The following is a 72089-nucleotide window of genomic DNA, read 5'->3' as shown; positions in this document are numbered from 1 at the left end:
GCCTCGCATTGGTCTGGGCAGTGGAAAAGTTCCACATATTTTCATATGGGACATATTTCACGGTTCAAACAAATCACCAACCGTTGCAGTATTTATGTCGGGCTAAACACCTAAGCAGCACAGTTCTGCAGTAGAGTTTGGTACTGCAGGAGTACAGCTTTCATATAGAACATATAAAGGGATCCGAGAATGTTGCAGCCGACTACATGAGTAGGTTGCAGTGAATATGTTCTGTGTGTTACTATTACAAGATGATGCTTGTGCGGTGGACTGTTACTGGAGTAAATGACTGTTTTGTACTGTTTTTAGTTGGTGCCAAAAATTTTTCTTATTATTGTTGGTTGGATGCTACATGCTGTGGACTCGGTGTTTCGAGGCGAGACATGTCAAGAAAGAAGCACTGTGGTGCCATAGGTGCATTGTGATAGCTTGTGCGATGCACATCGAACGACAGTTTTTCCTGTTGAAAAAACTTCTTCAAAAAGGGGCCATTGTGATGCGATAGTGATGCGACTGGTGCGCAATATTGTGAATGCTTGAAAAGTGCGCGCAATCAAAAGATGACCGAGTGCACGTGCCGGGTCACCTGAACAACAATGACGACGTCGAGGACCGGTCCGCGTGATAGCGCGGAGCGCAAGTATCCAAGTCATAAAACAAACAAGGGCCAATGGCTGGTCACCACGAAGTTTTAAAGGGCCAATAGGGACGAGACAAGTGTGCCCCAGAGCAAGCCAATCCCGAAGGGCAAGAGAGCTAGCAGTTCAAGGCAAACGAGGCAAGAGGAAGGCCGCAGTTGGGAGCTGAAGACAGGCAGTCGGGTGCTGGACCTGAGCCTTTTTTTGGACTTCACCCGGGGCCTTCGGACAGCGCCTTCCAGGGATTTCGAGCTGCCACAACGTTCGAGAGCAAGGCCCGCAGATTCCGGTGCGGGGGCAGCAACGGCCGTTGGGTCACGGGCCTGAGCCTTGCAACCAGCCGCCTCATCGGACGAATCTGGGCCGCCACAGGCATCACCGAGCGAGCCCCGTTCCATCGTCGCCGCCAGCAAGCATCGGTACACGCCGTCGCCACCATTTCAGCAGCAACGTTTTGGTGAGATCGAACTTGCTGTCTTCCCTGCTCTGCCGAATCACTGCGTCAGAACTGTATCATGTAGATGTAACTTTCAGCCGACATTTTTGGGACTTTAGACGTTGTTTTCCTTCTAAAGCCAGCTTTTAGCCAGATACTCATTTTTGTAGTTTGTAGGCTAAGCACAGGAGGAAAAAATCAGCAACAAGAACCTGCGTCACAGTCACCTTACTGTCCTGTGTCTAAGGCACTAAACTTTTGGAAGAACAAGAAGCCAGAACATCCCAAGATTGCAATGCTTGCGAAAAAGAATGACAATTCCCATTACCAGTGCAAGCAGCGAACGGAATTTCAATTCGGTGAGGTATGTGGTGCAGGAGCACCACACTTCACTGAAGCCCAAACCATTGAACAAATAGTTAATTTTAAGCAACAACCTGTAATGTGTGTATATAGAGCCTGTCATGTGTCGTTTATATAACAATTTAATAAGATACTATCACATTATCTGAAAACAATATCGTATCTCCGCGACACACGTTCATAATGATGGACCGGGTCGGGCCATACTTGGGCTTTTGTTTTTGTATGTCAAGTCAGTCCGGGTTGGCTAGCAGCCCTTTAGCGTCGAGCTTGGATGGGCCTTCGAGGCAGTCAGTGGGCTTGAGCCGGACTCGGGCATGTGGCCTGTGCAAAGCTCTAAGGCAGCTTTCTTAAATATACCTGATTAATCATATGGCTGTGATCCATTGTAGAGTAACCCTTCCTGAAACCATCCCTCTCCCTGGGTTGACTTAAGCCAAGTGTTTCCCTCCCCTTATTTGAAGTTATCTTAGTGAATATATGACAATACTAAAAGTAAGCTAAGGGTTCTGCCACTCGGTACATATTCTTTCTTGTGTACTAACATAATGCTGACATTTTTCCAGCATCCCACAGGCACATCTGGAGTCTTGAAACATTTTGTATGAAGATTCATTAACATTACGGATAACACCCCCCCCCCCCCCTTATCAAATCGATCATTATTCTATCTCCCCTTTTGCTTATACACTGGTCATGTCTTCATGGCCCTTCTAATTTCATAGAAGATTAATCATAAAACTTCACAGTGTCTTCTTTCAATTTGATTTCACTTGTGGTGACCCCGCTCGTAACTGCAGCGGACGATCACCGCGGGTTCACGCTTAGCGAGCCACAGGGCCGCTACTGCGTTCACTCGCGTGTAGCGCACCGCTCCACGCGCGCTCAACTGATAAGGCGTTTAGCGCGGCGCGGCAAATAGACAGTGTTCTAATGTAAAAGTACACAACACTTTATTGCCTCTGGCGGCACCCCGAACAACAGTACAACGTCCGCTCCCGGGACGCAGGTAGCAAAGGCACCCGCACGCGGACGTTCACAATAAGGGGAAAACCGCGAGCACGTCGCAGCTGGCAATGGCGAGCTTTGACACGCCGGTCGGGAAAAGGTCCCTCGCGGCTATGCCGCGCACTCTTACGATGGCCAATGGGCCTGGTCGCGAGTGTTAGGGTAAACTTCGTACGCGTAGGCCTAACGCAAGTGCGGCTCGTTGTGGTACGACCACTTCAAGCACTAGGCACCGCTCTGGGCTTAGCGTACGCTACCGAAGCCAACACTCAAGTAAACACGCCTGCCGAGGTACCCAAGGCACCCCAGGCAGGCTACCGTCCGCGATTCCCAAAGGGGACGCGGACGAAGGAAAACACGTGCTTACCTGGCGCCGTCCACTGAGAAAGAGCGCTCTCTCGGCGCGCGCGTACCGCGCACCGTGCCCGCACGTGGCGCCATCTATCGCCACGTGGTGTTAACAGGGCAGGAAAGCAAAAGGGTGTGGCCGTGTGGCGGAATGCCCGCGAAAATGGTCGCGGGAGCGCCTCAGATCCCCACACACTCAAGATTAGTTAGATGGCTTATCTGTAAACTGTTCAGTTGAGCATAGAAGTCGTCTGTCATCTCTGCTATGCTATCGAAATTGCTAATAACATTTCCCTGCTCATCTTTCACGACATATATTATGAATTTTTCTTTGTGGAGTTTCTTTTTAGTTATTTGTTGCCGTCCCTCTTTTGTTTTTTGCTGTGTCCATCTTTCCGACATATTTTGTATATCATTTACTTCCTTCTTATTGATCAGCTTTGACAGTTAAGCCAGTTCTGTTTGTTCTCCTCATCTAGATGCTCAATCTTTTTCTTTTACAGTGAAGCTATTTTCAATCGAGCCTTTCATGTCAGGGGGTCATCGTAAACACGGATGTTCCACAGAAAGTGGGTAAATCTCACTACAGATATGTGCCACTGCTACTACCACTCGCACTACTCACCACTACGCCCACCACTTCTCCGGCCACTCCTTCTGATCACCCACTTCATTTTACTTTATTCAACCAGCTAAAATAATTGGCGAAATAAAGGCTTCCTTGTAAGCCACCAGCTTTGCTGTTTCATGTGTGTCTACTCAGCGGAGCTGGCTGAAATATTTAATTAGATATTTTGGTGCTTGAGAGAACTTGCCTGCTTGGTGCCTTACTTCCTTTACCTCAATTTTCAATTGCTTCTTTAGAAATTGGGCTCGTTATACAGTTTCATTTTATTCTCTATGCTGTTTTTATATTCCTGTTCTAAAGCTGTGCTTTTGTTTGCAAGGACAATGAATATATCTATTTTAACCACAATGACTATGCCTAGCTTAGCCTTTTTTTTGGTAGCAACTAACTTTGCTTTTTTTTCCTTTACAACTTGACAGTGATGCATTCATTAGCCTATAATTACTGCCTTTTACCTTGCCAGTGAGTTCTATTTTTTGCACGTTGCCAGAGTCCCCACACACAATTGTGCCAGAGTTCCGACATAGTATGAAATGCATTTTATTTCATGTTCCTCCCTTAGGGATTTTCCAGCTTTGCTTCCTATTTTCATGCTTCCAGAACAAGTTGTTCATTGCATGTCAATCTTCTTCCACAATATCATTGAACGTCCCTCTCTACTGCCCTATTCAGTAAATATACAAGCACCAATTGCCTGTCCCGCCTGTTTCTGCCCACTTTTTAACGAACTTGCCCATGACTATAGTGTTCTGGGTTTACACTTTTAGCATTTATGATTCAATATCCACATAGGTCTGTTCTTCACTGTCATGGATGACCAGCAATTAAAGTACAGCGTTGTACTCCTTTTAGTTTGCATCCTATTAACATTCTTACAACAGATGCTGAACTTTCGCAGACGCTGCAGAATTCATCAATGCTGCCTTCACTCTCTTTATGAATTGAAAACCTCATGATATATGCTCTCTATTCAGGGGGCCCTCAGCTGCAGAGAGCTCCCTGAAACCTTTATAGACTTGCAAAGGTGCTTACATTCTTGCGACATAAGGTGTTGGAAATTAAAAGGGCCCTGTGAGACATCTCTGAGTTATAATGGAATGGGCTATTATCGCATGAATTTTTAGAATCCATAAAGTACGAGTGGAGTTACAGATATTTGTCGCACGTTTCAGCACTTTCTCCTTTTGTGCTGAAAGCTACGCAGGGAGAGGGATGACAAGGGGTAAGAAGACGAGTCCCTTTGTCGATGTGTGTTATGACCTTGAGCACTTTCTTTTCTTGTTTTTCTTTAAGCGCAGTTCACTTTCAGCATGCATGGGTACATGGTGGCATTCAGTGGTGGCCACAGCCACTATGCAGCAAAATCGGCCAACAATCATGGACGTGGGTATATGGCATTATTTGAGGAGAGAAGAGGGAATAATTTCTAGCTGACTTTGACAACTATTTGTAAATTCTAGGCTGCGTGCTGCACTATATTGTTTAGCTTGCATGTTCTTGGGAGCCTTGACTACTGATCAGTAGCATTTGACGATGCCCTAAGAATGTTTCAGGGCTCCTTTGAGTTGATAAGCCTAAAACAGCTATACCTCTGTAACACAATGCATTATTATGAGCTTGGTTTGGGCACACAGTAAAGATCCCTCACGAGGTAAAAATTAGTCCAGGGCAAAGAGGCTTAAAAGGAATGCTGGAGCGGAAATTATGTACCGGCAATGAAGTCAGACCTCTGCCATTTTATTACAGTTGCAATAAAGCAAACATGCAGCAAAGGAAAAAGCAGTGATTTTCTCACACACCTTATTTTTTTACACTATGAAACAGTTAAATTTTCCAAACATATTGCTTAATGTATGTGTGTATGTGTTACTAGTTTCGTTAAGAAGCTTCAAGATCTTGTCAAATGTATTACCTCTGTTATAATTAACCCAATATTCACATAAGAAGAACAAAAGTAATTTATCTGTATTTAGGCCTTACACAATAACTTAAGTTTTCTGAGGCAATGCTTATGTAAATGCTGGCTTCACACTTGCCACTCAAAAGCTGCAAGAGCTTCCACTTCTAAATTACTTTTCTAAAGCTCTTTGGTATGGGGTCCCACACTAGTGTGCCATAAGTGGATAGTGGCATGTAAGATGGCAAAATTAATTTTACCTTTTCGTTTAATCAATTTAATCTATGGGTCTGACTTGGGCGGAACACACTGACTACACACACGCATGTAGTAGAGAGAGAGGGTAGGAAAGCATATAAAAAATCAGACAAAAAGTAACTTATTTGGCGACCCTAACTATTACTGGTTCTTAAAAAAACACTAAAAAGTGGCACAACAAATATATACTGACCTGAAAGATAGATGAAGTTTGAAAGTTGGCCTGTCCTTTAAGTCTTTGTTATACATGTTTCATAGCATTCTTAAGATTGCACATTAACCAACTATCTTAGTAGGAAGTTTTGATTTCAACCAACTATTTCAGTAGGAGCCATGCCCTGGCTCCTTTGATGAGCAATGCATTGCTATATGCATCTCGTGTTTTTTTTCCCCTTTTTTATCCCTTGATATGTTGTCTCGGAGCATTAGACATAATTGTACTTTCCTTTGTTTCTAAATTCCAAGATTCTCACTCGAGCTGACATCCTGCTGTTAAGTAGTGTAAATGATAAGTCTTTTTGCCCATAGACTCCATAAGTCTTTAAATTTCACCTCTTGAATTTGCGAACATTCAATTCGATATTCGGTCGAATGTCTTTTTTTTCCCTCTCCAATATTCGTATTTAATTCCAAAATTCAGCTCTTTGAACAACTCCATGGTCACCATTTTTCTATGCAGCAAAAAACAAGCAACATATACACTCTACGCATCTATATAAGCACACGGTAAGCACACTGTTAAAAGCACACTGTACTGCCTTCGCGTCACCGTAACAAGTAGGTGCTTATTTTTCAGTACCCGAAACGTGCGTCGTAGGCACTCACTTGCAAGTTCGTATGGTTGAAAAATATCCGGTCTTCCGTAAAGAAGCATCTTTCTTGGCCACATGTCCTCGTGTGACCAGCTCGTTTCGTGAATGGTGTCCACCACAGGATGATCGGATCGGAAACATTCCGAGGCACTCCCGTGTAATGACCTGGATGCGGAGTACAACTAGTTGCGGTACTTCGGTGATTTTCACGTAGTGCTATCACAAGGCAATGAAACCGTTCCGGCTTAAAAGAGAACGTTGTGATACACCTTTTTTTATGCCTTCGAGATACTCATTCAGACAACTGCACGATCGCATTTCGAAAGATCTTACGGAACACAACAAATGCAGATCATTTGAATATTATTCGTGGAGAACATCAGAGCCCCAAAATAACACGACAAAGTCTGAACAATTGCGCATGCACAAAACAAAAAGGCCCATCGTCTTTTTTGAGCGCGCCGAAACTTACTGTGATCGCTTCGGTAGTGGCCGTAGAAGAGCGGCTCGTTCTCGGCGTTCTGCGCGTAAGAATTCGAATCTTGATTGTAGCAAAACCACTGAGCAGCGCGACGCTCCGATTACTTACCGATAATAGGAGGTAAGACACACCGTATGAAAATAAAACGAGGGTTAGCAAAACGAGTGAGATACGAAGTAAAAACCGCCTCGATCTGAACTTGTCGGCTAGGCAGAGAGCCACCATTTCATGACAAGCGTGCGCTCGCAGCCGTCTGTAGTCACTCACTTCAGTCGACTTTCGGTTTCGATTTCGTTTTTTTTTATCGGGTTGGGAGAAATGTGAGAACTTCGCAGGAGTTTGAGAGGAAGGCACACACACAGCTTAACGGTATAAGATCACGCGCTTTCAAGGAAATCGGTGAGTGAGACTATTGGAATGGACGTAGAGGTAAAATTCCTGAACCTCGCTGAATAAATCCTCCTCGTAAACGTGCGCGCGGGCTGTACTAGAAAACAAACGCAAGTCGGCAGTCGCTAAGCGGGGTGCGCAAAATAAGTGTTAGAATGTGGAATTACGATGAAAAAGTAGACTGATACGGTACAGTTGTTTCTTATCACTGATTTCTCAACCGTGCTTTTGACTTCTACCTAATCAGAACGCGTGACAAGCGAATATTGATTGTTCATATAGGTGTGCGTGTACGAGTGAACTGTTTTTTTTTTTTTTTCGGCTTAGGCACTATGAGCGTACAACAGAATCTCAACATGAGTGATCTCTCTCTATTTTTAAAGACGATAGTCTTTCTTCTGATACTGAACTCAATAATGTCTGTCTGTCTGTCTGTCTGTCTGTCTGTCTGTCTGTCTGTCTGTCTGTCTGTCTGTCTGTCTGTCTGTCTGTCTGTCTGTCTGTCTGTCTGTCTGTCTGTCTGTCTGTCTGTCTGTCTGTCACCCAATTCAACCAATCGGCGAAAGTTTAAGCACTTGCTCAACGTCCATCCAGGTGGCAGGAATAGGCTGAAGTGAAAAGAGATAGAAGAACAGCTAAATGAGGAGAGGCCGATGGTATATGGTTTCGTAGAAACACACCTTAGGGACATGGAACAATCACCTAAGAATCCGGACTACGCATGGGAATATTGTTATAGAACAGAAGGCAGCAGAAAGGGGGTGTTATTGGGACATTCATTCATAAAAGTATAGACTTGCAAAGGGTCAAGCAGGAGTGCAGGGAACATTTATTGCTAAAAGGGAAAGTTAGGGCAGGGCAAATTACGCTCCTGAGTTTTGTATACTTGTGGACAGGGGCAAAAGCCAGAGAGGAAAACCAACAAATGGTGCAGTGCATAGAAAATGACATTGACGAACTAGGAGAAGAGTGCGAAGTAATTATATTGTCGCAGTACAACGTGAACAAAGCACAAGTACGCCTTGAGGCAGCGAAAGCAGCGTGTTCTCAACAGCTGAGCCGCAAGATTGTCTTCTTTGTTCTCGAGTCAAGCCAGAGGCCCACTACCTGGTGTCCGCTAAATCCCCACATCATCGTTGTCGTTCACACGCAGACACGAGCCATTTGCCTCCCTCTCAAAGAGCATCGACCCGATGCGAAGTCAATAATGCAGTTTTTTTTTAAAGAAAAGTCTCACGCAATCACTCGCTGACGTAAGATTTCATGCGCACAACGTGAACGAGTTCAGGATGGTGCTGGTGACGATTGGTACTACACGAACTGTCGGGAACAACATCGTAAGTGACCTCACTCAGTTGTCGCAGCACTCGGTATGGCCCAAAGTATCTTCTTATAAGCTTTTCGGAAAGTCCCCGTTTCCGTACGGGTGTCAAAACCCATACTTTGTCGCCAGTTTGATAGACGACTGTTCTGCGGTGAGCATTGTAGTGGCCTGCATCGTACTCTTGCTGCTTGCGGATCCGTAAACGTGCAAGTTGCCTAGCTTCTTCCGCGCGTTCCGTAAACGTGTTGACGTATGGGTCGATGTCGTTACCTTCGTGCGGTAGCATCGCGTCTAACATAGTTCGTACTTCTCGTCCATGAACGAGGCTGAACGGGGTCAGGCGGGGCGTTTCTTGCTTGGCCGTGTTGTACGCAAACGTTATGTAAGGCAAGATTTCATCCCAATTTTTTGTGTTCAACGTCTACGTACATCGAAAGCATGTCTTCAATGGTTTTGTTTAGACGCTCTGTCAGCCCGTTCGTTTGTGGGTGGTAGGCGGTGGTCTTACGATGCGCTGTTCTACTCAGCATGAGGACGTGATCCGAAAGAGCTGCCATAAATGCGGCTCCTCTATCTGTGATCATGACGGTTGGTGCACCATGCCTCAGTACAATATTCTCGATAAAAAATCTTGCCACCTCCGCTGCTGTACCTCTCTGGATAGCCTTTGTCTCGGCATAACGGGTCAGATAATCCGTCACGACGATAACCCAGCGGTTCCCTGCAGTAGAAGGAGGTAGTGGGCCCAAAATGTCCATGCCGATCTCGTAGAATGGAGCTGTTGGGACCTGCACGAGTTGCAGGAGGCCAGCTGGTTTAGTCGGTGGTGACTTGCGTCGCTGGCAGTCGAGACAGGTACGGACGTGGTGCTTCACGGCTGTGGTTAGTCTCGGCCAGTAATACCTTTGCTTTATTCTGGCCAACGTTCTCGTGTAACCCAAATGGCCAGAGCTCACCTCGTTGTGACATGCTTTGAGTACTTCGGTACGAAGGGCTGCTGGGATGACGAGCAGATAGGCGGATCCCGTCGGTGAAAAGTTTCTTTTGTAGAGTACTCCATCCCGTAGACAAAACGATGACAACACTCTTGCAAAAACTCTCTGCGCCTTCTGAGATTTGCCATTCAAGTAGTTAATTAGGCCAAGCAACTCAGCATCGTTACGTTGTTGCTGCGCAATGGCGACCGGTCGTGTCGAGGACACCGAGAGATGTCGTTTCCTCCTCTTCAGGTAGGGTTGCCGACTCGGGTGAATGGGACAGACAGCGTCCATATGTCGCTTGCCTGACTTATGTACGACTACCATATCGAATTCTTGCAGCCTGAGACTCCAACGCGCTAATCGCCTGGTAGGGTCTTTTAGACTTGTCAACCAGCACAGTGAGTGGTGGTCGGTAATTACTTTGAAGGGGCGGCCATATAAATACGGGCGAAATTTTAAAACCGCCCATACCACGGCGAGACATTCCTTCTCAGTTGTGGAGCAATTAGCCTCAGCGTGTGTTAACGTTCTGCTTGCGTAAGCGATTACCATTTCTGTGCCCTCTTGCTGCTGCACAAGCACAGCTCCCGGACCAACATTGCTAGCGTCTGTGTGAAGCATCGTCGGGGCTTCTTCGTCGAAGTGGGCAAGCACCGGGGGCGTTTGAAGACGTTGACGCAGGTCATTAAAGGCAGCCTCCTGTTCTTTGTTCCACTCAAAGGCAACGTCGTCTCTTGTGAGACGAGTTAGTGGCTACGCGATGCGGGCAAAGTCTGCGATAAGCCGGCGATAATAGGCACAAAGACCCAGGAAGCGTCTGACAGCCTTCTTATTGGAGGGTACTGGGAACTGTGCGACAGCGGCAATTTTTCCAGGATCGGGCCGGACGCCTGCGTTACTGACGACGTTACCGAGAAACTGAAGTTCATGGGAACAGAAATGACACTTTTCTGGTTTCAATGTTAGGCCCTCAGACCGTATGGCACGTAAAACAACTTCCAGCCTTTTGAGATGCTCGTCAAAAGTGGTTGAAAACACTACAACGTCGTCCAGATAGACTAGGCACGTCTTCCACTTCAATCCCGAAAGTACCGTGTCCATAAGCCTTTGAAAAGTCGCGGGCGCGGAGCACAAACCGAACGGCAAGACTTTAAATTCGTATAAACCATATGGAGTCACAAAAGCGGTTTTCTCTCGGTCTCTTGGGTCTACCTCGATCTGCCAGTATCCACTCCTCAAGTCCATGGAAGAAAAGTAGCGAGCGTGCCCAAGTCTGTCAAGGGAGTCATCAATACGTGGAAGCGGGTACACATCTTTTTTTGGTCACTCAATTCAGCTTCTACCACTGAACCACCGACGCTGAGCCCCGCCGTGGTGGTCTAGTGGCTAAGGTACTCGGCTGCTGACCCTCAGGTCGCGGGTTCAAATTCCGGCTGCGGCGGCTGCATTTTCGATGGAGGCGGAAATGTTGTAGGCCCGTGTGCTCAGATTTGGGTGCACGTTAAAGAACCTCAGGTGGTCGAAATTTCCGGAGCCCTTCACTACGGTGTCTCTCATATTCATATGGTGGTTTTGGGACGTTACACCCCACATACCTATCGATTCAGCTTCCTGTAGTCCACGCAAAAACGCAGCGTGCCGTCCTTTTTTTTACTAGCACTACAGGCGATGCCCAGGGGCTTTGTGACGGTTGAATGACATCATCTTCAAGCATTTTCGCGACTTGTTGTATGGCTTCGAGTTCCTATAAAGCGACACGATAAGGGTTCTGGTGAATAGGTCTCGCCGTGTCCTCGGTGATTATTCGATGCTTTGTCAAAGGTGTTCGACCAACTCGTGAAGTCGATGAAAAGCAGTGGCGGAATTCAGCTAGCAGCTGAAGAAGTGTCTGTCAGTCGTCCTTTGACAGAGTGGGGCCAACGTCGAGAACGGGTTCTGGTTCTTGATTAGGCGTTTCGTCTAATACAGGTAAACATCAACTGCCTCGCATTTCTACGATATTGTCGTACGAAGCGATAGCTGTGCCTTTCGGAAGGTGCCGGCGCTCAGTACTGAAGTTGGTCAGAAGTAAATTCGTGCGCCCACCAGTGAGACGGACGATACCTCGTGCGACCGAAATGCCATGGCTGAATAGCAGCGAATCAATTTGGTCGGCAATGCCTTCACCATCGAACGCTTCGTGCCCTTCCACTGAAACAAGAGTGCATGACCGTGGCGGGACGACCGCATCATCATCAATTATACGTAAAGTGTTACGTATTGCGTCCGAACAGTCAACTAAACCAGGACTGTTGCGGAACGTAATTGAGCGGTCCGGGATGTTGATGACGGCACCATATTCTCTTAAGAAGTCCATCCCTATGATCAGGTCCTTGCAACATGAGGTGAGGATGACGAACGTCGCCACGAAAGAAGAGCCACCGATGCCGAGTCTTGTTGTACACCTTCCGACAAGCAGCAACAGCTGGTCACCTGCTGTCCTCACGTGAGGCCCCGTCCACGTAGTCTTCACTTTTTTGAGGCGCACGGCAAGGTTTTCACTTATGATAAAAAAGTCGACACCGGTGTCAACTAAGGCTGTTACTTGCTGTCCGTCTACAAAAACGGCAAGATCTGTGGTCACAGTTTCGTCGGCGTTACAACTAGTCGGCTTTACGGCGTCCTGTGGTAAGAGTAGCGGGGGCCTTTTTTCGTCGCCTTGGCGGCTTGCACCCTCACCCCCGGAGGTCACCACCTTCAGTTTCCCCGGCGTGGACTTGGCGACCTCCTTCCGCTGGCGTCGGTTGTAGTGCGGTGGCACGACGAAGGCGAATATGCCGGAGACGGAGAGCGTGGTCGACGTCCCAAACCTGGCTGGTAACCAGGCACACTGTCGTCATTGTTGGCACGGCGGTTGTCAAAATAGGACTGAGACAAGGGGGGGCGGGGTCCTTGAGAATCAGCGTCCCGCCGTGGTGGGTAGTCGTCATTGGCGCGTCGATCGTCAGACCATTGCCGAAGAGGTCGAAACGTATCGATGCGGTGCCCGCAATGACGGGAAATGTGGCCCACGCCTCCGCAGGTAAAACAAAACGGACGTCTATCTACGGTGTGCCAGACGTCTGTTTTACAAAGCTGTGGGCGCCGCAACGGCTCGTAATGTTGCAAATGCCGTGTCTCGTTGGGAGACGGCTCTTCATACGGCGGCACGACGGCAGGGCGCCACGGTGATTGTTCTTGCGGTGGCGACCAAGGAACGGCTGCCGATGGCTGGTGGTACGACGGCGCAACGGGCGGCGGGCGGCGAAGCGCGGCTAGCTCATAGGTCGCTGATGGTGAGTAGGATCAGCTGCTGAAAACGCTTGGCGTATTTCTTCGCGGACAACTTCAGCGACAGACGCCGTGAGTGGTTCCGTGACCAGAGTCCGCAGCTTCAGCAGCTATTCGCGAACAATCTCTCATATTAAATCACGTAACGAACTTTGATTGTCAGATGTCGTAGCGGCGACTTGAATGTGGGTGCTGCTGGACAAGCGATCGTATTGTCGGCATTGTAGGTGAAGCGCCTGCTCGATGGCCGTAGCTTCTTTGATAAAGTCTGTCACGGTACTTGGCGGGTTCCGCAAAAGGCCGGCGAACAATTGCTCTTTAAGGCCATGCATGAGGTAGCGTAACTTTTTGTCGTCGGTCATGTGCGGGTCAGCTTTACGGAAGAGACGGGCCATGTCCTCAGCGAACATTGCGACCGTTTCATTGGGTTTCTGAACCCGTAGCTCGAGTAAATGTTGCGCACGTTCGCGCCGGTCGACATTTGCAAATGTGTCAATCATCCCTCTTTTAAAGTCACTCCATGTTGACAAACTGCCTTCTCTGTTCTCGTACCAAGTACGAGCACTGTCGTCGAGATGGAAATAGGCACGGGAAAGCCTTTGTTCAAGAGACTACTGGTTGGTATTGGCGACACGTTTATAGTGATCAAGCCAGTCTTCAACGTCTTCATGTGCTCCACCACCAAAGCGATCAGGCACCAGCGGTGAAAAAAGGGTTATCTGAGATGCGGTTGGCAGACTACTGTCTCGTAGTAACTGTTGTGGACTGGCGGTGGCCATTGGTAGATGTGAACGGTGCCTTGTAGAGTGTTCCTGCGAGGAGGTGAACTCTGGAGGGAGGCTTCGCAAGTGACGACGGAAGCGATGCACAGGAGTGTCGACAAGGGCTTCTGGGCTGGATGAACGGCTCCCCGTGGGAGTGTGGAGCATCAGGCGGGGTCGCGGGCCAGCACCTCCACCAGTGTCGCAGTACGACGTGAACAAAGCACAAGTACGCTTTGAGGCAGCGAAAGCAGCGTATTATCAACAGCTGAGCCGCAATATTGTCTTCTTTGTTCTCGAGTCAAGCCAGAGGCCCACTCCCTGGTGTCCGCTAAATCCCCACATCATCGTTGTCGTTCACATGCAGACACGGGTCAATAGGAGATATGAATGTGCACATAGAAGATATGTATGGCTATACTGATACAAGAGGCAGAATGCTAATAGATATGTGTGAAAGGCATGATTTGATCATTTGCAACAGCACCGAGAAAGTCAAAGGGCAGATAACATGGGAGGTGGGAAGGCTGAAGGCTTCAGTTGATGATAGATTACGCAATAATGTCAAAAGGATGTATGATCGGCTAAGGGTGATGAACATAGATGAACATGTGTCCAGTAGCTTACGTAGTGATCACAAACTTATCAAGCTGAAGTTTGAAAAAAAAAAGAAATTGGAAAGGTGGCATTACGAACTACTACATGGTAATATTTACTCAGAAAGGCAAATGGAAATAGTAACTAAAGAGATTGAGAAAATAATCACCGAGTATACTAAAACAGAGTGGACGTGCACCAATCTAACTTGATTGTTTGAGTTTGAGCTTGCTAAGGTTCGAGTCAAATCAACTGGAAAGAGCAGACACAAACCCAAGAGCTGGTGGGATGAGGAAGTTAAGAGAGCCATAGTAAGACGCCAGGAAGCTTCCAGGGAACACACGTATGCTAAACAGAGGGGTGAACCGGAAGATGATGTCAAAAGAAAATGGGATAACTTTTCGAGCTGCAGAAGGAAAGCGTCCAATTTGATCAGTGACAAGATTAGAAGAAAGGGAGCCCAATGGATGGCGGAAGTAAACAAAAAGGATAGAAAGGAAGCTGCAAAGTTTTGGAACCATCTCAATTCTCCGAGCAATAAAACAAGCAGAAAACAGCCGTTTATAACTACAGTTCAAGGGGTCAGACTAGAATGGGATGAGGCAATAGAATATATAAAAACAATGATGTCAAAAAATTTAAACACCAAGAAAATGCCACATGCACCATACCAGATGAGGACGGACCAACTAGCTCAGTGGCTCCACTGGGACAATGAGAGTGGGAAAGGGCAAGGAAAAGGGTTCCTAATAGCACATCAACAGGCCCTGACGGCATCCCAATCATGCTAATAAAGAAACTAGGACCAAACTTTAAGCGAACATTAAGAGAGGCACTGAACAAAGTACTAATGAATGGTGAAATTTCCAATGAGTGGAAACTAAGCAGGATGAGTATGATCTATAATGGAAAGGGGGACGAAGTCGATATAAACAACTAACATCTTTTAACAGTTACATCAGTAGTTTGTCGGCAGGTGATGCAGATAGTAAATGAAAGACTACAGACATGGGTGGAGAATGTGGGCGTGCTGGGAGAACTACAAAATGGGTTCCGTAAACGAAGGAGGTTGGAGGATAATCTGTTTTCGTTGATGCAGTGTATTGAAATAGCAGAAAAAGAACACAGGCCCCTGTGGCTGGCATTCACAGATATCAAGGGAGCTTACGATAGTGTGATTCAAGAAGACTTGTGGGGAATACTGGACACACTAGATGCGGAAGATGGAATAACTAATCTTCTAAAGGATATCTATAAAAGTAACAAGGTAGTTATGAAATTGGAAGAACACGTATCCGAACCTTTAAAGATAGAACGTGGGCTTCGACTGGGATGTCCCTTGTCACCTTTGTTATTTATGCTGTATCTCCAGGGACTAGAAGCCAAATTAGAGGGGAGCCGACTCGGCATCAGCCTCTCTTTTGCCAAGCAAGGAAACACATTGAACAGTCATTTCCAGCGTTTATGTATGCAGATGATATAGTATTAATAGCCGACAACAACAAAGATCTGCAGGGATCGATAGACATCTGTGGTAATGAGGGAGATAGGTTATATTGATTTTTAATGATACAAAGCCAATGAGCATAAGATACAGGAAGTAACGCTAGAAATAGTGGAGAAATACAAATATTTGGGCGTATGGATAAATAACGGGGCTGAGTATCTAAGGGAGCACGAAAGATACGTAATGACTAAGGGCACCAGGAATTCAGCTGTAATGAAAAATAGGCCACTGTGGAACTACAATAGGTATGACGTTGTGAGAGGGATTTGGAAAGGTGTCATGGTTCCGGGTTTCACGTTCGGCAATGCGGTCTTGTGCATAAAATCAGAAGTTCAAGCAAGATTGGAAATTAAATAACGTGGCATAGGTAGACTTGCTTTGGTAGCTCACGGGAATACCCCAAATCAGGAGGTACAGGTTGACATGGGATGGACATCGTTTGAGTGCAGGGAAGCTAGCAGCAAGGTAGAATTTGAGGAGCGATTGAGAAAAATGGGAGAGGAGCGTTGGGCTAGGAAAGTTTTCAGCTACTTGTACATGAAGAATATTTATACTAAATGGAGGAAGCGAACTCGAAAACTGTCAAACAAGTATTTAGACAACAGCAGAATACCAAGCCAAAAGGAAACATCAGTTAAGAAGAAAATGAAGGAAACAGAGAGGGACATATGGAATGCTTACGAAATCATCACTGGAGACCTATCGAACTTTTAAGCAGGAAATTGCAAGGGAAAAGATTTGCGATAATTGTCGGGGTAGGTCTCTGCTCTTCGAGGCTAGAACGGGAGTATTGTGGACCAAGACTTACGGAGCGAAATACGAAAGAACAGGAATGGTATCTAGTGCGTGTGGCGAGGAGGAGGAAACGGCTGAACATTTGATAATAATCTGTAAAGGGCTCCGATCTGTAGTCGAAGATAATGGTCCACACGGAATCCGGTCCACACGGAATCCAGCGAGCGAATCCGTCAGCAGTGGTCCATGGCTGCGTTTAGCTACAGTGTTCCGGAACTTTCTTGTACACGGCTGTCCAGGTTCTCGATTTCTGCGCGCGTGAGTCCGTCCATCCATCTGTCTGTCTGTTCGTGTGTCCATCCGTCTGTACGTCCGCACGTCTATCCATCCATCCGTTCATATCCTAGTTTGTCTGTCCGCCCGTTTGTGCGTCCATCTAGTGAACATTCCAAGTACCGCCATCTCGCGTCCCCTGTGGCACATAACCGCTCTAGAGCGGGTGTGTGCCACCGGTGGCTACGTACTACTACATGCATACATACAAGGAATGGACAGACCCACGCTTTAAGGAGCTTCACCCCTAAAAAAACCTGTTGGTGATTTTTATTACACAGCCCCACCGTGGTGGTCTAGTGACTAAGGTACTCGGCTGCTGACCCGCAGGTCGCGCGTTCGTATCCCGGCTGCGGCGGCTGCATTTCCGATGGAGGCGGAAATGTTGTAGGCCCGTGTGCTCAGATTTGGGTGCACATTAAAGAACCCCAGGTGGTCTAAAATTCTGGAGCCCTCCCCTACGGCGTCTCTCATAATCATATGGTGGTTTTGGGACGTGAAACCCCGCATACCAATCAATCAGGTATTTGCATGTATGCTAGTCAGTGAAGTAGATTTGCCCGTGGGAACCGGATAATGTAATAAACGGTGAACAACACTGCGAACTCTCGTTCTGAACATACATGTATGAAAGGGAAAGAAGACAGCCAACCGTTTGTAGCACGAAGCCACAAGAAAATTCACGCGGATTTCTCAAAAAGAAAGCCTCTTAGTTGTCGAAAAATTTGTTCTGGTACGTGGTTCGAACCAGGAACAACACCTGTATGGGGCGGTCGCTCGGCCAATTGAGCTGACCAGGAAGGCAGCATTTGACAGTGTGAGGGTGTACTCATCGACAACTCGAAGCACATGGACACAAGTATTACAAATGTATGTTGCAAATATTGCTTATTTACAACATACATGTAAGTAGATGAGCTGCTAGATGTAGTACATTTTGAAGCAAGGAGGTTCTATAAGATATCTGGAGTGGCAGTCCCGGCCGCCGCCAACGGGAGCAAGTGAAGCTGCCGGCGGCCATATTGCTGGGGGAAAAACAGGGTGGAAGCGCCATAGACCGCAATAGAATACGTGCTTTGCGCGCGTCGGTTCGCAGTTCCACGGTAAAAAAAAATGAAATGAAAACCCTTTTAGGTTACACCAACGAATAAATGCCTCTTCTTGTTTACGAAACAAGTTATTTCATGCACCCATTGTCAGCTGCACCCTTTCAGACCAATCTGTTGTCGTGGGATGCTTCGCATATCGAGCTTGCTGGCGCACTATTGGGGTACAAAAGGGTTGTAGTATATATTGGGTGTTTTAAGAAATGTGCCTGCAGATACTCAAGATCAAGGGGAACGCGACATTTGCTTGTGTGTTTGTCTTCAGATTACCAGAGAATATATATAAGGAAGTTGAAATAATTAAAGCTAAAGTGAGAAAACATAGGTAATTAAACAAACTGGGAGTCACCAGTAATTTTTCTAGATTTTTTGCATTCTAACCAATTCACAGGTGGAACCAAAACCGAAGCACCGATGTCGCGTGCAACCGACTAACTCCAGGAGACGTACTCCATTAGACGTACCCCAAATGAACCGTTTGTAAGAACAATTGCAGTGGTGTTAGTTCTGTATAATATTTATCAACTTTCGTTGGCGACGTGTGTTGTCATGGCAAGCGCAACCTTCAGAGCCTAGAAATGAAATAGCTCGATGTTTGATATAACGCCACTAACTCATTTCGGCAACTTCGCCTATCGGCGTTTTGGTTTCGGTTTCGTCGGCAAGATAGAACGAATTTCAAAGGTGTCCCATCTTGTTTTATATGCAATTGCTTATCTTTTGACTATATTCTATTGAAGCTACGTCAAGGAGGTAGAAACTAATAGGTTTTTGCAGATGCGCTCGGAAAACAGGAAAAATCGAAGGTGCACTGCCAGGCCGCAGTCTGGTTGTCTTCACCGTTCTGTCGAAGCAGCATTCTTCGAAATGAATAGAACAGAGATGGTCACCGTCCATAGCCCTCTAACTATATCTTCGAAGAGCACGTTCCCATGCAGAACGCAGTGCACTGTATTTCGGAAACCTGTAACACGGATAATCAAGGCATGTCATTATTTTCTACGTTTGCGAATTCCTCAATAAACATTCACCAAATTAGATATTTATTCGCCATAAAAATATGCATGCACGCCGTCAGTCTTGCCTTGTAAGACAACACCAGAAAACTTGGAATTCAAAGGACATTCAGACGTGCTCTCGTTCTAATGTTTGATACGGGCAGCCATAGACAGCAATTAAGTGATTCGTCCATAAACTTAAAACTCATGAACAACGTTGTGCCAGCGAGCATTTAAAGCTTCAAGTTACCTTCCATATAGCTTTACACATGTATTACACGCATGCGCACCTTTCATATTGTTTCTAATTTAACAGCATACGCGGAAAAGCAGGCGATCGTCAGCGAACGAAGCGAGAATTCTTACACGTGAAAAGTGATCCCAGGCGTCTTCTGGATGCGATTTGTGCAGCCATAAGTGGCGCACGAAGTCACCATGGCCTTGTAAAATATTTAACTGCTGTGAAAAGGCATGCCACAGTCTCCAAATGCCACTGCGAGGGCGGAGCTACGAAGCGCACTTTGTCGTCTGCTTCTGAGTCCTTCCTTTTCCAATATGGCAGCGACCGGCGTCACTTATCGGGGTGCACCTCCACTCCAGAAGACATAGTATAGAACCTCCTTGTTTTGAAGTGACATGAAATGTGCACCGAAGCCAAGTCACGCAGGACATTGTCATTGTACACAGCCCCTTTTTCACCAACAATAAAATAAGAATGGTCAGACTGACGACTCGTAGAAGCAACTTTTCTTTTGTACAAAGCTGCTTCAGTGGAAGTAAACGCAGCTCGAGCCACAGAGCATGCGGTTTCTGCTCTTTCAGTATAGGAGTTGATATGAGAATACGACATTATTAATAAAATAAATCAGGAAATTTTGCCCTCAAGTCGCTTCTTCGATTGAAACGACAACTTGAAAACAAGGCTGCACTTACGGGTGGGGATCGACCTTTGGGGGGGGGGCAATTAAAACCCCTGATTCCCGCCCCCTTCGGTGCCCTACTGACGTAGTTGACTCGGTGACAAGGACATTGGGGCATATAAAAGGGGAGTTAGGTCGGCCTCTTGGGGGGGGGGTAACAACTCCCTACCCCCCCCCCCCCGTCGGTGCGCCAATATCATCAATGAGTCCTGCTCGCTACCCCGGGATGATAAATGCTGCACCAACATTATCAGGCCGAGATTGTGGAAACTGTGATTTCCGATGAAGGCGGAAGTGTTGTAGGCCCGTGTGCTCAGATTTGGGCACACGTCAAAGAGCCCCAGGTGGTCGAAATTTCCGGAGCCCTCCACTACGGCGTCTCTCATAATCAGATGGTGGTTTTGGGACGTTAAACCTCACGTATCAATCAATCAAGCTGTGATGTCAAAGGAACTTTCCCTCAGCTGAGGTACGTTCAAATATCGGGCATGTCTTTGATGCAGTGGGTATCCAGGGATAGCACACCGGGCCCGTGCCCCCCCCCCCCACAGAGCATATATATAGACAAAATGACACTGGACCAAATATGGCTGTCCACGCCCTTCCTCAGATCAATATTAACCAAAATTGTTAATTACTTTAATCATTGACTTAAGGTCACTGAGACACCTTTTCACATAAGGGAAAAAACTCTGCCATGCTGGTCTGCGCACGGAACTACAACGGCTGGGTAAAAGCATCAGGAGCATTTTTGGGGAGTCACGCCAATTTTCGCAGCCCACAAAGAATTATGCCGGAGCCCAGAGAGCCGTTTTTGATTGATATTGTCACGATGAGTCACAAGTACTGGGGGATTTATTGAACGACCGGTAGCTAGCTCTAGGACGATGCGTCAGTCGTGGCTGGCTCTCGAGCAGAGAAGAAGACACGCGATCTTCTTTTTCCTCCAGATTGAGAGCCGCTCTTGCTGTCGACCCACTACGTGCTGGTGGCAATATTGTCACGTGCGTCCCGCGAGAAAGACGAAGACGACAATGCATACGCGCATTTGCACGCTTTTATGCAGAACGCAACAACGAGAAAGACGAGGAACTCTCTGGCACGCGGTAAATAAAAAGACCGACCCGCTGCTGATTCTTCAGCGTCTTCAAATACGACCTCTGTCTTCACGTCGCGACGCCGAGATGAGTGAAGCCGAGATGACCGGAGGTGACTTCATCATGGCAGGCTTCCAGAATTTCTTTTCACAGTGATGCAGGGACGACGAGCAAGTATGGGCTGCCGGTGGGAGAAAAGTTTTTCTTGTATAGGACGTCGTTCCTTAAACAAAAAGATGGCAGTCCTCTCACAAAATCTCGTGGCACGTCTTCACGTCGCCCTTCTAAGAAGTCGATAAGTGGAAGCAAATCAGGGTCACTGCGCTGCTCTTGTGAAATAGTGGCCGCGTTGATGACTCCCAAGAATGCGGCATCCATAGACTCGTCATTATTAACGGCAGGCTCGACGGGTGACCGCGAGAGACAGTATGCGTCGGTGTGCTTCTTCCCTGATTTATAAAGTATGGCCATATCAAACTCTTGTAGCCGAAGGCTCCAGCGTGCTAAACGGCCGGATGGGTCTTTCAAGTTAGTGAGCAAAGCGAGTAGTGGTCGCTGACGACCTTGAATGAGTGGCCGTACAGATACGGTCGAAATTTGAGACCCGTCCAGACCATGGCGAGGCACTCTTTCTCGGTAGTCGAGTAGTTCTCTTCCGTGTGAGAGAGAGCTCTGCTAGCATAGGCTATCACTTTCTCGGAGTTATCTTTCCATTGTATCAGTACAGCGCCCAAGCCTGCATTGCTTATGTCGGTGTGAAGTGCTGTCGCGCTTCCTGGTCAAAGTGCGCAAAAACCGGAGGTGTTTAGAGGCGTGGGCGCAATTCGTTGAATGCAGTTTGTTCCTTTTCGCCCCAAAGAAAGGGGGCATCCTCTTGTGTGAGCCGCGTCAAAGGCGCCACAATAGACGAAAAGTTGGCGATGAATCGTCGATAATAAGCGCAGAGGCCTAAGAAGCGTCTCACTGCTCTTTTGTCATGCGGTTCGGGAAACTTTGTGACAGCGTCGATTTCGCCCGGGTCAGGTCGAACACCTTTGTGGCTGACCACGTGGCTTAAGAAGCAAAGTTCGCTAAAACCAAAATGGCACTTCTCTGGTTTTAAAGTGAGGCCAGCCGAACGTATAGCTTGTAGAACTGCGAATAAGCGACTTAGGTGTTCCTCGAATGTAGCTGAGAAGACAATAACGTCGTCTAGATAGATCAAGCATGTCTGCCACTTCAGTCCTGATAGCACAGTGTCAATTAAACGCTGAAAAGTGGCTGGCGCTGAGCATAACCCGAATAGAAGCACTTTAAATTCATAAAGACCGTCGCGTGTCACGAAGGCAGTTTTCTCATTGTCTCTCTCGTCGACCTCTATTTGCCAATAGCCACTTCGCAGGTCCATCGATGAGAAATAGCGTTCATGCCGCAGCCGATCAAGAGAGTCATCTATGCGTGGCAGTGGATAGACGTCTTTCTTAGTGACTTGGTTTAACTTGCGGTAATCGATACAGACACGCAAGCTGCCATCTTTCTTTTTAACCAATACCACGGGGGATGCCCTGGGACTTTTGGAAGGCTGTTGTATTACGTCATCTTGGAGCATCTTCTGAACTTGCTTTTGGATCTCTTCGCATTCTTTCTGAGCCACACGGTATGGGTTTTGACGAATCGGTCTCGTATTTTCTTCAACGATGATTCGGTGCCGGGTCAGTGGTGTTTGCTTGACTTTCGAAGTGCACGAAAAACAATTTTTGAACTGGTGTATCAGCTCTAGTAGCCGCTGTTTATCCAAGGGTGACAGAGTAGAGCAAATGTTGACAGACAAAGGTGTCGAGGCTGGGACGGTCACGTCGCCCGGTTGCAAAGCGAAGCATTCTCTGGCTTGGTCCACGTCGTCGTAGTAGGCAATTGCGGTGCCCTTCTGGATGTGACGATGCTCGTTGCTGAAGTTGGTGAGGAACAATTCTGCCCGCATATCAGTTAGTGCCAGAACGCCTCTCGCTATTGAAACACCTTGCGTAAGTAATAGCGTGTCTATTCGCTCCGCTATCACCTCATTACGGCACGGCTGTTCACATAACACCGACACAAGGCAGAATATCTCGGCAGGAGCATCACATCATCGGCTACACGTAAACGTTGCGTTTGTTCTTTAGTGGTGGCGTCGACGTAAGGATGGGCGGAAAAGGTGACGATGCGTTCTGGAATGTTGATGACAGCACCGTACTCTCGCAGAAAATCCATACCCAAAATTAGCTCTTTACAACAGTCTGGTAAAATGAGAAAAGTGGCGACGAAGCTCGAATCACTGATTACGAGCCGAGCGGTGCTTTTACCGGTTGGCGGCATTAGCTGTCCACCAGCACTCCTTATGATCGGCCCACTCCACGGCATCTTGACCTTCTTAAGGCGGTCGGCGAGCTCTCGTCTCATAATAGAGAAGTCAGCACCAGTGTCGACCAGTGCTGTTACGTATATGGCGTCCGTCTATAATAACGCTAAGGTCGACACGTACAAATTAATCGGCATTAGTACTCGTGGTTGTCGTCGTCATCTTCGTCATCACTGTCGTCACGTCGTCTTTGTGTAGAGGCAAGGGGGTCTTTTTGGCGTCTCGGCAATTGGCAACCTTTTCCCCGGAGGTCGCGGCAGTTAGTTTCCCTGGCACGGGCTTGGGGAGCGGTTTTGGGTGGCGTCAGCGTAGCTTTGGTGATTCGGGGAAGTGTGACCTCGTGCAGGTGAGGGAGACCGCCAGCGACGACTTGGTGAAGATGCTTGGTTGGTCGGCAGGTGATCAGCACCATGGTCACGAGGGTCTTGAAAATAAAATGAAGCGGGACGAGAAAAGTTTCCAAACCGGGCTTCTCGATGACAGCAGTAGCGCGAGATGTGGCCTGGTTCGCCGCAGTTGAAACAAAGGGGTCGACGATCGGCAGTGTGCCACAAGTCGGTCCGGCGTACTAATGTCGCCGCACAGGTTCCCGCTGCCACCAAGGCAAGGTAACGAGCCGCGGCTGAAAGGGTGCTTCTTGTGGGGCAGGCGGATGACGGCGGACGGCATCAGCATAGGTCAATGGACGTGGTTCAGGTGGTGGCGCCGGTGATGGAAAGGCTTGCCGTAGTTTGTGGCGCACGATTTTTGCAATAGAAGCAACTGGAGGGTCAGTAGACGGAAGGCCGAGGGCCCGCAGCTCTTCCCGAAAAAATTTGCCTAATCATTTGCCGTAAAGAGCTTTCGGAAACGGCAGCGTTTTGAGCGGCGGCACCAACAGGCGTTTGGTCGGGCAGGCGGTCAAAGTGGCGGCACTGTTGCCGGAGCGCCCGCTCAATGACAGTCGCGTTTTTGATAAATTCATCCACTGTTGTTGGCGGATTTCATACAAGGCCGGCGAAAAGCGGTTCCTAAACTTTCCACATCAGGTGACGAACTTTCCTCGCCGCGGGCATGTCAGGGTCAGCGTGGCGAAATAGACGGGCCATATCCTCAGCGAACATGGCGACGCTTTCTTTCGGCTTTTGCACGCGGGCTTCAATCATCTGTTGTGCGAGATCCCGTCGTTCCACACTCAGGAACGTCTCGAGAAGCTTTTGGCGGAAATTGTCCCAGGTTTGCAAAGTAGGCTCCCTGTTTTCGTACCATGTGCAAGCGCTATTTTCCATTGCGAAGTAGGCACGGCCAAGTTTCTCTTGCACGCTCCAACGATTCACCACAGCGGTCCGCTCGAACTGGTCGAGCCAGTCCCCGACATCTTCATACGGTTCTCCACGGGAGACTTCGGGAACACGAGGAGTCTCAAAGTTACCTGGTAAGGATGAGTTGTCTGGGCCGGAGGAAGATTCGCAGACGTTGAAGGGGCCGCCATGTTAGTAAGAGGAGATACAGTCAAGATTTCTGGACTTAGGCCTAGTAGGCACCGGCTGAATCAGTGTACTGGAGTAACAAGATGTTGAGGCTCCGGACTGGGTGTATGGTCCCGAACAACGCTTTCCTGCATCAGGTTGCAGGTATCCAGCACCTCCACCAGTGTCGCGACGTGAAGACAGAGATCGTATTTGAAGACGCTGAGAAAGCAGCAGTGGGTCGTTCTTTTTATTTACCGCGCGCCAGAGAGTTCCTCGTCGTTCGCGTTGTTGCGTTCTGCATAAAAGCGTGCAAATGCGCGTATGCACTGTCGCCTTCGTCTTTCTCGCGGGACGCACGTGACAATATGTGGGGTTTAATGTCGCAAAACCACCATATGATAATGAGATACACCGTTGTGGGGAGCTCCGGAAATTTCAACCACCTGGGGTTATTTAACATGCACCCAGATTTGAGAACACGGGCCTACAGCCTTTTCGCCTCAATTGAAAATGCAACCGCTGCAACCAAGATTATCTCATGGCTATGTCTTAACAAAAGGTCTACTGCGCGTGCAGGGAAATAATGAGCGGGTAAAAGACAAGAGACGGACCGATATGTCTATAAAATAAAAGGCACCAACAAAGTCACTGATTAAGTGTGTTGTATAAAGTACCATTCAACTGCGGCCAACTCATAGGACAGACGGGTGGCTGCATTAACCAGAAATAATTGGAATATAGGAGATCATTAGCCGGAGGTTCGCCTTTTAATCTGCATTAAGATTGTCGAGAATGCTCGTCACGGTGGATCAGTATAAGTGTTAGGCTGGAGACGCCGAAGATCGCGGATTCAATCCCGGCCATGGCGGTCACATTTTGGTGGAGGTGAAATGGCAGATGCCTGTGTGCGATGTCGGAGCATGCGTTGAAGAACACCAGATGGTCAGAATTTGCCGAGGCCTCCACTACGGCGTCTCTCATAATCATAGCATAGTTTTGGGACGTAAGACCCCGTACACTGTTATCGTTAATATTACATGACAGAGAGTCTAAGTACACGCCAAAAATTGATGAATGCGCAGTTTTTTACCGGCATAGGAATTAAGAAACGTGTATTATTATTGAGGTATGGCATATCGAAAATAGTTTGTATCGATAACCACCCGTTATCTGGCGTAAAAATGAAATCAGATGCCTTAAAGCGGTTGTCAAAGGGTCGTTTTTACACGACAGTGCGGCACCATCGACAGCCACTCGCGCTAACTATAGTGAAATCAGCCCGAGTAGACCTGCATAGATGCTTTGCCTATATCGAGGAACACGGAACTTTACGGCATGTCCAAGCACGTGCAAGGGACGCTCATCGGCATCTTTGCACGATCCCCGTCCCACAAAAACGCTAATACGACGTGAGCTCCAGCCTGATGATAGTTATAGCGCGAGAACAAAACGACGACAGAGATACAAAAAGGACACGAAAGACACGAGCGCGTCTCCTTCTTGTCTCTGTGTCGTCATTTTGTTCTCGCGCTATAGCTATCGTCATGCCATTCCAACTAGCCCAAGCTGCCACACTTCTAAGTAAGCTCCAGAGTTCAAGCTAGCGCGGATTTCGTTTGGCAATGGCGTGAAATTCCGCGTTCCTCGATATAGACAAAGCGCCCATTCAGATCTATACATCACCTAGACGGGGCGTGTGGATGCCAGCGGTTCTACACTGATCGATCACTTTAGGAGCGACCTTTACAGGGCCCCTACAACATTTATCTTTCACATATACGCACACGCGTGCCAGATTGATAGTTCGCATATTGCAGGAATGCGCAGATGATTTTTCGTGCCTTCTTTCTTTTCCGCTGTTGCGCGTCTCTTAATTAAGGTGCCAGTCGGCGTTTGTGATGTCTCGACTTATTTCTTGTGTCCGGATTTGTACGCCCTGTCTTTTTAGGATCAATACCTACCAATTAGCTCAGCTCTCTGTTATTCTAAGAATACCTACTTTTCGGTTTCCCGAGTAGTCACCGCTGCATAATTTGAGCATTCTAATGGCGGGAAAACTGATATTTTTTTATTTGTTGTCTTGATAGCGCGCTGTTGCGACAACTTGGATCAAATGCCATTGTAAAATAGGCACCTCTCGTGTTTGACGGCTGAACCGAAGGTCGCGGGACCGAATGTCGTCTGTGGCGGCCGAATTTCAACGAAGGCAATATGCTAAAGGCCTTCATGCGTAGATTTAGGTACATATTAAAAAAAACCAAGGTGGCCGAAAGTTCCGCAGCCATACGGCGTATATCATCATCATATGCTGGGGTTTTTGGACACAAAACCCGAACTGTAATACTTATTAACCCCTCCCCTTGTTTTCATCAGGGTCGTGCACACGCAAACAAACAAACAAACAAACAAACAAACAAACAAACAAACAAACAAACAAACAAACAAACAAACAAACAAACAAACAAACAAACAAACAAATAAACAAACAAACAAACAAACAAACAAATAAGCCGTACCAGGGACAGCATTACACAACGAAAATTTGTTAACGTATATAGTCGTTAGTGATTATATACGTTAGTGTCATCGTCCTCTTCATTAGCTTCGATGGCCAAGCTCTGCTTCAATGCGTTTTACCTAACAACCGAGTAATCATCGTGATAACGCGCCATGAACAACACGTGTACCAACGTTCTCCGAAAAACCTTCTGCCTTCTGCCAGCTAAAACCTCGGCACTTGACGTCACACGTGCAAGCTTGGTCGTTCGGTTATGCTGCATTCGCCCCTGTTGCACAACACGTACAGAGAGTCTGAACTTGCATTCCGCAGCGCAATCAGTTCTTTCGGCATGCAGAATAGCAGCACTCTTGTAAGCTGCTGTGGGAATGAGCTTCGCTTGATTTTCGGAAAGAAGCTGAGTCTTGAAAATGTGAGTGAGCTTTTATTCTTGAATGAAAACTTATGAAGATTCAGGCCTGGGACAATAATATTTTAATATACGATATTCGATCCGATATATACGTCTTTTTTTTTCTTAAGTCGGTTCGGTACGTGATTGAGGAGGCACTATTGAGTATTAATGCGAAAAACTAGTGTTTAGTACTCGTGTCTGCCCGTCCGTGTCCTGGAATGGTGCCAACTGTGGCCTCTCCCCCTCACACTCTGCCCCGCCGCGGTGGTCTAGTGGCTAAGGTACTCGGCTGCTGTCCCGTAGGTCACGGGATCGAATCCTGGCTGCGGCGGCTGCATTTTCGAAAATGCTGTAGGCCTGCGTGCTCAGATTTAGGCGCACGTTAAAGAACCCCAGGTGGTCTAAATTTTCGAAGCCCTCCACTACGGCGTTTTTCATGATCATAAGGTGGTTTCGGGACGTTAAACCCCAAATATTATTCTATCAATCCCCTTCACACTCTCAGCAATCATGTGACGGCACAGCGGCGCATATAAAGAGTGCTGTGGCCTCTGCCCCTTGCACTCTCTCACCAATCACGTGATTGCTGAGAGAGTCTAAAAAAAAAGAATAGACATGGCGCAGTCAGTCGAATGACCACAGGCTTTCGGCGACCACACTTCGGAGTTTACAAATTGTCCTTCCATATTTTGGGCACCCCTAATAAAAGTTCACTCCTTAGCAGTGACCCTAAAAAGAATGGCATCGGCAGATTAGTTGCTCCTCTTACTCAGCAACCTCAGCAGCCCTCCTCCTCCTCCTCTATTTGTTAGTCTGTCGGTGATCAATGAAAAAACACGAGGAAGCCTTTCACACACACACACACACACACACACACACACACACACACACACACACACACACACACACACACACACACACACATATATATATATATATATATATATATATGTATGTATGTATGTATATGAACATACGTACAAGTGAATTGGAGCCTCTCTCATTAATTTTGCCCCGCCACGGTGGTCTAGTGGCTAAGGTACTCGGCTGCTGACCCGCAGGTCACTGGTTCGAATCCCGGCTGCGGCGGCTGCATTTCCGATGGAGGCGGAAATGTTGTAGGCCCGTGCGCTCAGATTTCTGTGCACGTTAAAGAACCCCAGGTGGTCGAAATTTCCGGAGCCCTCCACTACGGCGTCTGTCATAATCATATGGTGGTTTTGGGACGTAAAACCCCACATATCAATCAAATCTCTCATTAATTTTGGTACGCCCCTGTGAGCAAGAGGCACCGTCGCGTATTTTGCGAGGACATAAGCCCCGTCGATAAACAGCTGATTAATGCCCATTATATATTTTTTAGAAGATGGGCTCTATTCAACACCCCGTATTACAGTAAAGCGCGCACGTGCTTTAAGTAAAGTGTGTGACTCAGCGTTGAACGCACACGAAACGGTGAATCCTGTGGATCAAAAGTTCCAGTTCATTCGTTTTGCTATCGCTCGCACAAGTGGTGACGTTGATTAGCCACCACACGTCATTAAACGAACATCGAAGCATGTCTCGGGCGCCAGCAGCCCCAGTTGCTTCTTGCATGAGAACTTCCCCGCAAATGCGGGTGGCTGCTCCGCGTGTGGCCTTGATTTGCGGCTCAGGTGTGGCTGTTTGTACGTGGGAGTGCTGCGACCAGGGCCTTCCCATGGCGTGTAAAGAAATCCGACGCATTTACGACCTCGCGTAGAACGAAATCAGAGCTCAAAAAAAAAAAAAAAATGTGGGCGATGGCTACCATTCCCCGTCTCCTCTCCGCAAGAAGGCTTCCTTTATCATGCGGGAGGTCGGGGGAGTACGCATACATTTACGTGGGTGACCTGACGTCAGCGCGCAACGCAAGTAACGGCAGCGCTGGCGGCGCTAGCGGCAACGATAGTGGGGCACGCGTCACGGCTGCGTCACAGAGGTGCCGCGAGTGCGCTTTGAAAACAGGACGAAGAGTTGCCGCTCTGTCGGGCAAGGAGCGCACCGATAGGTTCTGCTGCGTCCTGACTTGAACGCGTATTCGCCACCCTGCTGAGGGAACGCATCCTCCAAGAGGTGAGTGGTGCTGTGCTTCTTGCATTGTCGAGGTACAGGACAGTGGCCTTGCTCATGTGCACCGTTCGCGCCGCGACAGTGGTGCTCGCCCCTCTCTGGCAGCCCTCGCACTCCCTCTGCTCCTGCGCGTTGACAGCCATATAACTGACCGGAGATTATTCCGTACAGTATACACATACGTTGGCCGTTCATATACATGAAGATTTTGTTCCGTACATTTTGCCATTGGTTCCGAAACAGTCTGAGTGATAGTACGAGGGCGTCGGCACGGGGTCGCAAGGCGGGCACTCGCCCCCTTTTATGTCACACCAGCACTTTCCCTCCCCCAAGCTGCGCCAGAGCTCTCCCCCTACCCAAGCCGTGATGCAACATGGGTTTGTAACCCCCACGAAAATCCTGCCGAGATTCATGCACTGTGTGAATATTGAAATCAGATACAGGATTTTTCTGAAGCGGAGGTTGGCTTATGGTTATACCTGGTAGGTCCTCTTCCTGGGGCATTCATTATAAATTAAGGGGGAGTGGTCGGAACGTCCAGGCTCCTCTCTGGATTCACCCGTGGTTAAGATCTGTCACCGGGTCCTATTGCAGGGCTCATATCAAGCACGCCTGGCGTTCTGAAGTGAAGGAAATGAAGTGTTTATGAATAGAACAGCTGTGCGATCACGAATGAAATACGGATGAGATGAAGACTGCGCTGCCCTTGTCTCTCACGTTGTCTGCGTCTCGCTGTCAAACTACATTTCTGCCCTCCAACTAACGAGCGTGCGTCTTGTTTTCCTTCACATCCCAGCTTTATTTATTCCGCGCTTATTTTTCGCACTAAAAACTGGAGCTCCTGCCACCTACTTACCCTGACCTGCAGGTTTCTCAGGCAACTTTGTTATTACCGTGACACAGCCTCGGACATTCCGGAACAAAGAAATTTATGCGCGGAGCTCTAGAACGCATCTCGATAACACAGGGGTGTAGCCATAAATTTTTTTTTCAGGTGGAGGAGTTCAACCACTTCGAATGTTCGTGCGTGTGTTTGTAAGTGCGTGTATGAACACACAAGCGAAACTGCTAAAGAATTTGGAGGGCAAGGGTGGGATCAGCCCCCATCCGTCCCCCAGATTCACACCGCTTTGTGACGCTGCATGGTCGAGAAGGGAAGTATGTTTTCGTAACATTTATTTCTGCGTTCCTTCTTCTCATATCGCGACAGCCAGCGGTTCAGAACATGGCTCACGCTTGCGGTCGGAGATGGGGAGCGGAAAAAACCGAGTAGTGAAGCTACAGTGTCTCTAGTAAAAAAAGAAATCCAGTTCACCACAGCAAACGACATGTCATCGCGCACTAGAGAATGCCATGAATTATGCAAAAAAGAGAGAAAAGCGGTGCACCAGGTTTCAACATTGCAAACAAATAAGAAAGCAGCGCGTAGATCATACAGTGATGATCGTGTTTGCTAAGTATGAAACTACTGACATAAGGCCATGCGCCTTTCCTATATAGGAAGCCGTGGGTTGAAACGGTAGTCAATGTGGCACACCTGAATGCCTCTACGCAACGCGCAATGCTACGAAACACGCACGTCATGATAGTGCGTGTAATAAATTACGCATAAAAATGATTCCTAATTATAATAATATTTGGCATAAAACTACTTGCTCCCGATATTCGGTAACTTTTAGTATATTATAATTACTTCTTGAGTAATTTCTTGTGTAATTACGTGCATTGAAGTGGTCAATTGATGAAAAGGCAGAACAGGGTACACATCTTTAAGCGCTTGATCTTGGCTGGCAGTATCTAACGTAAGAGATAGGAAGTCAATTGACACAACGAGAAGGGGGTGGGTGCAGTTTCCAGGCTTCATGGTACCGGGACAGCGCAAATAACGCGAAAGCTTTAAATGCCTAATCAAAGGTGAAAGTTCGCCGTCGGCGTGAACACGAGCGATACAAAAAATCATCACGTGGTAACATCACTGCATACCGTTGTAAACGACTTCATAAGTCGACAGTACTTGTGACGTCAACACTTGGACGTTACAAACGTGACGTACATAATACGATGACGTCACCTCACGACATCACCATGCGGTCAAAGGTGGGACGGTCACGGGGAAGTGCAAATTAAAACCGGCTGCAGAAGCGCAGAAAGCTTGCATACGCCTCCGATTCCGGAGGCACTTCAAAACAACGTTGTGAAGACAGCTTTTGAAGTGTGGTGGAGCTGGAACAATACACAAACTAAAAAAAAATGGCTTTCACGTTCGAGTTGCCTGAGACGAAGGCAAGAGAGACCCTGTCTGTGTTTTTTTCATATTATATGAAGTCCTTCATGAATGAATCACCTTAAAACTTTTTTCCAGTGAAGTGCTCCCTTTAAGGCGCCATGACACGGTCCCCCACCGCGTTGCAGTTTTCCGCGAAATATAAAAGTAGTGTGTCGTGCCTGCACAGCCGCCCATTCTTTTTTAACCTGAACGCGCGAGCATCCACCGCCAAATCTGTAAACGCCCGTTCCGAGCGTCCCGGTGTCCTGTTCCTGAAACAGCATTTAGCAGAAGACAACTGCGCAGGACAGTTCATGGCGGGCTTGCACGTTCATTTCGCCGCTATGATCCTTATACGCCGCTTGTCGGTTGGGTGGTTGACGTGCTCAGGTTAGAAAAAATGAGCGGCTGTACATGTTGGAAAAATGGACAGTAAAAGAATATTTAATTGTGAAACGAGCTCTAGAAGCCATCGGGTATAAACCCCGCCCACTGCCGGCGACCGCCATGTTGCCTTGCCGCGTGTGACGTCAAGTGTTTCATGTTGTGGAGCCGTCGTCTTCTACCCAAGTTTCAGCGGCTACAAGCCGTTCAATTCTCAATGCCGAACTGAAGAAAGGTCTGATAGCTCCATTGCACGCGCAGCTGACCACTAAACATCGTTGACCGACGTGGACACTTTCATACCGTGCGGCTCGTTAGGTCACTGCTCGTGAGAGTGCCATGGTTGTCAGGCTTTCGGGCCATTTGCATGTTTACAAAACTTATTGTTATTTACTATGTTCTCCACCGAACGATCTGTAATTTTGCCATCCTGTTTTAGAACATCGAAGGATTATTACTCGTAACAGATTATGAGCGAAAATTCGGTATCATGTCCAGTTTAACACTCTCGTGTTTTTCCAAAATGTGCGGTGAGATCTAGGTGCAATACAACAGAAATACAACGGCAGTACACTGATTAACAAGATGAAATACTAAACAGCAATAATTATGTCAAACGAGCAGCAAATGCAGCTTTTTGAGCTTTTGCTGGATGATAGCTTTGCTTTAATTTAGTTGCAAGCTGTATAAGACCTACATCTTCAAGTGAGGTCATTTCGGTCCGTAGTTCTCAATTTCTTCAATAAGAGTGCCAACATACATTTTCGATTTAAAGAGGTTGTCAGACAGTTTACAGTCTTCTCCTAAGTAAGCGCGGTGAAAATAATTATAGCACCCGTAATCGGTGCTCGTATTTATTGCTCGCAGTTATGGAATACCGCAGAGTAAGGAACTCGCACCTCAAGGTGAAACAATAGTTTGGGCAAAAGTTGGCTTTCTTTTCGGTTTTATATCAATCGATTCATCAAATCGCGACTGCCCTTTGTTGAAGCTCGTCTAGTTCACGTCCGGCAGCACTTGGACAGTCAGGACTGCGAGCAGTCACGCTGGAGATGTGGGAATAAGCTTCTCTTGCATAAGTTTCTGTACTAAAAAGTTTAGCCCTGTAGCACGCTAAGGTGCGTGCCACATCATTCTTTCACCTGCATCTCATCCATGGTGACAGGGAGTATCAGCCAAAGGACTCCAGGACCAGGTCTTGCACTACAAGGGGTCGCCGCGGGTACAACGTCCGCGCAACGTCGTTGGTTCCCTGAAGGGAACAATAGACTCCTGCTGCGGTGATGCGTTGTCAGTGAGCGGTCCACTGCATCTGTATTCTATGTAGTGTGAATCGCACATCGTTCTCGGCGCGTGCATATCTTGTTTGTGCTTCGCATATTACAGGCGCACCAACCGTAGTCCCTTCCCACAGACGTCTGGAGGAGCAGCACGCGCGAATGAATTATTCTTTATGATTGTTTTTTTAACGAACGCTGCAGCGGAGACACGAGCTTATTGTATAGAGCTGTCGCGAAGGGCGAATAGTCCAGTCACCAAGCTTGATACAAGCGCCGTTACCTCAGGCTGTTCGGGCTGATATGCCTACGCAGACGCGTTAAGCACACTACGGTTACTGAGTGTCAAGAGCCGACATTCTCTGCTTCATTGTGTCGGGATGTACGTCACTGTGTGCAAATTGTGAATATATATAAATCAGAGTGAAGAACGTTTCATCCAGGGAAATATAAAACAAAAAAGCCGCGGTTTCTTGCGACTGGTATTCCGTCCACATTGGAATGCGGCCGTACAGTGGCAGGCAATCGAACACGCCTCCACGAGCTAGCTGCATGATGCATCGCCCACCAAGGTACCATGACGGGTCGAAAGCTGGGAACATGCACCCTGTGTCATGAACATCCAAGTTAGAAAGTTATCAGATTGATATGTGGGGTTTAACGTCCCAAAACCATCATATGAATATGAGAGACGCCGTAGTGGGAGGCTCCGGAAATTTCGACCACCTAGGGTTCTTTAACGTGCACCCAAATCCGAGCACACGGGCCTACAACATTTCCGCCTCCATCGGAAATGCAGCCGCCGCAGCCGGGATTCGAACCCGCGACGTGCGGGTCAGCAGCCGAGTACCTTAGCCACTAGACCACCGCGGCGGGGCAAGAAAGTTATTAGAAACACATTGTAGGAAGCCGGTGTTCATTTCCCCCGCAGTCTCGTATGCTGGTCACATGCAGGAAAATATGTCATTCATAAAGTACGTTGCATTGTTTTTTTTTTCGTTAGGGTCAAGCGATGCAATTTATAAAGATGTGTGCATTGACAAGTGCGCCTGCCCCTTCGCCCCTCCCCCCCCAAAAAAAAGAGAGGAACACTTGGTCCTGTGGAAAATAAAACAAAGAAGAAACGTTTGCCTTGAGATAGATAGCCTTGGGGCTATCTTTATTGTTCAGTTGAGGTAATCTTGGGACGAACACGCTTGTTTATCTCGCCCTTATGCCAATAAACACGAGTGCTAAGAGGCTTGTACCTGACGCATATGTGACAATGTCTGGTTGTCGAAACGGTGTCAGCGGTAAGAAAACACTGCTTGGGCTGAAACAAACGGCACGTGGTGTTTATTTATTTATTTATTTATTTATTTATTTACAGTACCTACAGCGCCCGCGAGGGGCATTAGTGTAGGGGGGAGATAACGATTTCGAAATGCAGAAAGGCGACAGTCCATTAATACTGAGTTGAACATAAAGAAATACAGATATATAATAAAGCATCCAATGGTGACACGTAATAAACATTGACGTGTGTGAAGGTACCGCAGCAAGAAAAATATATACATAAAATGCTCTCTCTCTCTCTCTCTCTCTCTCGCACACGCACATGCACACACACACACACACACACACACACACACACACACACACACATATATATATATATATATATATATATATATATATATATATATATATATATATATATATATATATATATATATATATATATATATACAGATAAAAACAGGCGAAAAAAAAAAGAAAAAAGATCTGAAACGTAGATCGCTAGAGAGATGAAACGAAAGTGTAGGCAACTTTAATGTGTGCTCAGGCTACGATAAAATATGATGTTCGAGCGCAGTGGCGAATGTTTCCCTGGACGCAGCTACAATTTCATAAGGTAGTTTGTTCCATTGCTTAATTGATCGCGGAAAAAATGAATATTTAAAAAGGTTAATTCTGGTAGCGAACTCACGCACTTTAAGGGGGTGATCAGTACGAGTAGATATATACGTGTTCAGTCATAACAGACACTTTTAGCCTAACGGAATTGTGGCTTGTGCGAACGCTTGCCAGAATAACACGAGCCTTAGACCCGTACACGGCAGCGCTGGTGATGACATGTATGCAGTGACGCTGCGAGAGATAAAGCTCGCACAATTCTTAAATGTCCGGCTGGGTGTATGTATAGCCGCCTTAAGGCGTCAACGTGCTGTAATTTCTTGACACATATCCGGTATTTGTCTAGGTGCAGGTACGCAAATTGACCTATCTAGTTAGCGTTGTCTCTCCAATTTTATACAAGTCCCTGTTGTGCGATCAGTATTGTTTCTCAACACTGGTAACGCCTTCTGTTAATCGACAGCCGTGTCGGTTAAAAGTGGCACCTGTTATACGTATAATCCACATTTACGCAACACAATCTCCTCAGATAAAGCCATTGTAATGCATTCACGTATAGTTTACAGACGAATATCTGGCGCGGTATTGAACAGATACAAATCATACGACGACAGTGGCCGCGCAAATAGCCCACATACCATTCAGTCAAGCGGTCTTGAATGAAAAAAAAGGGGCCCCGTATCTCAATGTTATACTGCAAATATCGTCGAAAGACTATAGTCTTGCGTCTGGAGAGAGGGAACAAAACGTTTATTTGATGTGTGCAAGAAAATTGGTCAATGGTGGCGCTGCGTTAGAGTGCCTCGAGCGTGCAGTGGAGGCGAAGGAGCGCATGCGTCGTCACGTCACACGTGAGACATGAGCGCCATCTGGCAGTTATCTTGAAAAACGAAGCTCGCGCGCGGCGTGCGCGCCCGTGTCGGAGGTGATAAGGTGTAGAACGCAAGGCGATGGGTAGTTGCCAGCACCAATCTTAGCAAATCGTTGGAAACAGTTGCCTTTCGTGCAAGCGTTGCATGGTCAGCGCAGCGTGATAAACGCTACGGTCCATAGAATTGCTTATGTATGCCTTGTCTAGTAAAATATATACATACAAAATATTGACGTGTAATGGTGCCTCAGATATGCGCAATAATTACTGTTTAATTGACAATTGCACAAGCATGAACGCTGAACCTTGAGCAATATTCGTGGGCGCTACAGATGGCGTCGGCTGTTTGGGGCATCGGGCGGTCACTGCGGTACCTTTTAGGGTGCCGTTAAGAGTGGACAAACAGACAATTGTACATACAGACAGATCAATTTTTTTTTGCGTTGAAGGTGCCCAAGAAAGACTCTCGTCTTTAAAGTACCCGTCGCCAATTTCAATTACCAATGAACGCTGAAAAAATGGTTCGCGGTGGAGTACGGATGTGAGGTGGTGGTCGAGCGAACGCCAGTGCGAGTTGATGGATGCGATTGTCCTGTCTGTGTTAATTTTTTATGGCCTATTCTCAGTTGCACATTTCACCATGTGCATTTACTAATCGGCCTAGTTTTCCATCCTGTCGTCAAAACTGAGCGGATACATGTACCGAAGCATGACGCAACCAACTCGAGCACAATTTTTGCGTTGCGCGAGTTTTCGACAGCGGTGCTCATACGCAGTGATGTTGTTAAGCGGTGTGCTCAGCTTCATCTGTGGGGTTGTCGACGATGATGACGCATTGACCTGGAATCCAGTGAGGTTAAGTATTGTCCTCAATACTGAGTATTCATTTCTCAAGTATTCAGTATTCATTTAGTCATTTAAGATTCTGACTTTTGAGATTCTCGTCAGCTGAATTGTTGCGGTTACCTTTGTTTAGGAGCGGCTTGCTTGCGAGAAAAAGCTGAACAGGAATATGAACAAAGCGGTTGTGAATATTGCCTCTTTAACTGTATATGTACAAAAGGCAGGCGTCTCAAAGAATGCATGCAGTAGTTAGTCAGCGCCATCCATGTTTGTAGGCTCTATATCGTCTCGTCGCCTCTTGACGTGTTGTTTTCATCTTAATATAATACGGGGCTTTAAGCTGTCTGAGATCCGTTGACGTACACAGAAATCGCAATACAGTGGCGCCTTTTCTATTTTTGTCCTCATAGAATTGCGTTCGTTGGACTCGGGAATATAACCTGCGGCATTGTTTTCAGCAGCAAGCAGCCATAGCTACTGAGTCATCTCTGCGTGAACAATCGTACAGATGAATAATGATCTGCTGCTCGGTGCACTATTTACCTTTTTTTACTGTCTGACCGGCAAATATCATGTGCGGATAACATCGGCTTCAACAGGCTGAAACCAATCACCTCTAAATGTTTTCCCTTGCAATTTGATCTGAAAAAGCAAGCGGGACAATTAACTGCGTTCTTATATATAGATTTCAAGGCGTACTGTCTATGCACGGTGTTTGTCTTGCCGGCATTGCATAATTTTCAAAAGCTAAGTCGTTGTCGTCATCATCATCATTGCTAGCTTGTTTTATACTCGCTACAGGATGAACGTCCCTTCCAATGATCACCAACTTAATCTGAGTTCCAACGGTGATGGCACTCAGTACAAAGCCCGTGTTCCATGGATCTAGATGTCACGCATATGACGTATATAGCGAATAAACCTATTTTGAAATAGGCGTTGAAATGGGGATGGAGATGCGAACTATTCAGCCACAGGGGCTGGTATGTCAGACACGTATCGCGAACTGAGGAGGAGGAAGAAGGAAATAAGTTTCCTTGGCGTTCACTCGTTGAGAGAAAGGTTTTTCTGGCAGGACCATTAACGAGAACGATAACTTTCGTCACTCTAGAAATTTTTATTGTTCAGTATGCACCAGGGTAACCACACAAACAGAGCCCGCGATCAGAACTAGCCTCCAAGGTTGTTACCTGAATGCGTTTGACAACGGGCGTACTTGCGAGTGGCCTTCCTCGGATCCACGAAACACTTTCGTTTAGGTGTGCTTCGTGACGTGCTGACTGCTATATACGTGGCACCTTGGCCCGGTCCCGCGTGGAGCTGGCTATAAGTTGCTCGTGAGAGCCATGGACGCTTCGGAAAGGACATGGGCGAGCACATATGGCGAGTGCGCGGCGAGGCTGCCCGCATGCTCGAGTGCTCCGATGGTGTCGCGCTGCCCACTCCCACCGGGCCGCCATCCGTTCTATTTCCAAACGGGGTCTCCGTCGCCATTCGAGCCAAGGCGTCTGCCATAGGGCGGCACGAAAAACAGCAGCTACACGGAGAAGAGAAAACGCCGTCACACGTGAATCAGCCTCCCCCTCGCCCATCGCCCTCCATGTGGTTGTCCTATTGCCGAGCGCCAGCCCGCGTGACGCCTCGCTAGCCTCCACCTGCACAACACTTTCCCGGTGCGGTTCTGCTGCGGCGTTTCTCCTAGGTAGGCGGCAAAACGGATTACTTTCACATTCCTGGCGTCGGTGAGTGTAGTTCTTCACTTTTTCTATACTCAGTGCAGGGCAAACATTCCTTCCAATAAATGGGGTGGGAGGAGTCCGCGCTTGTGAGCCATAAGTTGCGCGTAGTAAGCACGGGTCCTTCAGCGATCCGGTTCATGTGGTTTAGCGTCAACAAGCTCAACCTGGATTACGACGAATGTTGTAGAGAATCGCTACGGATTAGATCAGAAGTACACGTGTGTCTTTGCATTCACTCTTCACTTGAATGTGGTTTTCAATACTCCAAACCTAAATCTCGGGACCATAGCACCAGACTAATTGCGGCGTGCACTTGCGGCTTCGATTACGACGGTGCTCGTGACTTGACTGCTTTCTCACAGCATCACGTCCTGGCGTTCTCACAAACAGTTCCTATGCGGCGGCGACTTCGCAGTCGTGATCTCAGTTTTTCGCATTAGATTGCCTTATATTCTGGTCACGGCATGACTGACATTTTTCGTCTCGGGCTGTTCGACGAGGATAAGTTGAGGAGCGCCAGCAGATCAGGCACGTTACGATTTTGCTTCTATACATGCGTACAATTACGCGTTTCGTTAGATTAGAAAAGAATAGTATACAGGCTCGGACATTACGGCCACTACAACTCGATTCAACGAAGCGTATGTCTTTTTAATGAGTGTTTTCACGTGATGTGGAGTTGGACTGGTTGTTTGAGCCTCAGGTATAAGGATATTTCGCGCAGAAAGAACACTGCTCTATGGAGCAGCAGGTGTTCGTGCTCGAGTTCTTAGGTGCTCTGTGGCGCTTTTCACGTGGTGTTAATTCCAGAGTGTACGTTTTAAGCTGTTGCTTGCAGTGACATTTTTATTGTCAAATTGTGAGTGTTTAGAATGATCTTTTAACTCGTGCGTCGAGGCAAACAAAAAGTTGTTGCAGTCCCTTCCTTTCTCTGGTCGTGTATTATTGTTTTGTAGGTGAGATGGTGTTAATGGGTCACTCATTTTCTTGCCCTCTAAACTCATATGCTGTAGCCGGACTGGTTTTTTGACCTTCAGAAGCTCAAGTGACCAGCCGACTGAAACTTTTCCTTTCGATGGCAGTATGGCAGTGTCACGTACTCGAAGGGGAAGAAATATTTTGAGCGAGTGCCAGCGAGTCGCATGCTGTAAAGACGGCTGCAGCATTCCTACATGGAGGCGTTCAGCGAACACGTTTTGAGGAAAACTTCGCGTAACCACATTTTACGTTAGTAGCGTGTGAATGAGCGTGATATATACGTCTGCCTCTCGCAAGGCTAGATTAGATCTACATGTTCTTTCTTTCTTCCTTCCTTTCTTTCTCTCTCTTTCTTTTTTTCTCTCTTTCTTTTTTCTTTCCTTCACCAGCACAAAGCCTGTAGAGTGCAGAACTTACCTCGCCAGTGCTTTGTTTTGTACGTGCGGCTTAATTGTTAGGTCAGTGGGCAGAGTGGCATTTAAGTTCACTACATACTAGTGTTTTTGTTTCGCAGTAACCAGTGAACATTGCGACTTGAATCGCAACGCTCGACACGGCCATCGGCGTCGAATGCTTTTGCGTTTATCGCGCATAAAAAACGCTTATCATTTACAGGTAGATCGGGACCTGTGCCCGATTCAACTTGCTACATGAGTTGTGCTGTGACGCGGCGCGGCTTCGTGGCGTTTGATGTTGCGCGACTAATTTGTACCAGATCACACGGAACTGACACGCCACAAAAAATAATTTGCTTGACTTTATACTGTATAAGTACTACTCGCATGCCAGAGGAATGTGACGGTGCGTTACCTCAATTGACGCACACGCATTTTGAGGTCGTGTTTAAACAGTTGCCTGGAAAAGTGTTTTCTTGAGTACGAAAAGTGAATGTTCGTTATTTTTTATGCCTCTGATTATCACCTTTAAAACATTAGGATTAACGCCATGAGGACAAGATAGAATATAAGCTTGGAATATATTTCAATTTAGGAATTTACGCAAGACCACGAGCAAAAGAAATCCAGACAGCTGCACATTAATTCTTTGGGTCAAGCTGAAGCCCTTAAGAAACATCACTGATCTGTGAAATGAAAGACGAGTTATAATTTATGAATGTAATAATGAGCAATTGATGCTCGCCACATTTTTCGAACTATTGATTGAATAATTTTTTTCTTCTTGATTACTTGCGAACTGTAATACTGTTTTGCCGCATGTTTGGGATTATGTTGATTTAGTGTTCAATCGCTACCGAGCTCGTGCAGTTACGAAAGTTTTTCAGCTGGCTCCACTGCGTTGACTCGATGCGTTTCTTTTCGTAGCCGTGTCGTCGCGAGGGTAGAAATTCTCTGGACTTTCGCCAGAGCGTGGGAACACTGCGTTTATCTTTAGACCGGATTGGGCCAACCTCCGGTTTGTGCGCGGGGCTTTCCTCTTCAGAAAACATCACCGCAGAGGGGAAAACAGAATAAAAAAGAAACGCTGACAAAAACCCCGTCGCCATTTTCACGTATGTCTATGTGTACGTTGCGACATGTCTGTAGGCACGTCTACGCCGTTAGTGCCCGGAATGTGCCGCTCTTGCAGAATCGCGCTGTGTATAAGAGCGCAGTAAAGATAGTGCACTCAGCAACGCTTACGATCGTTCAAGCAACGAAACAAGTGAGTACTTTGCATAAAAGGCGTGCACGACGTCGGTGGCGGATGATGGCTCTGTTGCTGCTGATTTTTTTTCCCTCCTTCGGTACTATGTGGGTTGCTGCTGAGGCGAATCGCTCGAAAAGGAAGAGCCGGCTTTTTTTCCTGCAAGGTTGCTTACAATCTGCTTCAGAGCGTGCGCCTGCCTGAAAAAAAAAAAAGTGTCTCCGTGGTAGGCTGTTTGTCTTTTTTCTTCCCTGGATTTCTATTCGTGGGTAACTCCGTGGGCTAAGAATTTGTCGGGAAGATATTACGCCGTAATATAGCGTTTGCTTTAAATTCCACTTCTTGTCTCTGTTGTCTAGAGTGGGACCGTTGCTAATTATGAAAATATTTCATACATGTGCCCTTCAGTTGGGATGAGAAAGTGGGCTATGTATGGACTGTTCTTAAATAAAAATTTCCGAAAATTGCTCGATGAAAATGTGAGAGTAAAATTTTTTTCGGCACTTATCTCTCTGCAGACATCATAGTGGCTTTGGAATACGCAAATGACATACTTTGGCGATAAACTTAACCAGTAAAGTTTCTATATCAAGGCTTCAGAGGCCACATTACGAATCGATTCAATGCAACCTGTGATAAAGCTTTAATTTAGCATTTCGAAGCATTTTTGCCGAAATTGATTGACGTTCACGCATATTCACGAAGCAGGTGAAGGTGTTCGTTTGGTTTTTATCGGGGAGGGAGGGACACTAATAAGTGAATGAGATTATTTGGCGACCAACTTCGGAAACGAACAAGGCTCATGCCATTTGTGGAAACTCGTAGTGTACGAAGATTCCTTCAGTATACAGGTTTACTGTTGGAATTTAGAGAAATAGTGCTGCCGCACACAAAGTCAATGGGGATGTACATGCAACAACGGTTAGCCGCCGTGGCGGTTCAGGTGCTCGGCTGCTGAATCACAAGGCGTGGGTTCGATTCTAGCCGCGGTGGTCCCGTTTCGATAGAGGCGGAATGCTTGAGGCTCGTGTACTTATGATTAAGTCACGTCAAATTTTCCGGAAGTCGAAGCGCTGCCGCGTGCGTCGCCTGTTCGTCGATCACGCCATGTATCCAGCTTCGTATTGCGCTTCCTGGTGTCAGCTCCCTCTTCAAGTAAATCGACATAAATCCGTTTCTTCGCACGCCCCGTGTGTGACTTCACTGTAGGAGTACACTCGACAACGCCGGCTGTTACCGCGTCCCGTGAGCGCTGCGCTGTCGCCGTGTTGCCGAGGCCTCTGAACGCTCGGCGCATGCGTGCTAGGCGGGAATGCGGCGCGGCAGCCTCTTCCTGTGCATGGGTAGTGTGTGCGCAGCTGTGCAGACCGCAAGCGACCGTGACGGGTCGGCCCATTGTTTCTCATCAGGTGGACCTGAAAGCGGAAGCTGACTTCATAAAAAAAGTGCCGGTAGGTATACATAGAGCTTCCGCTGGAGTAAAAAAAAAAAAAAAGAAACGCCATACCGGACTTATTATCGCGCTCAGCGATAAGAGTGTGCGCCATATACACGACAGTATACGTGTACTTGGTGGTCGGGGCAATGGAGCCCTGAAGGACAATGGGTGCGCCGCTCGTGGTCTAAGAGAAAGGCACGACTTCAGAGTCGAGAGGGCGGTACCAAACACGCTCCGGTGTTTTTGCGTGTCTCGAAATGGCGTCTTTGCGATGGAAGAATTTCGATTGCTTTTGATTGAAATAATTTTATTTATTTTCACCTCGTAAATAGCCTGATGTACTATGAGAAAGGATGGCGGAGTGAGAGGTGCATTAAATGCAGCTTTCACTTCGCCCCCACTTTCAACGTAGCATTCGCAGTATAAGGTTATGTGAGAAGCTACGCATATTTCCACCCATTGCATTGGATATAGGCAATATGCATATATATATGTATATATATATATATATATATATATATATATATATGTATATATATGCATATATTTTTATATATATACGCAGATTATGAAAAGTTTGGCTTCGGTTGCCGTAAAATTGAGGGAAAATAAGTATACCCTTCTAAAAAAATGTTTATTGGCAACGTTTCGATCGGAGACCGATCTTCATCAGGTTGTGATGAAGATCGGTCTCCGATCGAAATGTCACCAATAAACAGTTTTTTAAAAGCGTACATTTATTCCCCCCCCATATATATATATATATATATATATATATATATATATATATATATAGCGTAGGAAAACAATAGCTTGAACGTGGTCGCGCAATATGTCACTGATATTTCGGTTCTTTGTAGCAAGTTGCAAAAAGAGTAGCTTGCTGAAGCTATTGAGAAGAGAGATACGGTACGCCCTTTCACACATTTCCTCTTTCGCTTGGCGTATAATCGTCATTTGCTTAGGCTTACTTTTTTCTTTTTATGTGTTTGTGAAAGGGGCAGGTGGACGTGGATTACCTTCCTTTATTGCCTATAATCACCCCTCCCTTAACATCCCTGCCGTCTATATATACGAACAAATGCAAGCACGAGGTTAACAGCCGACTTCGAAAGCTAATGCACGAAAATCGCGAAAGTAAGATTTTCTTATGACCGTAGGCATGCTCAGGGTTCCCCTTCAAGAAGTGGGGGGGACGAAGATTTTTTGTGGCGCCCACCTCCCCTATTAAGTCAATGTATGGCTAAACTCCACCCCCCCCCCCCACCTCTTTAGGTAACCAGGCGGGAGGAGAACCAGCAGGGCCTTTGCCTCCCTTTGCCCTGTGCGTGCACCTTTGCGTTTGACCCCACCACAGTCGCTAAGAATGGAGTTTCTTGAAGTGCTGATTATGTTTAACGGTCGAGCACTGTCTACGAGAAACTCCACAGTAAGCTGCTTGGCATTATTTCAACCATTCGGTGATCACTGACACTCCTCCGAAGTGCACAATAGCTATATCGCTTTCAGCTCTCATCGGAACATGGTGGAATGTAGCTTGTAACTTAACCTTCGACCAAGCGAGAGAGGCAGTGATCTAATCGTCATCGTCAGAACTACGGGAACACCATTTCTATTGTATACATATGAATCTTCTTAAATTACATCGTGCATACTTGAGAATCAAAACGGCGTCTCCTAGTCCCCGTTGTGAACTCTGCAGCTGACAACAGCGTCACACAGCTGTTATGTGCAGGAACAGTCTGCGAGTGATCTTATTTAGCACTGTATAAAGGTATCTGTAGTTACACGGAGGCATACGAGGCGAGCCTTTGGGTTTGAACTGTGGCACGTTCATGACCTTGTGAATTTTCCGGCGCTTTTGTCGCGACGTTGGCACGTCGGTAGGATACCGGCTGCTAAACGCCCCAAATTGCACAGGGGCACAGCAAAGCAGATACGATCATCAAAATTTGCCATTCGCTGCCTTGGCATCATACTCTAATTCTTACACTGCATCATATACCAAAGTTTGAAACGTGCTGGCCGACAAGATCGTCTTACTGAAGCATTATTGAACGAAAAAAATAAAGCCGTACGGATCCGCAGTAATGCCTTATAACGTCAACATTTCAAAATAATAAAATAAGTGCAATGTTTCATCTGCACGATCACTCGCACTACTACTTGTCCGTGAGGATAAACGTTTGTTGGTCAGTAAACTTTGCGAATATTCAAAATGAGTTACATTTTAAATGCATCATATAGATTTTTGTAGCTGTATATTGAATCCGATTTGAAACCTGTACCATAATGTGCGACAGCCATGCTTTGTAGAGTTTCACTGACGATCACGCGCGCTTTTCGATATCGAGAATGAAGCTAGTGGTTGACTTGCATGATTTGGAAAACGTCTAGTGGTGCTTCCGAGATGCGACTTGTTGACGATATTACGCAAGATGCAAGGGCGCCGTCCCATTGGGCTGTTAAACTGTCAGTATATGCCGACGTGAAATCAACAAGGTCATGAGGTGTCAAACGTACCAACCCAACGTTTAATTGTTAAAAGTAAACTGTAACCTCGTGAACAGCCCAACATAGCGGCACTGAAACCCGCAAGTAAGGTAGTCTGTAGGCGGGTGGAGAGAAATCAAGCTCCACGTATCAAAAAGTATCAAAAAGGGGGCGTTCCATGAAATGGCAATGGAAACTCAGCCTGTATCCAGTATGCCCAAATTTTTCTTCCCTAAATGGGGCCGATAGGCGATAATTGACGCACACACGCACAAAAAGAGACAGCGCTAACCAAACCGACAACGAAAAAGTTTTCGCAGGAGCGCTGAAACGATTTTGCCTCTATTGAAAATAGCAAACTCATAGGATGGAGGCATTATGCATTGAATATGCACTATGGCATCAGAAAGTTTTGTGCGGCCCTTGTCGCAGTCCCAATATTTTATTTTTATTCATTGAATTGTACTTATTCAAAGTATCTTACTGGCCTCTTTTTGGGGCGCTTCGTGAGAGGCGAAATCATTTCTATATGGTAACACACAACCACAACTTAAAACAGTGCTTACATATGTAAAAGTTGAAATGTATTTTTTTGATATCGGGCTGCTCCTAACATATACGTTGTTATCTTATAAGTGTATTACAGAGCCTCGATTCGGTCTCATAGGAAGACTTTTCAGAACTTTCGGTGCTCTTTAAAGGGATCAGGTGAAGCACACCGCACAACTTCATTGTTGCCCCTCCGCAGAGTAGAATGGACGTCTGGACGACTCTGTTCACCAATAGAGGGTTGCACCGGCGTCGCAGAAGGGATTTTGTAAACTATGCGTTCGTAGTTCTCTTCATGAACTCGAAAGGAAATAAAGAAAGCAAGCGAGCTCACCTCATGGCTGTTGTCTGGGCGCAGAAATCATCAGTGAGTGAGCCTTCGAGACCCGCCTGACGATGAGCTACCCCCAGCAGAACCCCTACTACCCGCCGCCTCAGCCAGGATTCCAGATGCCGCCACAGGGTGGATACTACCCGCCTCCGCAGCAGCAGGCGCCCTACTACCCACCACCGCAGCCGCAAGCCACCACCGTGTGAGTATCGGTATTTGATTTAGGAGCCAAGCTCCTTAGGCTCTCACCATGTCCGACCATTATCGTCGAGGCTCACCCTTAGTCGAAGCACAGGTGCGAAACATCTGTGCGCAATACCGTCTACAGAGCGTACATGGCGCGCATATGGTTTAAAACATTTTCATAAACATTCTCTATATCGTTTATTATTTCGTCAATGGAGCTTGGCGCCATCATCGGCATTCTCTTCGTGGATCTGCAGCCATTTTCAGGTGTGTATCTCTATGGAGTCCCGGTTCATCGTCCATCCATTCTCTCATGATGCATGTTGGGGCAGCATGGTTGATGTATACAGGCCTAACGCAACAAGAACGCTCAAGACAAGTGCGAAATAAAGGAAAAGGTCTAAAGTAATATAAATCACAGAAATAACGAAGAATTAATTGCAAAGCAATTACCTCAAACTGTCAGAACTCTTCTGAGACATCTGACTGATATCCGGGCCTTGCAAGAGAGGGCACTACCGCCCCGGCAAGCACGTGATTGTCAAGGGAATCACTGAATCGCCCGTGCGGCGCACTTCCACACGTTTCGCGTTAGTGGAGCTGCATTAAAGGGGCCTTCTAACACTTATCACGACCTCATTGTTTCACTTGTTTTTCTAGCCATGGTTGCGTCGCAAGAACGGCAGTGATAGGGGCACGCAGTGCAAAGTTATTCGGCGTTCAGCCTCAACTCTATTTTCGCGGGCTCACAGGACCGTGTTTTCCTCGCCCTGTGATGTCGGAAGGCTGCCCAATGAAATGAACTGAGAGGCTTACCGTAAAGGAAGCTTGCATGCCATATTATCCGTTATTTTCGACGCCATTGCGATGCTAACGAATGGGTCTCCCAACCTCTGCCAGGGGGCACTGCGTCGCGCGCGTTTCGCCGCCTTTGAAAGCTGGTCGCACGGTACCCCGCTCTCGCCTTCTGCCTGCGCCATCTCGGCACGTTCACGCGCTCTGCACGCGCTGTTATCTGGTCGCCCTCCGCGTGCAGCGTCACCTGTGACTTGCTCCGAAGGTTTAAAAAGATGATAAAAACTGGTGTGAATCTTATCAGAACCGAGAGCGATTAATTGACAACCTTTGCGGGACCAAGAAAGTTAAACACGATGTCTTTGAGCGATTGCTATGTGAATGTCGATGGTGAACAGCCGGCTTTCTGTGACCTTAAAAGTGAGGTGATGGCGCGAATTCTATATGTATGTTACCGGTAAAACGCGCATTTGCTGCGGCTTTCGTGTCTTCTCGGAGCTGTCGGCAATCTAGCGGATTCACGTGCATTTGTATATAGCGTTCGAATTTCTATTGTTTGAATGCCAAGTTTGTCACGCGGATTTCAATTTATTAGGATGTCTGTGTGAACAGACTAAACTTACGTCTGCCCTATTCAGTCCCTGGCTCCATTTCAGTGCGGTGGGTTCATTTTGATAAGAGTTTCACTTTTGCTGAGGTTTTCATCGGATGTTAACAAAGTCGTATCGTAAGTTCAATGACACCTTTGATTTTTGCAGCTCCTTTGAAAGTATAACGATGCGCGCAAAAAAAAAAAGTATTTTATGCCCACTTCGACCATGCAAGTTTCTTTCAGCGTATGCTTCATTTCGAATACCCACGCTTGATCACGCAGCGTGTTCACTGATTCGAATGTAGATTAGGTTGTTTTGACAGCTCGTTTAGTCGTTGTTAATTATTGATACGAGGAGTATAACGTCCTAAAACCACTATATGATTATGAGAGACCCCCTAGTGAAGGGCTCCGGAAATTGGGACCACCTGGGGTTCCTCAACGTGCACTCAAATCTGAGCAAAAGGGCCTACAACATTTCCGTCTGCATCGGAAATGCAACCGCCGCATCCAGGATTCAATCCACCGATCTGCGGGTCAGCAGCCGAGTACCTTAGCCACTAGACCACCGCGGCGGGGCGTTTGGTCGTTGTCATATCACACAATACTCATTAGAACCGCGCATGTTCTTTAGTAGCGCCGAGATTTGCCCCTGATCACCGCGTCAAATTTCGTGAAACCATAGAAAATTTGATATCTGTCTAGGTTCTTTTTTCAACCAGTTTTCATAGCGGCAGCTGTATATCACGCGCGGCTCAGGTGCATGCAAGCACATATTTTACGTGCCATAACCATCATACCATTAGGAGGCACGCCGTGGTTTGAGACTCCAGAGTGATTCTGGCCACCTGAGTTTTTTTTTTTCGGGCACCTAAATTTATTTGAAGTGTATACGGCGCGACGAAAACGGACAGAGGGTGCACACACACCGAGTGTCACTTCTGTTTACATTGAGCGTCATACCACCGTACGCTTGAAACATGCAACACCAACACGCCCTGTCTATCATTCTTGCACCAAAATCTGAGCGCACTGTTACTGCGTTTCGCTGCCATGGAATTGCAGCTGGCGCATGCGGGAATCAAACTCTTGACTTCGATCCTAGCACCAGAACACCACATCATGCGAACTTATCGGCGGGTGTTGCTTGCAAGAACTGTGCATATAAACGCTCAGCGCGAAACCGCAGCACAGATCTGTTTACACTGAGCGGCGACGAGAAGTCTACAGCCATCGGCTGAATAAAACACTTGCAGGGCTCACAGTACGGTATTTTAAGCGTATTAAGCCAGCAAGCTCCACCGCTTTCGCACTTCCAATGATTGTCTCGGAAAGCCAGAGCCCAATTGCGAAATAAGCAGTGGTTGTCTATTTGCTGTAGTTTCAGTTAACAAACACGCTTTCTTAAGTTCGGCCATCGCGTTTCTTCGGCCATAAATTCGGTCGTCGCGTTTCAAGTCACAGTTTATAGTACTATTCGGCCATCGCTTTTCTTCGGCCATAAGTTCATCCATCGCGTTTCTTTTAGTTAATTAATAGTTTGTAATACTGTGCACGACAAAAGAACTTTCAAAGTAACGAGACCGCGGAGTAACGGCGAACTGCCATAATCCACTCTTGACGCATCTGCTTCTCGCACTGCTTGCACTGAAAACGGTAGAACTCGACGGACAGTTTTCAGGCCTTCGTCATGTTTAAACTTTAGTAGCAGCTCACAATGCAGCAGTAGTGCGTGCCTGTTTTTCAGAATGACGAAGGAGCGCTGCCCATAGCGTGCGAAATGCGAGATAAGTGGTCGAAAGAACTCGCTTTTCATGCGCGCAATGGGGAAAGCCCAGCAAGCGCGGCCCGTCCGAGCTCCCGGAACTTTGCCCTCTTTCCGCTAGGGCGGTGAACGGCGCTGCGCAAGCTTAAGCGTGTTCTCCCTGTAACATGGTACTTGAAAAGGGAACGACACGTGAGAAACGAGGCAGCTCGCGAACGTTTGTACATCGTTTTGTAGCGTTACTGGCCTTTCTTTTTGCGATGGCGTCTATATATTAACGCTCTGAACATTTTTATTAGTTTCTTTAAACAACGGCACCTGGAGCGTTCCCGGTGCGTTTCCTCCATCACCGTAGAGTTCGGTGCATTCTTTGACCGGCTGTACAGCTTTCAAGCTGAAAAATTTACGCAGCTTTATTTCCTTCAGCATTCAGTGAAAAACCGTGCTCAAGTAAAAAGAAATGCAAGTGTAATTGCTATTTCGATGCAATGCCGCGTTTGCATTTAACATTACCTTTAATAAATCACAGGCCTGCGCCTTCCTTTGTCATTTGCGCTCGCAATAGTTCTGGTGAGCGCCACTGTATGAGTTATGCAGTCAGAACCAATGTTTTCAAGCGTTAGAGGGTCCCTTTGCGCAGCATCTGGAACTACAGCGACACCTCCGTGAGAACGGTATTAGCGCGGTCGTTTCTCTCACGAATAGCTCATGCGAGCAGTATGGGATATTCAACAACCAGAGAGTTAATATTCGAAGTAATTACTGATAGAAAAAAATAGTGCTTCAAAAAATGTCCCTAAAATAACGTATGAATGAGGCCTTTAGTGTTAGGGCACTACACCAACTCTAAGCTGATGATAGTTTAAGACAAGTACCTGACAGCGGAATTTAGTGAATCAACGAGGATTCGCTTATTCCGTTACCGCAGAGCGTTTCACGCCGGCTGCGCCTTTCGGAAGTTTTGAGCTGACGCAGGAAGTATCGAGAAAAGGGAACCACTCAGCTCCGCAGATGGTGTTGACTCCACTCGCACCAAGCTATCTGCTTGTATACGGCGCCTCAACTCTATAAAACTTCAACACGTTCCTTCGTATGGTATATAGGCGTCTTTTTTACGAAGACTCATGTACGTGATCGCTTCTGGAGGGGCTAGGTTCCCTTTTTTGTTTATTTTATCTTGACGCATGGCTGCATATCGGAGTTATGTTGGCAGAATAAAACAGAGTAGAGTTGCCAGGGAAATGCACATCCACTTTTTAAATGCTGCGTACGTAACATTGCTGGTTATAATGACAGCATCGAACAGGAATGTGTGGCATGTCATGAAAAGCCTTTGGGAAATTGTTTTGAACCCGTTTAGCTGGGAATACCGAGATGCTATTGCTGATATCCTCAAGCACAGAGATGGCGCAAACAGATCGATGCTATGTATTGTACTTTTGACATGGGCATTTCCCACATTTGGAATGTCCATAAAAAATGGTGGTTTCCAATCCCGCTCATAGGTTAAAACTTGCCATAAAGTAACAAAAGAACAGAGATATTCCATGGCTGCAACGAAATACACACCGTTCTGACGAGATTACAACTCGTCAAAGGCGCTCGAACTTTACTAGAGGTACAATTGCTCGTATCCTGACGACGTCACACAAAAAGGAAACGAGCAAACGCTTGGCGCCCAGGCCACCCTTGTTAACGCAGCTTGTTAGCGCGAGACTGGTGCTCTGATCTTGGTAAAAATGGAAAGGCACAGGAAAGGAAAGCTAACATAAGCTTGATGGGCGCAGCCAACGGTTAATGGTGTACACTATATGCGTCGCTTCTATTTAATCTTCCCACAGCCGTTCACTAGAAAGTTCGGCACTTTTTAACTAGCAGAGTTATGATGGGGCTCTGCAGACTAACGTTAAACTTTCTTGCGCTTCGCTTACGAAAGTGAACGACATCCTACCGGAACTGTCCGGGCCAATTTAATCTCGACGGATAGTAATTTTAGGTACGTAGGCACCGTCGAAGCGTTAAGATGTGACGGTGCTGCCTCCGGAAAGTGCTTCTATTCCCCTAGTTTGTTTTTTATTTTTTGTTTCCTGTTTTGTTGTTTCACGCGTGTGTTACATAGAAACAACGCGGTACATCTTAAAAAAAAAGAACAAGAGGGAAGTAAGGTGTGGTGAGAATTATTTGCCAAATGTTGTGCGTGTGTGTTTGGGTTCCTTGTTTTATCATTGTTTTTGTTCACAGTCGCAATCAGTAAAGAATAGGCACCGTTCATGAGAGATTTAAGTGCATTACTCACGCGTCACCGATATTTTGCCGAGTTCAACAGCTCGAGAGGAGCACTCGTTGAACCTTAGTTTGCCAGTTTATTGTATATGTACTTATGTAGACGCACGTTGAGGGCATTAGCGCATTTGGTTAAAAAGGACTGCGGGATTTAAACCATGCCTGTGGAATGAGTGTGCGAGGCTTCCATAGCGAACCGCACTAAGCCAGACCACTTTTACCAAGTTGGTCTCGATCCTCTAGTTCTCCCTATCTCTTTCCGTGTTTAGCCTTATTGGTCTGTCAAACTGAAGTGACATTTGCGTTATTCCAACAAAAGTAATCAATCGAGTCGGTACGGCCTGCGCTCTTGAGATCAAGTTCTCAATACCCCTGTGGATGATTGTGATATAATCCTACAAGCGAAGATTCAAAATGGAAAACAAAAAACTTCCGCTTGCCTTGAAGCGACTGGGATAAAAGGTACGCTATCACGTGTTGATTGATTTATTACTTGCCATTAGTTATCACGATGATCGACTAATATATGCGTGACAATTTTATCGTCACAGATGACAGAAGACGGTTTCGAAAGGCGATGTTCCAAATGCTGTGGAATATGGCAGTACAGGGTGCAGCATCAACATACTATGTCAGAGGACATAGGAGCTATAGCTGAATGTTTAAGTAAACAAAACGTAGGTAGCAGGGAAGCTAACCAGAGGGTAGCTGTAATAGGCGACCCAGCACGAAAAGGCGCGCTATGAAGAGAAAAATGAGAGGAAGAGAGAGAGAGAGAGAGAGAGAGAGAGAGAGAGAGAGAGAGAGGGAGAGAGAGCAAGAAAAGCACGAACAACTTGTATTAAGTCGTGTCGTGTGTCACATCCACTATATCATCTCATCAGCAAGTGCCCAGCAATAGTCTGTGCGCAGAGAGGCTGCTATGAAAAACAATTGCGATATTGCAGGAAACATTGGATTGTAACATCAACTAATTCGCAATAAAATGTGACCAGAAAAAGACGTTGCTTTATTTTTGAAGCTGCAGAATTATCATCACCGTCATCATCATTATCATTGCCTTGATTATGCTCCCTGCAAGACGAAGGCCTCTCCGATGATCCACCAATCAACCCAGTCTTGTGGTTTCTGCTTCCACGTTATACCGGCGAGCTTTTTAATCTCATCGGCCCACTTAACTTTCTGTCTCCCCTTCGTGCATTTGTCTTCTCTGGGAATTCAGTCAGTTACCCTTAATGACCAGCGGTTATCCTGCCTACATGCTACGTGCCCGGCTTCTTCTTGATTTCAACTATGATATCCTTAACCTCGGTTTGTTCCCTGAGCCACTCTGCTCTCTTCTTGTCTTTTAAGGTTACACCTAGCGTTTTCCTTTCCGTTGCGCGCTGCGTCGTCCTCAATTTAAGCTGAAGCCTCTTTTTAAGCCTCTGGGTCTCTGCTCTGTAGGTAAGTACCGACAAGATGCAGCTGTTGTATACATTTCTCTTGAGAGCTAGTGGCAGATTATTATTATTCTAGTCATTTCACTCTCATGATTCGGCTCCACGGTTACTACCTGTAATATGTAGACTTACAGCATCTCGCCACCTATCGCAAAGTGCTGTTTTCTGCCGAGACTGTAGCAAATTACCCTAGTTTTGTGCATGGTAATTTCAGACCTACTCTCCTGTTTTCCATGTCCAATTCAGTAATCATGAGCTGTAATTCGTCTCCTGAGTTACTCATCAAGGCAATGTCATCAGCAAATCGCTGGTTACTAAGATGCTCTTCATTAACTCTTAGCTTTAACTCTTCCCTATTTGGGGTCCTGAAAACCTCCACTATAAATGCGGTGAATAGCATTGGGGAGATCCTTTCTCTCTCCCTTACACCCTTCTTTATTGGGATTCTGTCACTTTGTTTATGAAAAACTGTGGTAGCAGTGGATCGTCTGTATATTTCTTCCAGTATGTTTATGTAGGGTTCTACGATGCCCTGATTCCGTAGTGCCTGCATTACTGCTGTTGTCTCGATCGAGTCAAACGCCTTCTCGTAATGCATGAAAGCTATGTATAGGGATTGGCTGTATTACGCGCACTTTTCTATTACCTGATCGATAGTATGAATATGGTCTGTTGTGGAGTAGCCTGTACAAAATCCTGCTTGGTCCTTTGGTTGATTGAAGTCCAATGTCGCCTTAATTCTATTAGATAATAATTTTGTTAATAGTTTGTAGAGAATGGACTGTAAGCTGACCGGCTTGTAATTTTTCAAGTCCTTGACGTTTCCTTCTTTATGGATTAAAATGATGTTGGTGTTCCTCCAAGATTCTGGTACCCTTCCCGTTAAGAGACACTTCTAAGAAATGTGTAGTATTTAAGGGTGATTTACAATGTGGCGCTTTGTATCGCATAAAATAAATGTAGACAGCCTATGTAAAAAAGGCATAGTTAATGAACTTATCTTCTGTAGGATTTTAAAATATAACGCAAGGGTAAAACTAACAGAATAGAAAGTTGGGCTAGCTGGATATGCATGGTATAACTGTCAGTTCAAACGCACGAATAAACAAAAAGGAAGAGAGGACAAACCAAGATCTGTACGCTGGCAAATTGTACTTATCTACATAACCTTTGTTAGTTTATTTTTTCAAGGAAGTGTGCGAGTTCCTTGGTAAATCCTTGTTGGTGGAGAAATGGCTTACAAATTACTTCATTAGAACTAATTTGTACCATGCCTGTGTTACTCAACTCTGTCATAGATTGCATTCTGGCTTCCAGTGCAAGCATGGTAGAAAGACACGCTTAATACGCAATGTATAATTTATAAAACATGCATGTTTTTCTTACTCTGAAACAGGGCACGCCCAGTTTAAGACATATTACACTGACCATGCTGCTGCCCGCCCGTGGTTGTGTAACTATAGTCAGACAGGGAAACAAAGACCCGATCAATAGAAACACTTGTCCACTTTCATTTCGTGTGAACCAAGCTCACACCGGTAGTCAGTACTCCTATATGGTATGAAATTGTTGTTTGCGAGGTGCTCAATTTTCGCGGGTTACCAATTAAGACAAGAACTCTTGAGCATTAGAGCAAACAGGCAAACTTACGATAGTAAATTTCAAGTTTCGGTCTAACATTGCCAACAGCGCAGACACAGAACGAAGGCTGTAGATGGTACTGGCCCTGTCTGCATGGTCTTTGATCTACGTTTGTGCTGTTTACCTTACCATGAGCTCTGCTGATAGATATATACTGAAATGTATGTCCTATAATGAATACGCCTTGAGTTCTATTGTCAAAACATTGGTGCCACCGACGTTCGTTTTAACAATTTCTCAATAACAATAGTTATTATTGAGAAATTGTTGAAACGAACGTCGCTGGCACCAATGTTTCGACAATATAGCTTGTATTCGTGCGGGAGGAAGACTGAATGACGAATACATCGTTTGGTGAACCTTCGTCCATGTTTGGTGGATTATTTTTCACGTGATACATTTGTGTTTCCTGCTTTTTTAAAATATTGTGTCGCCGAGCACCCAACTGTCCTGTTTTCGTGACCCGGAATGTAGACCTCGCCAGAAAGCATGCTTTACCTGTTTCCTTGTGCCTCATTTCGTTCGCATGGTAAATCTTGTATGACTAATAATGTCCAAATAAAACAACACCTGAAAAAAATCTGGCCCCGTATCTGCATGTTTCACTGCAAATGTCATTCTTGCGATATTCTTGCGTCTGGAGAAAGTGAACAGACCGTTTATTTGATGTTCTGCGCGAGGAAATCGGTGAATTGTGTTCTGGAGGAGCTGCGCTACAGTGCATCAATGCGTGCAGTGGAGGCAAACAAGCGCATTGAGGCACGTGAGATATGAGCGCTATCTGGCAGTTATCTTCGAAAACGAAGGATGGCGTGCGCGCCTGTCTCGGAGGGGGTAACGCGTAGAACGCAAAGCGACGGGTAGGTGCCACCACCGTGTCGTCTGAGTAAAGCGTTGGAAACACTTGCCTTTTCATGCATAGCATTGCATTGTCAGCGTAACGTGATAAACGCCACGGTCCTTAGAATTACTTATCTGTACCTTCTCTAGAAGAAAGAGACACATACAGAATATTGACGTGTTGTTATTCTGCCTCAGATATGCGCAATAATTGCTTTTTAATTGACAATTAAACATGTAGGAATGCTGAAACTTGACCAATATTGGTGGGCACTGCGAATGGGGTTAAATTTTGGCCGTTTCGGGTATCGTTTCGGCGGACAGACAAAAGGACAGACAGACAGACCAAAATTTTTGCGTCGAAGTACCTCAAGAAAGACTATTGTCTTCAAAATTACAAATACTTACTTATCAGTGGCGATGATACCCGCTTTGGTGAGCGCTATATGGTTTGTACTATTCATTGATTGATTTGTGGGGTTTAACGTCACAAAACCACGATATGATTATGAGCTACGCAGTAGCGGAAGGCTCCGGAAAGTTCAACCACTTAGGGTTCGTTAACGTGCACCCAAATCTGAGCAAACGGACCTACAAAATTTCCGCCTCCATCGGAAATGCAGCCGCCGCAGCCGGGATTCGATCCCGCGACCTGCGGGTCAGCAGCCGAGTACCTTATCCACTAGACCACCGCGGCGGAGCTATGGGTTTTACAAGGTCAGTCTCCTCCTGTCAAGGCATCCAAATCGGCAGTAGCAGCAGCAGTCTCGAAAGCTATTTTGTCCGTCCAACATTAATGAAGTTAAAGCTGAAGGAAACACAAGAGCTTTATTCGTTTCAATGCGCGCTTGCTCTTTTCATGCAGGGTCGTGCACGAAAAAAAGAAGGATGACGATTGCTGGAAGAACTGCTGCCTCTGCACGCTGTGCATGGCTCTGTGCTGTTGGTGTTGCAGTGACTGATGCCTGGGACCACGTCAACATCCGGCCAGCTTGGCTCTACCTGGAGCGAACGGGAAGGACGCTGGTAAAAGCGCTCCAGAAAGGGCGCTTATATTCGAACGACTAGAGAATGGTGTAGACGTCCGGCCCCGCGGAGTCGCGCTGGCGCCGCCACACTGTCGTTCGATGACTACTGCAGCGACGTCGCTGCAGTGGCTGTGGGATGACGACGAGGGTGGCGGTGTGGCACTCCGCTGTGGGGCCATATACGGCATCTTCCTTGTATATTGTTTATCGAGAATGGCAGCCTGTGAACGTCCACCATACCTGAAAGACTTTCCTCTGCGTTCCACCCGAGTGCCCCGAAGGCGACGCGTGTTCCGATTATTCGCTTGTGCAACAATGGCGCATCAACTTTGAAAATTACTAACGCATGCAGTACGAGTAGGGTAGCATCCCGGCGTCGTTTATACATCTCTTTGAACATCCATATATGCACAGATGATTCCCAGTCTCTATACCGTATAGTGACACGCCCAAACTAAGGGGATAATAATTAGGCCGTCCATAGATTTTCTACGCAAGATGTACCGTGGGGTTTTATACTGTCGCTGCTTTTTTTTTATTGTACTTTTGGTACCATGTATATACGAAATAATGTGTATAAACAGCAACAAATTGCATTGCGTCACAGTCTGTTCTTATTCGTGGGATTTATTTAGAGAGCATTCCAAGAGAATCTATTTAGCTCTTTTGGGATATACTATACTGCTTGATCTGTAATATTTGTGGTGTGAGGTGTTGGAAACAGCCCACACATTTTATGCTTAGAATCAAATTGCACAGTTGTTTTTGTTGGCACGCCTATGAAATGGACTTTGTGCACTTGCATGTGGCTTTGAAAATTTTGTTGAGGCAACGTACAGGGTGGATGAGAGCTATTTTTTCTACATGCATGGGCTATCCCTTCATGACACTTAAATATCCAGAAGTTGTGTTTCTACGGGAACACAGACATATAAACTTCGACATATACAAATCATGGTACAATCTTGAAAGATACCTTTCTTCTAATAAAAAAATATGCCTAAACATTTTTTGCCCACTTAATCGACGAGAAAGAGCTTTTATGCGTTGGTGCAAGGAGAAAAAGAAAAAAGATTGTGTGTGCGTGCTCTTTTATGTTGATGATTACGATGATTGATGAAAAGCAAACTGGGTGGTACATACCGCCCAAATTATAGATTGTAATGTACCAATAATTCATGACAGTTCAGCGCTAGCGGGATGACAGCGCCTGCGCCTGCGCCCATAGCTTCTTTGTGATAGACTTATAGAAGGCTCAACGATAGACCATGTTCTAAAAAAAAGAAAAAAATATATATATAACGGTGTTTCGTTCCTACAAAAAGAAATATAAAACAAATTAGCGGCACCCAAGGCTGTTGGCAAAAGAACTTATTCTTGAGAATGGAAAGAATACTATTGAAGGTAGCTACTTGATGACTCATATCGTCTTTTGAACCCTTTGTTTCACACAGCCAATTCAGCGGAAGTATTGTGTGTATAAGCAGTACAAATTCATTCGAAGGGGGGGGGGGATACCGAAAACTTGAAAAATTTACCTTTAGTTTAAGAAAAAAGAGCAAAACAAACAACGAACAGGTGATCCACATATGTGGTCATTGGGTACACCATTTACTACAGGTGCATAATGCTTCTTCATTGTGCGCGATAACATTACCTGCCGACTACTCTGGATAAACGCAATTACCATAATCACTAGTTACCGTAATCAAAGCGTTCATCAATAATATCGTAACCATTCATGTGGCTACTTTTTAGTGACTCTGAATCATTTTCATCATATTTGTCTCATCACTAACGCCGTAACCCTCATGTTCAACGCTTTGATCAACAGCATTACTTTCGCCATTCAAGGCACATTGCTTGCCCACAGTTCTACTTCGTGTTCGTTGTCATATTTATCGTCATTGATCATTACCAAAAAGTTCATGGTTATGTTCAAACTCGTTGCTTCATCATCACAGTAGCATTGTTTAACGGGCCTTCACTTGTTGATGGCTATGCTTAGACTCTATGATTGTTGCTGCTCTCCTATCAGAACATTTGTCGCTAGTCGTCTCGGAAATTATGGCATCTTCATCGCTTTATGTACGTAGAGAATAAAGCGAATAAATTCTAAACATAACTTACAAGAAGTGTATTGAGCTATAATACAATGTTTTGTGCAGAGTCACTCGGCGACGAAGCGGTTCCTGCTACCACTCGGCGTTTTATCTTCTTGATCGAATTCGTTAGGCCTGGGGTCTACAAATGTGGAGGCTGCATGCAACGACTCAACTTAAAAAGTTATAGTCGTTCACAGTGCTTTCTTAGAAAGCATACAGGAAAACAAAATTAACCCTTCTTTTTCTTTTGACTAAGGCCGAGTAATCTAACATTCACTTTGACTTTAAAGCGAACTTACCAAAATTGTGCAGGAATGCACCTCTACAGGCGACCTGAAAATATAACGCCACTGTACTGTGCACCCCTACCGTTGCTTGTTCACAGATGTTCACAAGTGGGATTACATATGTTTTTTTGTGAAATTCTGAGTGAGTAACTTCCTAAACCGATTTTTACGACAATGCATTGGATATTCGGATTCCACTGCACAAATATTTTCGGTACACATGTGTGGACACTGGGCTGCAAAGGGTTAAAAATGCAGGGTGAGACATGGACACAAGATAAGGCTGACATGTCAAAATGTCTGCTTAATAAATCCGAAGCATTTCTAAGCGAACTGAACGCACATTGAGTATCTATCTATCTATCTATCTATCTATCTATCTATCTATCTATCTATCTATCTATCTATCTATCTATCTATCTATCTATCTATCTATCTATCTATCTATCTATCTATCTATCTATCTATCTATCTATCTATCTATCTATCTATCTATCTATCTATCTATCTATCTATCTATCTATCTATCTATCTATCTATCTATCTATCTATCTATCTATCTATCTATCTATCTATCTATCTATCTATCTATCTATCTATCTATCTATCTATCTATCTATCTATCTATCTATCTATCTATCTATCTATCTATCTATCTATCTATCTATCTATCTATCTATCTATCTATCTATCTATCTATCTATCTATCTATCTATCTATCTATCTATCTATCTATCTATCTATCTATCTATCTATCTATCTATCTATCTATCTATCTATCTATCTATCTATCTATCTATCTATCTATCTATCTATCTATCTATCTATCTATCTATCTATCTATCTATCTATCTATCTATCTATCTATCTATCTATCTATCTATCTATCTATCTATCTATCTATCTATCTATCTATCTATCTATCTATCTATCTATCTATCTATCTATCTATCTATCTATCTATCTATCTATCTGTCTGTCTGTCTATCTATCTGTCTATCTATCTATCTATCTATCTATCTATCTATCTATCTATCTATCTATCTATCTATCTATCTATCTATCTATCTATCTATCTATCTATCTATCTGTCTGTCTGTCTGTCTGTCTGTCTGTCTGTCTGTCTGTCTGTCTGTCTGTCTGTCTGTCTGTCTGTCTGTCTGTCTGTCTGTCTGTCTGTCTGTCTGTCTGTCTGTCTGTCTGTCTGTCTGTCTGTCTGTCTGTCTGTCTGTCTATTTATCTATTTATCTATTTATCTATTTATCTGTCTATCTATTTATCTATTTATCTATTTATCTATTTATCTGTCTATCTATTTATCTATTTATCTATTTATCTATTTATCTATTTATCTATTTAGTTAGTTAGTTAGTTAGTTAGTTAGTTAGTTAGTTAGTTAGTTAGTTAGTTAGTTAGTTAGTTAGTTAGTTAGTTAGTTAGTTAGTTAGTTAGTTAGTTAGTTAGTTATCTACATATATAGATAGCTATATAACTAGCTAATAACTAGCTAGCTATATATAGCTATATATATAACTAGCTATATATATAGCTAGATAGCTAGCTATATAGCTATATATATATATATATATATATATATATATATATATAATATCTATAATCTGTCTGTCTGTCTGTCTGTCTGTCTGATCGCCTACGTCTGGGTGGCCTCACGACCACCCGCTTAACTTGGGGTCTTCGAAATACTTAGCAAGAAGAGCCAAATGTTCGTGAAACGCCAATGCTACTCCCAGTGTTGACTACCCAATTTCTTTCATATATTTAACGCCACTTCATAATCTTTCACTTATTAAAAATTACCATAGAGTCACCTTGCATAGCATTGATTCCCAAAGTTACGTGGGATCTGCATCTTTTTTTTTTGCGGGCAGCAGCGGATGGCGAAATGTATGCCACGAAATGATCTTCATTTGGTATTGCAAAGCGCTAGTACAGTGAAAGCAATCGAGTAGCTCTTATACAATAAAGCATTATGTAAAAAAAAACACTCCGAAAATGCAGAAAAGTAATAGTTGGCCTCGCGCGGCTCGGCCTCCTGCAGGCTTCGGCAGCGCTTGAGGAGCGCAAGGATTGAACGCAAATGCATCCACTCGCTCAGCAGCGCACCATGCGGGCGCCACCAGCAGTCATCAGCTGCGGGGCCGTCTCCTAGTCCACGCTCAGCACACAAGGCAGTATATTTCTAGACACCGTAAAGGAAGTAAAGAGAAGATAGGAAAGATGGATACGGTCGCAGAAGTCCGAGGACGGGACACCACTCGACGAGAGCTCTTATCGGCGTCAGGAGATGGCGTAGGACGAGTCCAGTCGGCCAGAGGTACGCTGTCGTCGGAGATTGTGAAGGCACAACCGGTCGGCACGAAATCCAGCGAGCGAACTCGAGGCTTCGCAAACGAGACCGTTGCGATGTTCTACGCACTTGCTTTCGACGCGATTGAAGGTGAAAATGATGTAATGAAGAATCACAGCAGCCTATTGTTGGACCGGGTAATGCGGCAGGATCGACACTATGTCCTTCATACGTAGAGCGGATTGTGCCAGCGTACGTGTACCCGAACTTCAGAAAAATGCTTCGACTGTAGTACAACAGCATCTGCAGTTATCGTGGAATATTTTGAGAAGCCCGCATTTTATCCGTAGGTCTCGCGCCGGACGAAGGAAGATGTCAACTTATAATGCCGGACAGGGCTAAATCGGCACGCAGACAACAATGCATGTTATTGCGGATATTCGACGCGAGCTAGGGGATTGGAGCGTGCACGTCGCAATTCGGCGTTCTTGACTTCCTAATTGCTATCAATGCGAGAGGTGGATCAAGAGGCTGGACAGCAATGACATCGCACGAAGCAAGCGTGCATTTCGTGGACAGCTGTATTAACGCCAAGGGGTGGAAGCTGGCGTTCAAGACTGGCGTCAGCATGGTCGTCGACGGCTGGCTGTACGTCACATTATTCGATGCATATACCCCGAGTGCCCTACCATCAGAACCGGAGGAGAGCTACGACCACGACAAGCTTTGGTGCTGCAAGAGGGCAAGAATCAAACGTCACACGTGAAAATCACTCGCACGACAATAAAATCTTACCTTCGGTTACAACACACGATTGCCATCGTGCAGCACAAAGCAACCGTTCGAACAGGGAAAGGGCAGACTTCGGTTTGCATCGCTCGGACACGGCGCCTGTAGTTTCCAGTGTTCATTTGTGCTGCGAATCAAACCGCGAATCGTCACTGGATGAATGTGCACATATCTGTGAGGACGTACATCTCTGTGTAGCACGCTAGAAACCAGCTTTCTGCAAGCCGACCTCTTGCTTGCTTGCTTGCTTGCTTGCTTGCTTGTACGTTTGGCATGGACCCACCACGGGGGAGTGCCATTAAACTGGTGGTTAATATAACGTGAAAAACGAATTTAAAGTTTAGATAAAGGAAAGTTAATTATTAGTCATCTAGAGATTATGGAAATCGAACAATCATAAGGCTAAGTACGAATAAAAAGTCCAGAACTATTAACTGAAAATAATAAATCAATAAGAATTCTAAACTACTAGATTATGGCCGGTAGAAATAAAGTTAAGTAAATCTTCTTACATCTAAGAAATTCGCAAACAGCCATGCACACATTCCTGTTACTGTGGCCCAAAACGTCAGCAATTGTGAAACGTCAGCAATTAAGTAAGTAAAAAGTGATCGATGTTTTCAAGCTCATGGCAGTAAAAGCAAAGGGGAGGCGACACCTGATCATTAAACATGATCTCCTTCTTAATTAAGAGGGGCTTGCACATGTTTGACTTATATGCTTACCAACGTTTACATAAAGTGGTCGCATATATGATTGACATCAGCCCGGGAGGACCAGCTAGCCCGTTCGAATTATGTGCGTGTTGCCGCACAGATTGTGTCTTTACGAAAGTTATCTAGGCCAAAACGAAAATTTAACTGCGAGGATTTATGTGTCAAGACCACAGTTTGACGGGAGAAACCATAACGATCCGAGACTTCGTAATTATATAACGTTGCCCTCTGCGATTTATATGGTATTGCTGTCGCTGATATTCAGTTGAGGAGCATTAAGTGTTCGCGCATTTATTTTTCTATAAAAAGCAGTATGTATATTTGCAGGGTAATTGCGAACGAATTACTGCTTCACCCTCGATCTTTTCAGTAGGCTTCTTGTATTTCTCACTGGTCTGCTCAGCTTTCGTAATGTATATAACTTCCTTGTACTATATTGCAGAGCGTCTAATGAAAGGATATCTGCCCTTTCAGTACTGACCTTGCAGCTTTATGAAACCCAAGAACCGGTGAAATGAGCAATCCCTCTGTTTTTGTACAATTGAATAACATTGTGCAACTTTCTCGAAACAGTTCATTAATTTCATTGCCTCCCCAAAAAAGCTATTGTTAATTACCTTGTAGTGATCAAGAAACAATCTTTGATAAACAACTTTTTATAGTGCATGGGTCGGTATAATTCAGACGGTAAATTTATATCAGACAGGTGCAGATAGTGCATTTATTTCACAGACTAAACGGTGCCTTGTAGAATAATAATGGTGGTCATGTATGTAAAGCAAGACCAAGAGTGCAAAAAGTGCGTGTATTGTATCACTAGGTGCAGTTAAGTTTACATGAACCCAATTTCTGCTGCACTACTGCCGTGCAGCTTCTTTCAGCGTTGGGAGAACAGTGACAGAGTGAAATGTACGGCTCATCAAGGACACAAAAGACAGCTGAACGAAGAAATGAAGCACCCGCTTCCAACTTTATCTACAGCGAATTGCATGAGATTCAGGGTGTTTCAAGAAATGTGTCTAATGTTGTTGAAAAATTACATAAAGGAAGTATCTGCTTGCTATCGTGGTGTTTCCTCTACCATGGCAAAAGACAAGTTCAGAAGCGTACAAACATTCATAACGGCACTAATTATAGAAATTTAAACATTGACAGTGACTATGGTGATGGGGCCCGTCAACGCAGTACTATCGTTAAAGTGAGGGGGCCTGTCAGCGTAGTGTAATCGTGATTACGGTGACGGGGCCCATCACTGTAGTGAAATTGTAACAATGACGCACAGGGCCCGTCATTATAGCGATGCACCAATAGCGACGGGCCCCGTCACCGTAAAGCAATGACTACGGTGGGGAGGGGGAGGGGGCGTTGCGGTGAAAGTCGATTTAGACAACTGCGCCAAGCAGCTTTTAGAAAAAGAAAAGTTCCATGGGGCAATAATTAGAGAATGGGCGAAAAAATTGGTAACTGCTGAGGTCGTCCACAAAACGCGCTCAAGGTATGGAAAAGAGTTACGCACAGCGTTATTCAATAACAGAAATTGTGTAAAACGGCGCGGTAACAAACGCTAAGCAGGACGTCACGCACATTTTTCACGAGCACTACAGTAAGCTTTTTTCAACAGCCACTGTAGATCTGAATCATGCATTCCACTTGTGAATTCTTGAAGTTGATGCCACAATTAGACGATGAAACTAAAGATCAATCAATCAAAGAGGAATTTAAATGCAATGTAATCTAAAAATGCGTACAGAAATATTTGGACTCGTAGCCTAAGCGGTTTGTGAAGGGTCCAATACAGAAAGATCGTAACAGAAAATAAATATTAGCTGTTTTTTAGAGAAAATAAACAATTGTGAAAGCATCATATTTGAGCGACCTAGTGATATACAAAAAAGGGGGAAAAAGAAAAATAACGGTCACATAATACAGCAAACCCACATGAGAACAATTATAAGAATGCCTAAAATCTCAAGAAAATGTCTGGTTAGCAACAGAGTATCGTTTGCAGGAGAAGTCAAAACTTCTAGCACATTTTATTTGCAGAGGCGAATTGTTCCAAAGCTTAGCACCGGAAAATTGGATTAGTCTTTGGCCATATACATCTGTATACATAAAGGAAGGTTAAAATAACCAATGCTAGCGCATCGCATATTTAGCGATGGAAACGTAAAAATGGTGTGATGAAGAGGCGTGTTCGTGTTTATTATTTTATTTACTAAACGAAAAATCTTGTACCAGCGCACGTCTGTAAATGGCAGTATACGCAGTCTCTGAAATAGAGTACTCGAAAGATAACGCAACGGTGACAAAGTAATCAGACGCACAGCTCGTTTTTGTAATCGGATTAGGGTAGTAAGAACAAGAAGAAGAAGGTGTTCAATGAGAAGACGGAGGAGAGGTCAGCCTTGAAAGCGGGTTTCTGGCCTGCTACTCCACACGGGGGTAAGGGGAAAAGAGAAAGAAAGATGAGAGAATGATTAGGGGTGATTGTGGTATAGCACAATGAGTCACTGCACACAATGTCTCGTTCGGTGTAGTACACGCACAAAAGTCTCTACATTATCAGATTATCTAAAGACGGCAATCTAAACCTGTCTTGCTTAGAAATGCGAGCAGGCCATTTAAACTGTGTTGAGCGTGATCCACACGTTCCCAAGCACCCAACAGTTTCTCTTCCGAAAAGGGTCGGCAGTCTAGGTCATCTGTGAGGCACTTAAGAGATTGTCTTGCCACCCCGTGCGGGAGGTGCACGTACACCAAACACGCAAATTTTTGTAGTAGAGTGTAGACTTTCTTTTTTTCGTAGGGCAGGGTTCTTCATACGCCGTGTTTTGTAATTATTGAGTGGGACAATTCATAAGGACAATTGGTGTCAAAAAGACATGATTGAAGAAGCTGTAAAATGTTCAGGATGCGGCGGGGTGGGTTTGAAAATGGACCCAAGTGCAGACGCGAATGAAGATAAGGTTGACGAGGAATGTAGGCAATGTGAGGTCGAGGAAAAAATGGAGAAAATGATGGTTGCCCATAGCGAACTGATGATAACAACCAAGCTGGATGCTGCGTTTGCAACAGAGCAAGAGAAAACGAGGGCTATGGGAGAAAGGCTCAAGTCCACCGAGGAGGCACTAGAGAAGGTTAACAACGAAGAGGCCGATGGAGAGAATGGTTGGGCACCGGCAACCAGAACAGCGGAGATGAAAGAGCAAGCAAGTTTGGAAAAAACAGGTTCAGCCGGTTCAATGGTCGCAAGACCCAGCTTCAGCGAAGTAGGGGTGGGGCTGGGAAGGGGCAAAGCAGTTGGCGTCACAGGCAACCCCCAGGTGCAGGACGCTCCAGCTGAAAAGTCACAGCACGTGATAATCGCCGGGGACTCGAATTTAAATCGATGAGCAGAAGCAATAAAAGAGAGGGTAAGAGGCGACAAGAGGGTTGCAGTAGGGAAGTTCCCAGGACACAAGCTGGAAGCAATCATGAGGTAAGTGAGCGCGAAACACTAAACTACAGCTGATGGACGAAACCTCCTGAAAATTGCAGGCAGTTTTATGTCTTAAATAAGGATACGGCTGGACTAGCGACCACACTGGCGAAAGGGGTCGATGACATGCGCGTCATTTCTCCTCAAGGACAGGTAGTGATATGCGTGATACCGGAGGTACCGGTGCGTGATGGCAACCTGCAAAGAGCGGTTGCTAACGCGAACCAAGAGATATGGCGGATGAGTCGAGAGAAAGGCTTTGAGGTGGTAGAAATAAACAGACAGGTGCATAGGTGGGGTGGTTTTCAACGAGCCAGAATTCACTTCGATGGGAAACTAGGTCATGGGGTTGGTTGGCGACTTGCAGGACGCGCAGTAGCTTTTTTTTTGGGGGGGGGGGGGGGCACGCGGGCCTTTAGGGGTGCAGGATAGCTAGTAACGAGGAAAACAACCAGGAAGACTCTTTGACAAGTGTTATGGACAGATGGCACCAGTATCTAAGATAGGCAGAGTCCGGGGCAGAAATAGACGTAGCCACGAGGGCCGAGCCAATTCAGAGATAGGGTATATTAACAAGCAGGCTGGTAGGAACAGGCTGAAGTGGGGATAGATAGAAGAACAGCTAAGAAAGGAGAGGCCGATAGTTTATGGTTTGTAGAAACACATCTTCGGGACATGGAACAACCTCCTAACAATCCGGACTATACGTGGGAATATTGTAATAGAACAGAAGGCAGCAGAAAGGGAGGGTGGTATTGGGGCATTCATTCATAAAGGTACAGACTACAACGGGTCAAGCAGGAGTAAAAGGAACATTTATGGCTGAAAGGGAAAGTAGCAGTACAAATGACTCTCCTGGGTATTGTATACTTGTGGACAGGGGGAAAACGCCAGAAAGGAAAATCAACAAATGATGCAGTGCATAGGAAATGACAATGAAGGACTAGGAGAAGAGTGCGAAGTAATTATATAAGGAGATATGAATGTGCGCATAGAAGATACGGATGGATATACTGACCCAACAGGCAGAATTCTAATGGATATGCGTGAAAGGCACGATTTTATCATTTGCAACAGCACCGAGAAATGCGAAGGGCACATAACATGGGAAGCGGCATGGCTGCAGTCGACGATAGACTACGTAATAATATCACATAGGATGTATGATCGGCTAAGGGTGATGAACATAGATGAATATGGGTCCAGAATTAAGCTTAGGTAGTGATCACAAATGTATCAAGCTGAGCTATCGAAGAGAAATGAACTTGGAAAGACGGCGTTACGAGCAACCACGGGGTAATATTTATTCAGAAAGGCAAACATAAATAACAACTAAAGGGATTGAGAAAATAATCACCGAGGACACTAAAACAGACTGGACCTACACAAATCTAGCTCAATTGTTTGAGTTAGAGCTTGCTAAAGTACGAGTCGAATCAACCGGAAAAAACTGACACAAACACAAAAGCTCGTCGGATGAGGCAGTTTAGGGAGCCATAGTAAGACGTCAGGAAGCCTCTAGGAAACACAGGTATGCTAAACAGATAGGTGAACCGGAAGATGACGTCAAAAGAAAATGGGATAACTTTTTGAGCCACAGAAGAGAAGCGTCTGGTCTGATCAGCGAAACGATTAGTAGAAAGGGGGCCAAATGAATGGCGGAAGTAAACAAAAGAAGGATAGAAAGGCAGCTGAAAATTTTGGAACCATCTCAATTTTCTGAGTAATAAGACAAGCATAGAACAGAGGTTTATAACTACTGTGGGACAGACTAGAAGGGGAGGAGACAACGGAATATATAAAAATAATGGTGACAGGAAAATTGAAACAACAAGAAAGCACTGCATGCATCGAACTAGATGAGGATGGACCAATTAGCGCAGTGGCTCCACTTGGACAACGAGAGTGGTAAAGGGCAGAGAAAATGGTTCCTAATAGCACATCAACAGGCCCTGACGGCATGCCAGTTATGCTAATAAAACTAGGGCCAGACTCAAAGACAACATTGAGAGGTAGCTAGCAAAGCATTCATGGATGGTGAAACCCCCATTGGGTAGTCAGGATGAGCATGATATATAATGGAAAAGGGGACAAAGCCGATATAAACAACTACCGTCCCATAAAAGTGACATCAGTAGTTTACAGGCTGATGATGCACATAGTAAAGGACAGACAACAGACATGGGTGGAGAATGAGGGGGTGCTGCGAGAACTACAAAATGGGTTCCATAAACGAACGAGGTTGGAAGACGAAAATCTTTTCATTGATGCAGTGTAATAAAATAGCGGAAAAAGAACCCAGCCCCTTGTGGCTGGCATTTCTAGATCAAGAGAGCTTACGATAGTGTGATTCAAGAAGACTTTTGGGGAATACTTGACGCACTAGATGTGGAAGATGGAATAACTAATCTTCTAAAGGATATCTATCAAAGTAACAAGGTAATTATCAAATGGATAGAACAGGTATCTGAACCTATAAAGATACAACGCAGGCTTCGACAGGGATGTCCCTTGTCACCTTTGTTATTTATGCTGTATCTCCTGGAACTAGAAGTCAAATTAGAAGGGAGTTGACTCGGATTCAGCCTCTCTTTTGCCAAGCAAGGAAAACACATTGAACTGTCATTACCAGCATTGATGTATGCAGATGATATAGTATTAATAGCCGACAACAAGGAAGATCTGCAGGAATTGATAGACAGCTGTGGTAATGAGCGAGAAAGGTTAAATTTGAAGTTCAGCAGGAGAAAACCCGCAGTGGTGATTTCTAATGATTGCCGATTTTAATGATTGCTGAATGAAATCAGGGGGTAGAGTGAGACATGAAATGGACATCGTTTGAGTGCAGGGAAGCTAGCAGCAAGATGGAATTTGAGGAGCGATTCAGAAAAATGGGAGAGGAGCGTTGGGCTAGGAACGTTTTCAGTTACTTGTACATGAAGAATGTCGATACTAAATGGAGGAAACGAACTCAGTTTCAGTTTATTTATTTATTTTCGTTTATTTATTTTTACTTTCGTACAAAACATACATGCTTACATAAACATATAGAAGGAGGTCCTCGACTCGGAAATTGTCAAGCAAGTATTTATACAACAGCAGTATACCAAGCCAAAAGGAAACATCGGTTAAGAAGAAGATGAAGGAAACAGAGAGGGACAAGTGGAAGATGGGAATGCTTACGAAGTCATCACTGGAAACCTACCGAACTTTTAAGCAGGAAATTGCAGGGGGAAAGACCTACGATAATTTTTGGGGTAGTTCTCTGCTCTTGGAGGCTAGAATGGCAGTATTGCGGACCAAAACGTACCGAGAAAAATACGAAGGCACAGACACGGTATGTCGTGCGTGTGGAGAGGAAGAGAAAACGGCTGACCATTTGATAATGTTCTGTAAAGGTCTCCGCCCCATTGTCGAATATAATGGCGCTGAATTATTCAAGGCATTGAAGTTTCGGAACAGTGAAGGCAAAATAGACTTTAAACTGGTAGAAATAACCAGGAGGAGGCTAAAAATTGGTGACTACAATTGAAGCGTGAGTGAAATTCAATTTTTAAACACGCAGTGATATTACTTAACTTTATGGCTAGGTGGCGTGAGCCAGCGCCCGATGTACAGGGCATGGACGGGTTCACCCATCCATCCATCCTACGACACCGCGGCGGACAGTGGAGCGCATGGAATTCCAGCGGGCGCATGTTTTTTTTTCTTCGTGTACGAGCAAGCATCACCACCTGAATCTTCTGGCTGAACTGAAGGAAAGTATTTTTCGGTGGACACTACGACAGACTACAAAGCGGATGGGGTTTCAGCGTGCACAAGTTTTTTTTTCTTCTTCTTGTACGAGCAAGAATCACCACCAGAACCCTCTGGCTGAACTGAAGGAAAGTATTTTTTTTGTTACTGCATATATTTTGGTCCCATTCACGAAGAAAAGCATGGCAACTGCACCATTTTCTGTTAATTAATTGTAATTAGGTATCGATTCGTCTCTGGCAGTATTACACTTTTTATCAATACAGTCCGTTTTGGCTCGATGCTTAACACCTCGATTTGAGAAATATAGAAACATTCTAGCATTCCTTCATTCTGGAAACTTATACAGGGGAAACTGGGCTAATTATCGTCGTTGATTTCATTGCTCTCAAATCACTTTCCCATTGTTTTACCGTTATATCGCGCACGCATATTTATAAGGAATTCTACCGAAGCGCAGTTACGCTCTAGGTAACGGAGTATCCTCTTCACGTCATTAAAGTAAGGTATGTGAAAAGTAATTTTGCCGGAATATTGTAGAAGGCTTGGATTAGCCGACCTACATGTATGTCCACATGTTAACAGTGAAGGTGCCTGAGTTGTGATTGTCTCTTTTTCATCATCTGAACTTTGAATATGCTTAAATTTGGTCACAGCGTAGTAATATCAGTACTCTCGACTGCATCAAAATCCAAGGGTCGAACATGTAGCACAATGGCACCTTTCTAATGAAAACTAAGTATTCGCCGAAGTAGACAACAACCAAAACATTTTGATGTTCGTTCTTACATTGTCCAACGTATCCATTGAACACCGTAAAATTCACAGGGCGAATGGGTGGTCATAAGTGACTAAAGCATGCCTGTAACCAACCCGTGATCATCGCAGAACCGGTGACGTTCAGTCCAGACATAGTCTAGACGTATGGCGACCGCTTGCACCCTCCTCCCTGTCCCCTGCTTCTGCGGCTCGACGGGAAGATGCTTTACACAGCGTTATAATGAAAAGCAGCGCTGGTTCTATGAAAGGAAAGAAAAAGCAACAATTCTAATCGAGTGTAACTCGTGAGAATAGAGCGTGGCACTCTTCTTAATTTACTTGTTGATTGCGCTCTCATTTTTTTTACCAGTGCTCTCCCTACCATACAGCCTGCAAACTTCGTAGTACAGTAAGTTTCCAGCACATCCGGATTTCTTGCAGAGGTATCGCAAATATAAGCGCTATAATGGGGCGCAAGTCTGCAGCAAAACAAGTCAATAAGAGAATATATACGCCCAAGCATTGACTTCACCTCTCGTACACCTTGGCTCGACATTTACAAATGTACACAAAGTTATATGAAAGCGCAAAACCATTTTTTTCTCACCACATAAAAGCTTCGCGAACAGCGTGGCAGCCTTTTCGACCGTAGATTTACTGTATATGCTACAATTAGTATATAAAGGTAGCATGTACATGCTACCTTTATTGTATGTGCTACCTAAAGGTAGCATATACAGTAACGCTATTCGAAGGATGGAAGGATGGACTGGTGTGGCTGTACCCTTTATATTGGGAGGCGGCTAACGCCAGCTAGCTGTTATACTTAGTGAGCTAACAACTAGATTGAACT

General features: G+C 45.6%; 2 protein-coding genes across 7 annotated transcripts in view; one reads left to right on the top strand and one right to left on the bottom strand.

The window, feature by feature from the left end:
• FucTB (alpha-(1,3)-fucosyltransferase 10) overlaps positions 1-7137 on the bottom strand; it is a 24901-nt gene extending 17764 nt beyond the window's left edge. The window contains exons 1-3 of one of the 2 annotated variants that reach the window (XM_037414167.2): positions 6978-7137; positions 6861-6909; positions 6402-6553 (exon numbers count right to left, since the gene is read on the bottom strand). In XM_037414167.2, coding sequence (XP_037270064.2) covers positions 6402-6553; positions 6861-6909; positions 6978-7094 — 318 coding nt within the window. In that variant the 5' untranslated portion in view covers positions 7095-7137. The remainder of the gene's footprint in view (positions 1-6401; positions 6554-6860; positions 6910-6977) is intronic. The other variant, XM_075878913.1, reaches the window with a different exon arrangement.
• Positions 7138-29602: 22465 nt separating this feature from the next.
• LOC119161612 (uncharacterized) lies at positions 29603-58045 on the top strand. 5 transcript variants are annotated; one of them, XM_037414171.2, is made up of 3 exons: positions 29603-29760; positions 46494-46668; positions 56876-58045. In XM_037414171.2, the coding sequence occupies exons 2-3, from the start codon at positions 46532-46534 to the stop codon at positions 56970-56972; spliced, it is 234 nt and encodes a 77-aa protein (XP_037270068.1). In that variant the 5' UTR covers positions 29603-29760; positions 46494-46531; the 3' UTR covers positions 56973-58045. The 5 variants fall into 5 exon arrangements, with proteins under 5 accessions (XP_037270068.1, XP_037270070.1, XP_037270067.1 ...); XM_037414173.2 differs by lacking the exon at positions 29603-29760 and adding an exon at positions 38791-38996; XM_037414170.2 differs by lacking the exon at positions 29603-29760 and adding an exon at positions 38797-39036.
• The last annotated feature ends 14044 nt before the right edge of the window (positions 58046-72089 follow it).

This window comes from Rhipicephalus microplus, chromosome X (assembly GCF_043290135.1).
Source record: "Rhipicephalus microplus isolate Deutch F79 chromosome X, USDA_Rmic, whole genome shotgun sequence".
NCBI lineage: Eukaryota > Metazoa > Arthropoda > Arachnida > Ixodida > Ixodidae > Rhipicephalus > Rhipicephalus microplus.
This window is presented reverse-complemented; position numbering and strand designations above follow the sequence as displayed.

Excerpts from the sequence above, each read along its gene's own strand:
- LOC119161612 (XM_037414171.2), top strand. The coding sequence starts at position 46,532 with ATGAGCTACCCCCAGCAGAACCCCTACTACCCGCCGCCTCAGCCAGGA. Across the intron at positions 46,669-56,875 it reads CAGCCGCAAGCCACCACCGT|GGTCGTGCACGAAAAAAAGA; the intron begins GTGAGTATCGGT and ends CTTTTCATGCAG.